Source organism: Hemitrygon akajei, chromosome 9, assembly GCF_048418815.1.
Source record: "Hemitrygon akajei chromosome 9, sHemAka1.3, whole genome shotgun sequence".
NCBI classification, from domain to species: Eukaryota; Metazoa; Chordata; class Chondrichthyes; order Myliobatiformes; family Dasyatidae; genus Hemitrygon; species Hemitrygon akajei.
In genome coordinates this window covers 12,728,169-12,800,257 of record NC_133132.1, presented here as the reverse complement: position 1 = coordinate 12,800,257, position 72,089 = coordinate 12,728,169, and the positions used below count along the sequence as shown (strand labels likewise).

Genomic DNA, 72,089 nt, shown 5'->3' with positions numbered 1-72,089 from the left:
ACCTAAATGTCTTTCCTTCACATGTTTCCCTTCATCCTTACATTTCTCACTAACTTCTGATATAATTTCTGGTTTACCTTCACTCTGTGCTATTTTACCTTTTGAAACGTCTACCCAGGAGAAATTTACTATATAGTTTAAAGCAGGGGTGTCAAACTCATTTTAGGTCACGGGCCGGATTGAGCAAAATGCAGCTTCATGCGGGCCGGATCAGTCGGACGCGTGCGAACGCAGCTTTCGTTGCCTCCGTTTGTTCAGCGTGCTCTCATGTGTCTCAGTCTCTGCTATAACTACAAAGTGTTTCACTTTACAAATTCCGTTTCTTACGAAGAAGACTGCCGAGCAAGACTGCCGAATAAACACTAAAAACCCTGAAAACCTGGTACCTGAATAAACTCAGCATTAGCCATATCATACGCCATAGGCGCTTCGATTACTGGGGCCAGCTTTAATAGTAATTAGATATTATCTCGCGGGCCAAAGATAATTCCACCGCGGGCCGGATTTGGCCCGCGGGCCTTGAGTTTGACATATATGGTTTAAAGCATACTCATCTGCTAAATTAGCGGACTCCTGCAATGTTGCCATATCCCTCTCATTCAAGTATGTTCTTACGTCAACAGGAATGCACCTTTTAAAATCTATTAAATCAACTATTAATAATCAACTTCTAATAATCAAGATCTATTAAAATCAACTCTTTTAATTTATCATACTCCCCATTCACATTTTTAGAGGAAACACATCGCTCAAAACACAGATTTATCGTAGGTAAATTCCACCTAAGTTTTGTCCATGGATTTCTTTAAACTTCTGAATCTTTCTCTATAAACTTCCGGAGCCAGTTCATAGACTTTCGGTATATGCTGCTTCACAATACCATAATCAAGTGCTTGCTCAGCAGTTAAAGCTGTATAAACTTGTTGTGCTTTACCTTTAATTACACTTTGTAACAGTGCTGGCCATTTCTCTTTCGGCCATTCTGAAATCAGAGCAACAGTTCCAAAATTCCTGAAGTATTTATCTACTGCTGCCTCATTAAATGGAGGAACGAATTTACTTTCCTGACTAACAACAAACGGTTTCTTAGAACCAGACGCCTGATTCTCGGACCTGAATTTCGCTATCGTTAGCTCAAATTCCCTTTTTAACTGCTTATCTAGACTCAAATTGTTTATTTGTTTTTTTCTTTTGGCCACCTCCACCTTAAATAATTTAAACTTTATTTGTAACTGCATCTCTATTTTACTTATTGGAAACTTATCTAACACTTCTTCATCAAAATCACCAGACTCTATATACTGTTCCACGATTTTTACCGCAGACTTCTGTGCAGCTCCAGCTGACTATAGTTGTATAGTCCTCTTGAGAGGGTGAACAAGCCTTGGCAGTTTGCGGTGACAGGCCTGGATGCATGACTCCAGCGTGATTAGTGCTGTTGCATTCTGAGCACTTTACGGGGAACTTACACTCTTTAGCGAGGTGGGAGGTAGAGGAACAGCACTTAAAACATTTTTTTTCTTTAAGAAGGGCCTTTTTTCGTCAAAGGGTTTGTTTGTAATCATTCTGCATTTTTGAGGGGGTGAGATTTGTTGTGCAAATAACAATTGTTGCTAGGGTCATCGTTGGTTGTGCAGACTTCGATTTTGTGCACTGCGACGGGTTTATTGATGCTAAAGTTGTTCACAATGGATTTGACTGTCTTGCCTTGAATTGCGGTGCTACCTTGATTCATGAAGCTAGGGTCGTTTCGCTTCTTCGCCTTCTTGTACACAAACCTAGTGAAATACTTAAAGGGAGGGAATCTACCACCGTTCCCTTCCTTGTACTCTGAGCCGATAGACACCCACCTTTCCTGCAGCCCAAATGGAAGTTTGTCCACAATTGGTCCAATTCTGCCTGAAGCATCTAGATATGACAGGCCAATTAAATAGCTGTCTTCTTTAGCACCTTCAATCTCCATGAGTAAATCTCCGAGTTCTCTTAGTTTAGTGTGGTCCTTGGCTGACACCCTAGGCAAATTATCTAGCCGTTGAAATAGCGTCCTTTCAATAAATTCATGGGCCGCATAGCACTCCCGAAGTCTCTCCCATGCTTTGCGTAAGGCTAGCTTGGGGTCGTTGACGTACTCTGAGCGCATGTGTTTCACCTGTTCACTTGATTCCTTTCCCAACCACTTAGTCAAAAGGTCCAACTCTTGAGTTGCTGTGAGCAGGACTCCACCGGCTGCATTGATGAATGAGGACTACCATGCACGGTAATTTTCAGGCTTATCGTCAAACTGGTATGGTCCGGAATTGACGAGGGCTTGTCATGCTAAATACTGTGCCATGCGTTCTGCTGCAGGTGGCGTGTTGGCTGGGGGAATATGTTGGGGGGCATTTGACTGAGCGTGTACGTTCATGATGGGATTTGATGTTCTGACATCAGAGTTTGTCTCTGCTTTCGCCGCATCTGTTAAGTTTGGAGTCGGGAAGTATTTGTAGTCAGCCCTTTCATTCTTGAGTTTGTTGCAAGGTTGCACTTGTGAGTTGTCTTCCCCAGGTGAACGCGATGCAGTGAAGCTTCCCTGTGAATTCTCATGAGATGGGTCGCCAACAGGTAAGTACGGAGAGGAAGAATGAATCTGCAGGTCAATTTGAGATTGGACATATTCGCTGGTGCGTTCCAGTTTGGCCTTTTCTGACATAGATTTTCCTGTTTCATGTAGAACGTGCTTTTCTTCAGTGTTTTCCAACACTTCTGCTTCCACCACGGCTGCATCAGCTTCTCGTTGTAGCGCCAGCACATCCAACTCTGCTTCTATCCTTGCCTTTTCCTTTTGGTTTTCCGCTTCTTAGTTGGCGTGTGACGCTGCCACCTTGACGGCTTCTGATTTAGCTCTTGCGAACGCAGCCATACCTGATGATGTCCTACTGCTCTTGGCGCTGGACGCAAACGACTTGATGCTTGATCGGCAAGCCATCGTACCACTTGTCAAAACACCTAATGACGCCGCCTTTTCACTGTAGTGTTCTCGTGAAGTGTGTTGAAACTCTGACTAAACACCAAGTTAAACAGGAGCAAATGAGACAGAGTCGCAGTAACATTAACCGTTTACCACTCTTCCACGTTAACGTATAGTGTAAACTGTTGATAAAATAATACAAAATATATACAGCATCTGTTTCTTTCTTGGCACCACATTTGCATCATAAATATTTGTTAAAACAAAACCATAACAGAGAAGCAGAATCTGCTTAAGCCATCAACTGTTTTAGGTAGACTCCAACACAATCCTTCCAGCAATGCTTTCAATGGCACAAGAAAATAAACCTCATCAACTGTCATTTCTTTTAACAGAATCAGCGTTATTTTTAACTTCAAGATATCAACTGTCATATGAACTTACGGCGTTGCTTCTATAATGTTTCTTTGTGGGTAGAAATGGAGCTCTTTGCATTGCTGCTGCACGTGCAGGCTCCAGCTTCCTTTTCCTCCAAACTGGAACTTACCCACAAGACGCGGTGAAACTGGGGTTGACGTCATCACATGCAGCGATACATCACAAACAATGAACTTTACCTTCGCTAAACTGAGACGTAGCTATCAGCCTATAACTTTAGCTAGGATACGTACAATTTCCATTGTAAAAACCCAACATATGTGACAACTGCCTTTTCATTCCGAAAGCCAGCGGTCCCTTCCAAAGCGGGTCTAAAACTGCACGACACCCCAGTCTGACCCATAAATGGAGATGTGCAGCAGTCTTACCGAAAGGGGAGCGTATCAGAAATGCAGCTGTGGCGTGAAAAGCAATTCTTCCTACCCTTTCTCGAATAATGTTTTCAAAGGTTACTCAGAAGGGATGGTATGAGAAATGCAGCTGCGGATTTTATTTTTGTGTTACATTTCCCCCGTAATTAAAATGCAGAAGCGTTGTATCTAATATATTGTATCTAAAGAAGCAGTAAAAAGAAAGAAGATACTGAGGTAGTGTTCAGGGATTCGTTGTCCATTTAGAAAACTGATGGCATCGCGTATTAATGTTTCTCTTTTGGGAGCGCGAGAGACTGTGCTTTTTCTCATCGATGTTGGTTTTTCTACGGATGACCCGGCACCAGAGAAAAGATGCACCTCGACAATCCTCGCCCAATCTGTCGGCAACTCAGTTTCACAGATCTACCTGAATAAATTCTTCCACTTACTAAAAACATTAATCATTTCCATTTCCATCAAAGACTGAGACATCTAGTTAGACACATTGGAGACAGTCCACTGAACAAACACATCAGTTAAAAAATTGGTAACAGTTGTGTCATGGTGCAATGAAAATCGCTCCTCGGAGGGCAGATTTCCACATATTGAATGAAAATTGTGTTTAATTTCGATCATTTACACTGCGACATGGTACTGTCATGTGGCTGTTGTACAGTCTCAAGTTTTATCAAGATTCAGACTCCACCACTATATCCCGGTTACCCTTCTTTCATTGGATAACAAGGGCTGAACGTACAGCGTTTTATAAACGGTAAGAAAGCGTGGATTGTTTTTTTAAGCTATCATACTGTATGTATTGTCTAATGCCCTTCTCTTGACAACATCGGTGGCGTGGAGAGGGGAGACGCTTGCAGCTTGGGCAACTGCTGGTCTTACACAAAAAAACCTCGCCCAGGCTTGCGCCCTGGAAACTTTCCAAGGCGCAAATCCATGGATTATCGAGACAAACGAAGGCCTACGCACCATATGTATTGTGTTTTTTTTTTATTATTGTGGTCTCTAACGTTTTGTTGTTTTTTTTTCCCTGCTCCGCTTCGGACCCACAGTAACAATTATTTTGTTCTCCTATACACTTCTGTACTGGAATGACATTAAACAATCTTGAATCTTGAACCCTGGGGGAAATACCATGACCAACCACATTATCTATACTCACTCTTGATTTTATTATCTCCTACAGTGTCACCTCCATTCTCTTCTGGAATGAAGATCCAGCTTGGCCAACCTCTCCCTATAACTTGGCCCTGTAGTCCAGGCAGCATCTTCAGCAATCTCTTTTGCACCCTCTCGAGCTTGATATTATCTTTCCGACAGTAGTGTGAGCACAATTGTACATAATAATCTGTGTAGCCTACTAACTATTTATCTGACTACAATATATTGTCAAGAATCCAAAATACAATGCCCTAACTGATAAAGGCCAGAATGATTAAAGGCTTCTTTTCCAGTCTCTATACTTGCACGTCCACTTTCAGTGAACTGTACCCTTGTACTACCAGATCGCTCTGTTCCACAACACTCGATGCCCTCCCATTCACTATACCAGGCCCCCCCTGGTCTGACTGTCCGAAATGCACCATCTCTCACCTGTCCACGTGAAATACCCTTTGTCATCCCTCAGCCCATCTCGATAACAGACCCAAGGGGTCTTTGAAATTCACTGTCCCTTGTTGCAATATAAAGCAGACTCCCGAATATCGTGTCAAACTTGCTAACCGTGCAATGTACATTCATATACAAATCAACGGCATGAATAATGAATTGCAAAGGACTCAATAGTGGCACACACATTAGTCGGCACAGGCCTCCATTCACCAAATGCATCTTCAACCATCACCCTCTGCTTCCTGTCATCGAGCCCAGTCTGAATTCACCTCTCCAGTTTCCCGTGAATTCCACGTGACCTAATCTTCCAGATCAACTGCCATGTGGAAACTTGTTACAAACTTTAACAAAGTCCATATGGACAACATCATTGCCCAACTTCATCTATCCCCATAGTTACCTCTTCAAAAATCTCCAGAATACTTGAGAGATATGATGTCCCTCTGGGTGGTGCAGTAGGTGATTTCCTCATAACCAAACGTCTAACCACCCGTGACTTCAGTTTCACTGCAGACTGAGGAAATTCTGATCCCAGCTGTAGAATTACCGGCCTGTATACTGCCAGTTTCATATCCTCAGAGTCTCCAGACCAATATTATTACCCACATACAGACGCCTCTGGGACGTTTTGGTGTTTGTAGAGTTATCTGTCTGCACTGAACCCCGGACACTGTCAGTTCTATATTTTCAGAGACTCCAACCAAATATTATAAGCCACACACAGACTCCCCTAGGACGCTTTGGCACTGGCGATTTGCTGCTGTGTTCCTGCCATTTCTGATTCACAAACTAAGGCGGAACTGGAACCTAAAGACCCTCTGCTGGAACCGGGGCTCAGGCTGGTTCAGCGGTCTGTAGATTGCGAGAGGATGCAGATACACTTCAGCTTGTCTCCAGCAGCTAAACTCACCACATTTGATCACTATGTCGTTGTTGTGTGGGATCTTGCCCTGCACAATTGGCTGCCGTGTTTCCCACAGTGTAGCAGGAACAAAGTGTTCTTAATGTAAAATTATAAAGTAGAAAATGCTGGGAACTCAGTACATCAGGCTATATCTGTGAAAGGTGAAATGGTGGAAGAACCAGTTTCAGAAATGAGACTGTCCAAGATACTGTCCGATCAGCAGAGCGATTCCAGTATTTTCTCCTTACTTTAAATTTCCTGCAAAAGTAGTTTTTTTTCTTCTTCTTCTGCTTCAGTGCACAGATATTACCTGGTTGCAAAATGTTTGGGGCACCCCAAACTGTTCAACAGATTTGTGTATATGCCACCCCACCAATTTTTCAGTATTCAGTTCTTTCCAACCCTGGTGTAACACATTCCATACAGTTAATGCTCACAGCATCCTTTCCTCCTACTATCATTCTGTTACATTTGCTCCTGAGGCCACTGTCTCAACGTTGAGAGGCGGTGACCACAGAGTGATATAAATGTGCAACCCTTCTTGCAGTTCTGGCTGGCTGTTACCCTAGAAACGGAGGAAGTGACTCACAAAAAACAACAGGAAAAGGAAATAACAAAACTCCTAGCGTATTATATTGAGTATGCTATACAAAGATTAACACTGCAATATTTTGTAACATTGAAACTAAAATTGAAATGGCTGTGTTTACCCTACCACGTGCTGCACCAATGTAACCTCAATTAACCAAAAAAATACAGAATTCCTGGAAAACAGTGAGGTAAAACTTGAAAGACTATACTTCGCAATTATGACAAAGGTGACATGACAGATTGCTGATAGATATCATTGAAGTGATGGGATACAGTCTGGACAAGACTGAACAAGATGGGCATGGTATGAGCAGATAGAATCAGGTGGGAGAAGGGATCAAGAACAATCACTGATGGTCCTCCAGAAAAACACAGATACTGAATTAACAGTACATACTATTGTATAAATGATTCTAAAATGACAACGCTAGGACATATAAGAACTTTATCATCTACGCTTGCCCCTGACCAAATTTCATCAACACCATAAAAAGTATCCCATCCGGATACTTCTCACCTTTGTGCGGCTAATCTCTTCTCTTGACTTCAGGAAATGGTAGAGATATGTGGACACAGCTGGGCACATCTTAGAAACATAGAAACATAGAAAATAGGTGCAGGAGTAGGCCATTTGACCCTTCAAGCTTGCACCGCCATTCAGTATGAACATGGCTGATCATCCAACTCAGAACCCTGTACCTGCTTTCTCTCCGTACTCCCTGATCCCTCTAACCACAAGGGCCATATCTAACTCCCTCTTAAATATAGCCAATGAACTGGCCTCAACTGTTTCCTGTGACAGAGAATTCCACAGATTCACCACTCTCTGTGTGAATAAGTTTTTCCTCATCTCGGTCCTAAACGGCTTCCCCGTTATCCTTAAACTGTGACCCCTCGTTCTGGACTCCCCCGAAATCGGAAACAATCTTCCTGCATCTGGCCTGTCCAATCCCTTTAGAATTTTATACATTTCAATAAGATATCCCCTCAATCTTCTAAGTTCCAGCGAGTATAAAGTTAGTAAATCCAGACTTTCTTCATATGAAAGTGATGCCATCCCAGGAATCAATCTGGTGAACCTTCTTTGTACTCCCTCTATGGCAAGAATGTATTTCCTTAGATTAGGGGACGAAAACTGTTCACAATACACCAGCTGTGGTCTCACCAAGGCCTTGTAAAACTGCAGTAGAACCTTCCTGCTCCTGTACTCGAATCCTCTTGCTATGAATGCCAACATACCATTCGCCTTTTTCACAGCCTGCTGTACCTGCATGCCCACTTTCAATGACTGGTGTATAATGACACCCAGGTCTCGTTGCTCCACTCCTTTTCTTAATAGGGCCCCATTCAGATAATAATCTATTTTCCTCTTCTTGCCACCAAAGTGGATAACTTCACACTTATCCACATTAAATTGCATCTGCCATGAATTTTCCCACTCACCTAACCTATCCAAGTCACCCTGCATCCTCTTAGCATCCTCCTCACAGCTAACACCGCCGCCCAGCTTCGTGTCATCCGCAAATTTAGAGATGCTGCATTAAATTCCGTCGTCTAAATCATTAATATATATTGTAAACAACTGAGGTCCCAGCTCTGAGCCTTGAGGTACCCCACTAGTCAATCACCGCCTGCCAGTCGTAAAGGTCCCGTTTATTCCCACTCTTTATTTCCTGTTTGCCAACTAATTCTCTATCCATATCAATACCATACCCCCAATACCGTGTGCTTTAAGTTTGCACACTACTCTCCTGTGTGGGACCTTGTTAAAAGCCTTTTGAAAATCCAAATATACCACATCCACTGGTTCTCCCCTATCCACTCTACTAGTTACATCCAGAAAAAATTCTATAAGATTCGTGAGACATGATTTTCCTTTCACAAATCCATGCTGACTTTGTCCGATGATTTCACCTCTTTCCAAATGTTCTGTTATCTCATCTTTGATAACCGACTCTAGCATTTTCCCCACCACCGATGTCAGGCTAACCGGTCTATAATTCCCTGGTTTCTCTCTCCCTCCTTTTGTTAAAAAGTGGGGTTACATTAGCCACCCTCCAATCCTCAAGAGCTAATCCAGAATCTAAGGAGTTTTGAAAAATTATCACTAATGCATCCACTATTTCTTGGGCCACTTCCTTAAGGACTCTGGCCCTGGGGATTTATCTGCCTTTAATCACTTCAATTTACCTAACACCACTTTCCTACTAACATGTATTTCCCTCAGTCGCTCCATTTCATTAGACCCTCATGGAAACAAGCCTCCCCTCCATGGACTCGCTCCATACTTCCTACTGCCTCAGTATATCAGGCAACATAATGAAAGATTCCCAGAACTCCAAACCATATGTTCTGAATTCTCAACCACCCATCGGTCGAAGATAAATGAAAACAAAAACAGAAAACATACCACCAGAACCGAGGGACATTTTCCTTTCTGCTGTTTTCAGCAAGCTCAGCATTACAAGATGGACTCTTGACTTCATAATGTAACTCGATGTGACCTTGCACCATATATCGACATGCAGTGGATTTTCTCTGTAACGATAATGCTTTGTTACACTCTGTTCATGGTTAACCATGATCTACTGTTATAATGTGTTGATCTGAGAGGATGGTATGCAAGACAAGATTTTCACTAAACCTTTTTACATGACAATAATAAACGATACCACTTTAATTGTGAGGAAATACTAAACAGACTGAGCTTCTCCTCTGGAACTTCTGAAGGGAGATTTCATTGAAGTGTACAAATGTTTGAGAAGCCCGGAAAAACGGAAAAGGCTTCCTTCTTGCATTAATAGGGTTATATACTTCGAAACATTGGCTGCACTTCGGCAATTTGTAACAGTGGAATGAAGTCAAAGAAAAAAATAAATGAGAGGACGTGACAGATCTGAATCGCACTCACTTGTCTGTACGGAAGAAAGATTAAACTGCACAACCACGAGAAAGAAACCCGCAGACGTAAGGAACCAACACGTGACGTCAGACCCCGGTGCAGCAAATCCATGCATGAATCAGGCATGTGGAGGTAGGACGGGATAAGATTTTTGGTTCCATGGCTCTCTTCCAGGGAAGGTGGGACCTGTACAGAAGGGACCACACCAAGAGAGAAGGTTCTTTGGAAACTGACGATCTGAAGGCAGATAAGGCACTTGGACCAGATAGCTTACACCCACAGTTCTGAAAGAGGTGGCCGGAGTGATCGTGGAGGCGTTGGTAATGATCCTTCAAGAATCATTTAATTCAGGAATGGTTCTGGAAGACTGGAAAATTGCAAGTGTCACTCGACTCTTCAAGAAGGGAATGTGTTGGCAAAAGAAAGGAAACTATAGGCCAGTTAGTCAGTGGTTGGGAAGATGTTGGAGTCGATCGTTAAGGATGTGAGTTCGGGTACTTGAAGGCACAAGATAAAATAGGCCGGAGTCAGCATTGTTTCCTCAAGTGAAAATCTTGTCTAATAAATTTGTTGGAATGCTTTGAAGAAATAATAAGCAAGGTAGACAAAGGAGAATTGGTTGATGTTGTATACTTGGATTTTCAGTAGGCCTTTGACAAGCTGCCACAGATGAGGCTCCTTAATAAGCTCTGAGGTTATGTTATTACAGGGAAAAGATAGTGGCTGATTGGCAGTAAGAAGAGAGTGGGAATACAGACAGTCTTTTCTGGCTGGCTACCGGTTTCTAATGGAGTTCCAGAGGGGTCTATGTTGGGAACAATTCTTTTCATGTTGTATGCCAATGATTTGGATGATGGAATTGATGGCTTTGTTGCAAAGTTTGCAGGCGATGTAAAGATAGATAGAAGGGCAGGTCGTTATGGGGAAGTACAGAGGCTACAGAAAGATCAAGACAATGGGCAAGGAAACAGCAGATAGAATACTGTGTTGAGAGGTGCATGATTATACAGTTCGCTTGAAGAATTGAAAGGGTTGACTATTTTCTAAATGGAGACAATGTAAAAAATGTGAGGTGCAAATGGACTTTGGAGTCCTTGTGCAGGATTCCCTAAAGGTTAATTTGTGGGTCGATTCTGTGGAGAGGAAGGCAAATATGATGTTTGCATTCAGTTCAAGAAGAATAAAATATAAAAGTGAGGATGTAATATTGAGACTTTATAAAGCTCCTGGATTATTCTCAGCAGTTTTGAGCCCATTACCTCAGAAAGGATGTGCTGATACTGGAGAGAATTCAAAGGAGGTTTACAAAAATGAGTGCAAAATTGACTGGCCTGCCATATGAAGTGCATTTGATGGCTCTGGACCTGTATTCAGAGAATTGAAGGATGATTTCATTAAATCCCATCGAATGGTGAATGGCCTTGATTGAGTGGATTTGGGGAGGATGTTTCCCGTATTGGGAGAGTCCAGTACTAGAGGACGCAACCTCAGAATAAAGGGGACAGTGGGACGTCCTTTTAAAAAGGAGATGAGGAGGGATTTCTTCAGCTAGAGAGTGGTGAATCTGTGGAATCTTTTGCCACGGCTTGCAGTGAAGACCAAGTATTTATGGGTATCAAAGGCAGAGGTTGCTAGATGGTTGATTGATAACGGTTTACGGGGAGAAGGAAGGAGACTGGGACTGAGGAAAATTGGAACAAGCATGATTAAATGGCAGAGCAGGTGCGATGAGCCAAATGGCCTACTTTTGGTCCTATACTTTGTGGCTTTATGTGGGGGTACCAGAATGACATCACATGTGGGTGAGAGTTTGTATTCAATAGCTGTTTAATGGACGTTGTTAATGTTTTCAGGGGGGTGAACAAAGGGAACCGAACGGGTTTCAACAACGAATCCAACGTTGTGTGATTTAAAGTCCCCTGCAAGGTACCCTGCTCTGCCATTTTGTCCGTACAGTGGACAGTGTTTGTGCTTGTCTCAAGTTGCATCACAAAATCCCAATTTCTCTGAGGTAGATTTTGCAGGGTGACCGGGTCTGGGTGGTTCAGTCAGTGCAGCGTCTCGTTGTTCAGTATTTTCAGAAAAAACTGTTTTATTAACTAAACCGGAATTGCCAGCAGTGTAAAGACAGGTTCGTATTATTTAAGAGAAGACTCCCTCCAATCCTTGTCTCCCGGCAATCTAAACACCCCGACAGTGTAGGTACCCCTTCCTCTAAAAGTGAGTAAATTATTCAGATCCCTAATCACTGAGTGGAATTATATTTGTTGGTCGTTAAAGTTCGTCTAGATTTGGCTGGATGGAGTTACTGCAGAGTCCGGGGTGTCATAGTGAAAGGATTGAACAGCCAAATCCTCTACGTTGTTCCACCAACCTCCGGCCACTGGTGGCGCCGCAGGAACCTCCTGCAAATTACAGCTCAATGCTGACCCCAGCTGTTGCCGGCGGTTCTCCTGCTTGGGTGGCGATGAGGAAGGGGCTGATCTCGGGTTTGTGTAATTCGAAGTTCGGATGCAGTAGGAAAGGGTCGCGACCGAGCCAGACATCTTGTCATTCTGGGCCGGGAACATAAGATCAGTTCGCTCTGGTACCTAAGCAATGAGAGTGGATGTCAGTGACATGGATTTGTTTCCGTGTACGGGTGTGGGGTAAATGTTGGAAAAGTTGTGGGGCTACTGGCGGGGTGGACGGTGGTTGGAGATGTGGGTTATCGGACACAGTGTGACCCAGAAGGATGGGTCCGAGGGCAGATTAAGTTGTAAGCAAGGGAGGATCTGGTCCATTGCATCAGACAGCTTTCAGGAAGCAACAAATTTCTCTTTATATTATTCACTGTCTCATCTTGCTGCTAACATTGTGTTTGTCGCAGAGCCCGGAGTCTGGGAACAGCTAGATTGTAGGAGGCAGATGGTGATGATGGAAGGCTGTTTATTGGAGTCAAGGCCCATGCCTCGTGGAGTTCCTCAGGGTTACACTCATTACTACTGGTCATCTATGTCAATAATCTGGTTTAGAATGTATAGGGTTTGGGTAGTGAGTTTGCAGCAAGTAATTTCAATCAATTACTTCTTTTTGCAAGATAGTAAATATAAACACCCCTCTTTCCCTCTCCCCATACAGACCGATAAAAGGCTACTTCAGAAGATGCAAGTTATTCAAATGAGCAAGTACTGAGTGAATATGTTTGAGTTTAAAGAGCTGGGATACTGACAGTACATTACCAGACCTGGAGTGATTGCAACTGGGTCTGATAGAGGCATAACTGTTACTTCTGGGCAGATTCATTCTAACTCCAACTATTTCATGCCTTACATTGTACAGAAATGTAATGTCTAAAGGACCAATGTTTGAGAAAAAGAGACTCGCCAAACTTTCTCCTGACTGAATCAATAGAAACCCTTAGTCAGAAGGGTTCTCTCCAGTTGGTGCTCTCAGTCCTCGTGCTGGTTCACTTGTTGCTTTTCCCTCGTCTTCAGTTGTGGTTCGTTAACAGCTGTGGGTTTTTCTTCCAATAAATCTCTCACTACAGTTAGAGATTATCTTTAAAATTAGCTTTAACATGAAAGATAATGAAGCACATTAACACTACAAAGGAGAACAAAGTATTTCTGCTCACTGAAATCTAAACATTGAAGACAAATATAATGATTTCAGTGAACAAATCTGTCATTCTCCCTGACACGTCACAAAACCTGATATGGGATAGGAAGGAGTCATCGTTCAGTCATGCTCAGATATGAGACACAGGAACAGAATTAGGTGATTCGATCTATCGAGTCTGCTCCACCACTCAACCATGGCTGAGATTTATTCCAACACCATATTCCTGCCTTCCTCCTGTAACCCTGAAGCTACTTAGCAATCATGAGTATATTAATCGCTGCCATAAATATACCCAAATGGTAGCCTCAACCAACCTCTGTGGCAACAAATTCCATAGATCAGCCATCTTTTGACTGAAGAATTTTTTCTCATCTCAGTTTTAAAGGGAAGCATCTTTATTCTGAGACTGTGCTGTTAGATCACAGACTCTCCGTCTAATGGAAACATCCTCTCCATGCCCACTGTATCCAGGCTTTTCAGCATTCGGTAGGTTTACTTAACCATGCATCCATTCACCACCCCCACCATCCCTCTGAACTCCACTGAGCACAGGTCCAGAACTATCAAATGGTCCTCATACATAAAGCCAGACATTCCTGAGATTATTCTTGTAAACCTCGTTAGCAACAACTGTACTGAACACATTCCCAAGTATAACAGACAATCATGAAACTTAAACCATTCCAGAGTGAATGTAATAAAAAGTAACTGGAATCAACAGAATTGCTCAACAGGTAAGGAACTGCTGTGGGGAGAGCAACAAACATAACAATTCAGGTTCACAATCTTTTGTCAGAATGGATTCAGAATTTTCCATTTTTAGTGCAGATCTCCTGCAACTTGAGTTTCTGTTTGACGGGTGACAGTGAGGACAAATTTCCAAACACTGTTCGAACACTAAACCTCCAGGTCTATTTCTACTGTTGTTAGAACAGTAGAACAACCCATTTACTCACAGTCTCTCCTTCTGAGGGATCGAATACAAACACATTCTCTCCTCAGTTTAGCAGTCATTGCTTCCAAAGGAACTCCAGAAACAAACATCTGATCCCAGAACAGAAATACTCGCTCAACACCTCATAAGCCCAAGCAGCTCGATCCTTGGGTCCATTTTACCTGGATCAAAAACTGTGATCTCCCAGGACCCAACCTCACAGGGTTGCACAGCTGAATCTGCCACATACCGACCCTGAGAGTCTCACACATCGCCCCACATCTCACACTGGGTAGCGCAATCTGGGATTTCCCCACAACCAATGTCCAGTTGCTCGAACTTTCTGCTTCATTGCAGAAGGATGACCACCCAGCCCCATCTGCAGAAGTACTAACCAAAGTCAAAGCCAAAACACCAACAGTGTCAGATGCCTGGAATGTAGATCACAGGATTAGAGCCCAAGCACCAACTCTCCCAGTACTCTTTGCTGCCAGTAAAATGCTGTAGTGTGTCAGCCAGTCACAGTTCAAAAACTAGAACCTCCACGCCAATGCACAACAGAACTGGTACCTGATGACCCTCTGGCATTCCAGCTAATAAAAAAACAATTCTGGAAATAGCTCAGCAAGGCCAAAAGTGCAAAAGAACACATCTCAATGAAGACAAAGGATAGAAGAAAGATTGCTAATATATAACATTGAGGTGGTGGGATACTGGGTGGACCGAGGTTGACAGAGATGGTCGATGTATATCACTAAAGCGGGGGTGAGGAGACTGGACAGAGGTTGAACAAGATGGGCAGGGATGAACAGGTGGAACCAGGTGGGAGAAGGGATCAAGGAGAATCACTGATGGTCCTCCAGCAATACCCAGATACTGAATTAATAGTACATACTACTGTATAAAAGATTCTAAGATGACAACGTTAGAACAAACACGAAGAACTTTTCCATATATACTTTGACCCTCATCAAATTTTTATCAACACACCAGAGAAAGTTTCCCATCCGGACACTTAACGCTTTGCATGGTTACTGCTCTGCCCATGACTGTGAGGAACTGCAGAGACCTTTGGATACAGATCAGCACATCACAGAAACCAATCTCGCCCCTAGACTTCCCAGTCCCTCAGTAAAGCAGGCAGTGAAATCAAAGATCCGCACAAACTGGGACGTTCTCCTTTCTCACCCACCCCAATCGAGGAGAAGACACAGCAGCCATAATGCTCCTGGACAAATGTGAGGAGCCCTAGGAAGCGAAGCGAGCTGGGAGAAGTTAACGGGACTCAGTGGCCAATATCAGATTTCCCAACACAACATGGAGGAAGCATCACCACCCATCCGGGGACTGTAAAAAACACAATGTGATCATGCGTCACAAAGTGGAGGGCGAGGCAGATCTGCGGTAAACAGCCTAACGTGACACCCGGCTTCCAGATGCAAGAGACGAGGACCATTTCGCGATCCCGCAGATATTCTGCTTTAGCGCTGAGCGGAAAGGAAATCACCAGTCATCCCACCTACCGACATACCACACTGTTTTCAGTAGTGAGAGGACATTGACCTGCTCAGACTTTGGGAGGCATTCTCAGACTTATCCACGCTGCAGAGACAGTGGCGGGTTCAAACTCTGGTGAGGGCTGCCGCTAGCTCTGAATGTGGGATTGGTTTCAATCAGTCAGTGATCCTTGTGTCACCCTGCCCAGCTTTGACCCATCACTAATCAGAGAGATTAGAAGCTTGGGAGGACGTAATTCACTCAGGTTCGCCAACTGTCATGGGGGGGCGGGGGCGTTAGGGGCGGACCCAAATGCAAGACAGAGACACTGAACTACCAGGAACAGGACTAGGCGTGAGAAGGAAGCAAGGAAAGTAGGGAAGAAAGGACGCTGTACCTGTCACAGGCCCTGGACGAGACAAGGTTTCCGAGCCTGGGCTGGGACTTGACGAGGATAGCGGAACCAGGACATGGAAATGGGAACTAGGAGACAGAGATTGGACTAGGACCCAGAACCTGGGTCTTGACTAGGCGAGGACCCCAGAACTAGGCGAGGACAAGACGTGGCTACAGGACGAGGAGATGTTACAGGACTGGACGTGAGAGTCCTGAAGGGAACCCCAGCACAGGACGAGGGAACCCCAGCACCGGGCTGGGAAAGGTACTCCTGGGCTGGGCGAGGCAAATGAACAAGACGAGAACACAAAGCCGTGGCTTGGACAGGACAAGGTTCTAGGACGTGGCTAGGACTGGACGAGACCCCAAAGCTTTGACTTGGTCGAGGGAGAGACAGGAACATGGAACACAGAGCCGGGACGCCTCCTAGTGTACAGGACGTAGGGCAGGGACTCATTACACAAAATGCAGAATACGAGGAAACGGTAGCGGTAGACGGCCGGACCTACCCTAGCGAAGACGAGGATACAAACAGTTCCCAACACTAGATAGCAGGAAACGGCCGGACCTACCTAGCGAAGACGAGGACACAAACAGTTCCCAACACGAGATAGCGGCAAACGGCCGGACCTACCTAGGGAAGGCATGGACACAAACAGTTCCAACACGAGATAGCGGCAAACGGCCGGACCTACTTAGGGAAGGCATGGACACAAACAGTTCCCAACACGAGATAGCGGCAAACGGCCGGACCTACCTAGGGAAGACGTGGACACAGAAACAGTTCAAAACAACGATAGACTGTTCCTTTACTTGCTCCAGTGGTTGAACTTGACAGTGGTAAAGGCAAGGCTCCAGGAGAGGCAAGGCGAGGCAAGTCTCCAGGCGAGGCAAGTCTCCAGGTGAGGCGAGGCTCCAGGCGAGGCAAGACGAGGCGAGGCAAGGCTCCATACGAAGAAGGTGAAGGGAAGGGATATAGACAGAGGGTTTGGACAGGAACAATCCTGCAACCAGAGGCTGAACCCTGAAGCTATTTATGAAGCCAGACCAAACGAGAGTCAGCTGCCTCAACAGAAACTGAGTAAAACCGGAGAACCTGGAATAAGGTACGTGGACCGGACCGTGAACCGAAATGTGTATTTCACGGACCGGACCATGACACCAATCGAGTATTAGAGGCAGTGGTTTTTTACAGGTTATTATGAGCTTTCAGCAGAGGCCAATCAGCATTCAGGATTGATAGCAAGAAGCTATTAAATTTGGGTAGGAGCAAGTGGAGCAGCCAGTGTCAGAGTGGACAGAGTCAGAGCAGAGACTTTGAGGCTTTAACTCTTTGAAGTCTCAGTGAGGAGAGCAGTCAGTTAGAGAAGGCAAAATTATGCGGGAGGTGTATTTTTTTCTGCCTTATTTAAAATTGCTCAGTTAGAACAGTAGAGATGCCAGGCAGCATAGTGGAAAGCTCCTCTTGCGGGATGTGGGAAGGCAGGGGACCCTCCAGTATCCCTGATAACTACACCCGTGAGAAGGGCATCGAGCTGCATCTCCAAACAATCCACATTAAGGAGATGGAGCAGGAACTGGATGAACTCCAGATCATTCAGGAGGCTGAAGGGATGATACTAGGACAGATAGAGAGGTAGTTGCACTCAAGGTGCATGGCAGAGGAAACTGGGTGACAGTCAGCAAGGGGAAAGGAGGAAACAGAGAGTGCAGTTTACCCCTCTGTCCATCCCCCTGAGCAACACATATATCACTTCAGATACTGTTGGGGACGATGGGATGACCTAGTAAAGGAAAGTCACAGCATGGGGGTCTCTGGCTCCGAAACGAAGAAGGGAAGAGTGGACAAGAGGCGAGCTGTGGTCATAGGTGATTCCTTAGCTGAGGAAACTGACTGGATGTTCTGTGGGTGAGAATGAGTTGCCAGGATGGTATGTTGCCTCCTGCGTTCTAGGGTCTGGGACATCTCCGGTCGAGTGCACAGCATTCCTAAGGAGAGTGATCATTGAAGGTCGTGGTCCATGTGGGTGCTAATGATATTGGCTGGTAGAGTAATGAGGTTCTGCAAAGGGAGTTCAGGGAGTGAGCTGCTAAGTTAAGTGGCAGCTCATCCAGGGTTGTGATCTCAGGACTGTCATCTGTGCCACGTTCCAGGAATAGGAAGAATAAGCTGTTTAACACGTGGCTAAGGAGTTGGTGCTGGAGGGAGGGTATAAGATTTTTGGATCATTTGACCCCGCGGGGATTTATGTGTGCCCAGGATTATGAGTGCATTGGGAAAGAGGGGATATCGTTGATAGAGGGTGAAGTAGGCAAACAGGTCTCTCTCTGACACGTGCACAAACACATGCAGCGGAGTGTGAGGGAGGGGAGTGAGAAGGGGAAAGGGGGAATGACGAGAGTGAAGTTAGGGCGCCTTCACAAAGTCCTAGACTCACCCAAGACTCCCCCTCTGGAATTGGTCTCATTCCCTACCCCAGGCTGGGGGTGAGAATTGAGTTGCTTTGCCAACAAGAAAATGAATTGTTCGATAGCATCTGGTTTACACACTTTGATAATACATTTACGTTGAACTTGAACATTGAAATGTATTGTTTGTAAAATGCGTACTGATGAGAAATGGTCTCTGTGAAGGTCTGAGAGTGAAAAACGAACCGGTGTTCTGTCCCACTGCTCCATTCCAGAGAAGAAACCCTATCTGAGTTTATCCCATCTGTCTGTGCTTGATACGCCTTCCTCTAAAGTTTCCACTTTCTGTACCTGTCCCAGTGTATTTTATTTTCCTTTTCTACCCCATTCTCCTGCCTTCTCCCCATAACCTTTGATGCCTTTACTAATCAAGCACCGACAAACCTCTGTTTTAAATAAACCTGATCTCTTGGCCTCTGAGCCGTCCGTGGCAATGAATTTCACAGGTCCCATATTTCTCTAAATGCATGCTCTCTAGTATTAGACAGTTTGACCCGGAACATTACAAATGGCAGCTTTCTACACTATCTATACCTCTCATAATCTTGGCAGGCTCTTTAAGATCACCCTAACCCTCCTCCACTCCAGAGAAAACAGCATAGGTTAGTCCGAACTCACCTTACACAGCAGCTTGTGCCTCTAATCCAGACAACATCCTGGTGAACTTCTTCGTTGCTGCCCTAAACTCCAGCGGCGTAACGGGATTTAAGTAAGTAAATGGGAGGTTGTTGATTAATGGGGGTGTCAATATGAAGGGCAGAAGGCAACAGAATGGGGTTTAGAGGGAAAATCCAATAGCCATGATGGAATGGAGGAGAAGACTCAATGGACGGAATATGTATTTCAGTTCCTATGTCTTGTGGTATAGTGGAGAGATGGCGAAGTGGTGGGGAAGAACGTGCGGGTGTAGGTAAGATTGGGTGTCCAGGTAGGAGGTGGTATCAAACACCTTTTCACTACGTCTTATAAGCAGCAACAATTAACACAGACTGGATCAATCATAACCACGTTTATGCTTACTTGCAGCAAGGGAAGACTAGCATTACCCAAGTGCTGGTAACAGCTTTGCCAAAAAGAAAACCATACACTGTACACTCCTTCAGACACAAGTTCAAAGACAGGGTGCGTTCTATTGTCTGCTTAATCTTTATATTTGGCATTCTTCCAGTTACGCAGCTGCGGGTGTGCAGTCAGGTGCTCAGGTACCACCAGCATCATGTTGCACGAACATTATTAGCAAAGCACTCTGATACAATACAGGTTCCAGCTTGTTACAGACAAAAATGCCATTTTGGTTCATCAAGTGAAGTACTTTTCCATAGTGCCGAAGAAGCATTCCTACACCCCTTGCCCTCTGTGAAAACCCTCCCAAACCCTACACCATTCCCCATTTCTGTTAACACCTTTGATCTTTGCAGTCCTCACCATCTGTGAAAAGCCTTCCAACCCCTACAGCATTGCCCATTTCTGTAAACCCCTCCGACACTGACACAACTCGTCATCTGTGAAAACCCTTTTAACCCTACACCTACCACGATTTTGTAACCCCGTCTGATCCTTACACCACTCGCCAACCGTGTAAGACTGTCCACCATCAACCCTGGTGCGTTCAGGCGACAGCTGACCTGAGAAAAACACTAATCATTGCAGGTGACAGGGCTCACAAAACACAGTCAGACAAGCTGACACTTTTTTGTAAACCTATTCATTTACGCGGTTATCGTGACGGAACATCAAAAGGTCATTTCCTTTTCTCAGCTCCCTATCTGTCAATAGGATGAAGTTTCCCTTTTCAGGATTTCTGAAATATTCTTCTTCAAAAAATCCCCCACCGACTTTCTGCTTTCCACAAGGATTCCATTCGTCTCTCCCCACTAATCTTCCTCCAGGAACATATCCTTGCAAGCGAGGGAAGTTCTACACGCTCCCATTTACTTCCTCCCTCAGCCCCATTCTGGATCACCAACAGTCCGTCCAGGTGAGGCAACACTTTACCTGCGAGTCTGTCAGGTCATCTACTGTATCTGATGCTCCCAGAACGCCTTCTTCCACATCAGTGAGAACCGATGTAGACTGGAAGACCATTTTGTCAAGCACGTTTGCTCCGTCCACAACAAACAAGATTTCACAGTCGCCAACTATTTCAAATCCAGCCTCAATTCCTACTTCGGCACCGATAGAATTGCTCGGGAGTGGGAACAGAACTGAAGAGACGGAAGAAGAGGCTGCTGGCTCAGAAATAGAGAACGTTTGGAGACAGTGCGAGAGGGAGGATAGTCAGGTGATAGAGAAGGGACGCGCTCAGACCGATGATTAAGATGTGTCTATTTTAATGTAAGCTGTATTATGAAAAAAGCGAATGCGCTTGGAGAGTGGAACAGTACTTGGAGCTATGATGTTGTGGCCATTACAGAAACATTGATTGCTCAAGGGCAGGAATGGTTACTTCGAGGGCCAGGTTTAGATGTTTCAGAAAGGACAAGAGGGAGGCAAAAGAGGTGGAGGCGAGCCACTGTTGATCAGAGATAATGTCATGGCTGCAGAGAAGGAGGAAGCCATTGAGGGATTGTCTACGGAGACTCTATGGGTGGAGGTTAGGGACAGGAAGGGATTAATAACTCTACTGGGTGTTTATTGTAGACCACCCAATAGTAACAGGGACATTGAGCAGCAAATAGGGAGACAGATTCTGGAAAGGTGTATTAATAACAGGGTTGATGTGGTGGGAAATTTTAATTTCCCAAATATGGATTGGCATATCCCTAGAACAATGGGTTTAGATGGGGTAGAGTTTGCTAGGTGTGTTCAGGAAGGTTTCTTGACACAATATGTAGATAAGCCTACAAGAAGAGAGACTGTACTTGATTTGGTATTGGGAAATGAACCTGGTCAGGTGTCAGATCTCTCAGTGGGTCAGCCTTTTGGAGATTGTGTTTATAATTCTATCTCCGTTACCATAAATTTGGAGAGGGATAGGAAAAGACAAGTTAAGAAACCGTTTAATTTAAGTAAGAGAAATATGAGGCTATCAGACAGGAAACATGATGAAATCAGACAGGAACTTGGAAGCATGAATTGGGAACAGATGTTCATTTTGCTTGGTGAAATATGATGGCAGAATATAGTATTAATGGTAAGACTCTTGGCAGTGTGGAGGATCAGAGGGATCTTGGGGTCGGGGTCCATAGGACGCTAAATGCTGCTGCGCATGTTGACTCTGCAGTTAAGAAAGCATAAGGTGCATTGGCTTTCATCAATCGTGGGATTGAGTTTAGGAGCCGAGAGGTAATGTTGTAGCTATATAGGACCCTGGTCATAGCCTACTTGGAGTACTGAGCTCATTTCTGGTCGCCTCACTCCAGGAAGTATGTGGAAACAATAGAACGGGTGCCTAGGAGATTTACAAGGATACTGCTTGAATTGGGGAGCATGCCTTATGAGAATTGGTTAAGTTAGCTCGCCCATTTCTTCTTGGAGCGACGGAGGATGAGAGGTGACCTGATAAGATGATGAGAGGCATTGATCGTGTGGATAGTCAGAGGCTTTTTCCCAGGGCTGAAATGACTAGCACGAGAGGGCACAGTTTTAAGGTGCTTGGAAGTAGGTCCAGAGTAGATGTCAGTTTCACGCAGAGAGTGGTAGGTGCTTGAAATGGGCTGCCGGCAACAACGGTGGAGGAAGATACGATAGGGTATTTTAAGAGACTCCTGGATAGGTACATGTTGCTTAGAAAAATAAATGGCATCCGTTAGTCTCGCGAGACCATGGATCTGCGCCTGGACAGTCTTGCTTCAGTCTTTCCAGGGCGCAGGCCTGAGCAACAGAGGGCTATTGGCAGCCCAAGTAATTTCTAAGGTCAGGTTATATTCGGCACAGCTTTGTGGGCCGAAGGGTTTCTATTGCGCTGTAGGTTTTTCTATGTTTCAATGTCCGTCCTTTGGTCCAATAGCATGTTAAGGCCACTCTCATTTTGGAGGTGCAACACCTTATCTTCCTTCTGGGCAGCCTTCAACCAGTAGTATGGCATGAATAGCGATTTATTTAACTTCTTCAACCTTCACTTTTCATCTGCCCACGTCCCCATTCTGTCTCCGATCCATACCCCGCTCTTCTCCCCCACTGTCTATCATCTCCCTCTGATGCCTTTTTACTTGCCTTTCTCCCATGGTCCTCTTTCCTTCTATTGATTCTTCCTTTTCAGCATTTTGTCTTTTCCACCTATCACCGCCTCCCCCCCTCCTCCCCCCCGGCAGCTTCTCACTTCATCCCCGTCCTGGGTCTGGCTTCACCTATCACCTGCGAGCTTGTACTCTTCCAACTCGCATCTTATTCTGGCTTCTTCCCCCATCCTTTCCAGTCCCAGTGAAGGATCCTGGTAGGAAATGTCTGTTATGCTTTATTTCGTCTATAATGCTGCTGAGTTCCTCCAAAATGTTGTGTATATTCCTCTGCATTTACAACATCCGCAGGATCTCTCTTAATTACGGTCCTCCAATTTACACCTTGTCTCACTACTGTAGAGGAGGCCACTCTCGGAGAACCCGAGTCAGTAGATGACCCCAACAGACCCGAAGCTGAAAAGTTGCCTCATCTGGAAGGGTTGTATGGCGCCGTGAATAGTGGTGAAGGAGAGAGGTTTTGTGGGCAAGTGTAAGCTTGGCATCCACCTCCTGCATCCCTTCCTTATCTCTGTAAACCCCTCCCTTTCACTGCCACTTGATGGTGATTTCCTAGTATAACAAGCCCTCCTAATTTTGTGGACATCACGGTCAGCAGGTGGCGCGCTGCCGCAATAATGGTGAGAAACAGCAATGTGACAGCACAGCCTGCTGAAATGTTTATTCAACATTCAAGGTTATTTATTGTCACTTCCAGTGGGACATATGTGAATGAGATCAAAAGAATTGTTGCTAGCATGGATGGAAAGTGTGCGAGGCAGCCAGCTGGATTCGAACTCAGGAGCCTTTGCTCAGAAGTACGGTGCTGATGCCACTACGCCACCAGCCAACTTGAATGCCTTTAGTTTTACTTTGCCACCTGAACTTGGCCCACTTGAGCCCTCCAGTATAATTATTGCCTTTTGAGTCCTGGCCACAGCAATACAATACTTTTCGTCATCGCATGTTGACTTGACCTTTAAATCTGCAAAGCCACTATGACAGAGTTGATTTCTTATGACGGTACACTTCTTGGATCCTAAGATTAATCCATGAGTGCAAATTTTGGTTGTATCGTTTGACAGCAGTGCTTTGATCTGTTCTTCCTGCACGTTTTTGAGGTTGCCGCCTTCATACGCGGCCCACACCCTGAAAGGTTTGGTGCCTACGATAGCCGCGTCGTGGGCGCCTTCGGCCTCCATGAGGTTCTTAATGTAAGCTTCCCAGCGCACGCCATTGTGTGGAAAAACCCCCTACAGTGTGTCCTTAAGGTGACACAAGGCACGTGATGTAGTAGATAAGGTGATTGACAGGAACTGGTAAGGTAGTGGGTTTTGCGGGTGTGGAGGGGTGGGTTGGTGAGAGGACATGTTGATCAGCCTTACGGCTTGGAGAAAGGCGCTGTATTAGAGGCTGGTAGTCCTGGTGTGGATGTTACGTAGCCTCTTCCCTGATGGGAGTGGGACAAACACTTTGTGAACTCGGTAGGTGGAGGCAGATTGTGGAAGAACAATAGAAAATCTGCTGGAAATCCAAGCAACAGACACAAAATGCTGGAGGAACTCAGCAGGGCAGGTCTGAGGTCTCAGCCTGAAACGTTAACTGCGTCCATTTCCATAGATACTGCCTGGCCTGCAGATTTTCTCCGGCATTTTGTATGTGCAAGTAGTGAAAGTTTGGTTGGTGTCTGATCCCAAGAGAGGAAATTTGGAGAAAACCAATAAGATGTTTCTTTTTTAAAGCAAACACGAGGAAATCTGCAGGTGCTGGAAATTCAAGCAACACACACAAAATGCTGGTGGAACGTAGCAGGCCAGGCAGCATCTATAGGGAGAAGCACTGTCGACGTTTCGGGCTGAGACCCTTTGTCAGGACTAACTGAAAGGAAAGATAGTAAGCGATTTGAAAGTAGGAGGGGGAGGGGGAAATGCCAAATTATAGGAGAAGACCGAAGGGGGTGGGATGAAGCAGAGAGCTGGAAAGGTGATTGGTAAAAGGGATACAGAGCTGGAGAAGGGAAAGGATCATGGGACGGGAGGCCTAGGGAGAAAGAAAGGGGGAGGAGAGCACCAGAGAGAGAGATGGAGAACAGGCAGAGTTATGGGCAGAGAGAGAGGAAGGAAAAGAGGGTGGAAAAAACTAAATATATAAGGGATGGGGTAAGAAGGGGAGGGGGGCATTAACGGAATTCATAATGACAGAGGTTGAAGTTGATGTTAACATACTGAATTAATTTGAGGGGGTAAAGAAATGATGATCCTGTTAAAGGTGTGCTGGGGGGCTGATGGGAACATCACAAGAAGAATGTTTTTAGTTTTTGATGGCTGTTTCTCATCAAACTGGGAATATTGGTGTATTGTATGATATAATATGTCCCAGTGTAGCTTTCTCGGTAACCCCTCCTTTTTTTCAATGACTTTAGTTGATTTTAGGTCACACAATTGGATCCTCTTCCGCCTGAGAGTCTGTTGGTTCATCAGTATATTAATAAAAGTTATTATCATCCATTTTTACTGATGGATCAAAAGATAAGTTAATTGGGAATCTTGACGTGGCTGTTTTTTTTTCCCTGCCTGAACTTACCAGCAATTTATCGGTATATGAATCAGAATTCTTTGCCATTATTTTAGAGTTACAGTGGATGGAGGAAATTGGTCCTTGTAAACTTGTAATTTGTTCAGAATCTTTTTCGGTTTTGATGAGTCTTAAAAAAGGTAATTCTAGTAGTAGGTCAGACTGACTGTTGGAAACTTATCAAACAGTATTTCATGTATGTCTGCACCTTATGGGCCCTGCACATAGCATTGTTAAGGGAAATTATGGGGTTGACCGTTCAGCAACAAAAGTTGTTGAAAGTTGAACTGTGAGTATAGACTGTCCACTGTGCAAATCAGAAGGTAGGGGGTTGGTAGGTTTATGAATTAAGGGCTTATGGCAAGATTGTAGAATAATGGAGAGGACAGCCACCTTTACAGAATACATCAACCTGTTGGGATTATAGAGGAAGGGTTTAAAACCAGAAGGGAAGGAATTATATTGACACGACTTAGAATTGCCCAGACTATGATTAATTATGCCTAATATCCAGTTGCAAAACATCATTCTATGCTGTGTCGGTTTTGTCATTATGAAATAGTTACACACATACTATTTCAGTGTGAAGCATATAAGGTTGAAAGAAATCAAATGCAGGCTTCATTACAATCTTTGGGGCTAGATAGTTTTCAGATAAAAACTTCATTAAGTTATGGGAGTGACTTTAAGTTAATTCACAGTATTGTGCTGGAAAGCACATGTAATAAGGTTAATGTCACAATTGTATCAGACGACTTCAATATGCAAGAGGATTGGGAAAATCATGTTGGTGTCGGATCACAAGAGAGGGAATTTGTTGAATGCCCACGAGACGGCTTTTTAGAGCAGCTTGTGTTTGGGCCAACGTGGGGAAAGGTAATCTTAAAACGGGTGTTGTGTAATAAACCTAATCTTATTCGAGATCTTAAAGCAAAGGAAGCCTTAGGAGGCAGTGATCATAATATAATTGAATTCATACTGCAATTTGAGAGTGAGAAGCCCAAGTCACATGTATCGGTCTCGCAATGAAATAAAGGGAATTACAGAGGCATGAGAGAGGAGCTTGCCCAGGTGAATTTGAGGCGGATACTGCGGTGATGACCACTGAACAGAGGTGGCTAAAGTATCTGGGAATAGTTTACAAGGCGCAGGACAGACATGTCCCACTGAAGAAGTTCTCAAATGAAAGGTGTAAGCATCTGTGGCTGACAAGAGAAGTTAAGGGCTGGGGAAAACCGAAAGAAATGGCATATAAGGTAAAGAGTAAGTGGGATGTTGGATTATTGGGAAGCTTTTAAAATCCAACAAAAGGGAACGAAAAAAGCGATAGGAATGGTAAAGATGAAATATGAGGGCAAACTTGCTAATAATATAAAACAGGATTTTCCTTGTATTTTCAGGCGGCCTTAAGGTACCATACAAGGCTGCCGAGCAAGATAAAATCCTATGCCTTATGGGAAAGATACTGGCATGGATAGAGGAATGGCTGACAGGCAGGAGGCAATGAGTAGGAATAAGTCGGGCCTTTTTAAGCAAGGAGATAATGCTGAGCCTTTATAAGACAGAAGTCGGGCTGTACTTGGGAGATTTTTCAAAGTTTTGGGTCCCGTATCTCAGAAAGGAAGGGGGATCTCATTGAAACCTACCGAGTGTTAAATGACTAGATAGGGTGGATGTGGATAGGTTGTTTCATGTAGTGAGGGTATCCAGACTAGAAGGCACAGCTTCAAAATTGAGGGGAGATCTTTTTGATCAGAGGTAAGAAGGAATGTTTTTAGCAAGAGAGTAGTGAACCTGTGGAATGCTCTGCCACAGACTGCGGTGGAAGCCAAGTCTGTGGGGGGCTGGAGGTTGAATGAGATTTGGAATCAGTGGAGTTGATCGGCTGAATGGTCTAATTCTGCTCCTATGTCTTATGGTCTTCCCAAGATTTACCGACTCCTCCTTTTTCAGTTCAGCATCACCCCTACATCACACTTAACCTGTCCGCATTGCGGATCGACTTTAGGGGGAGCTCAGGACCCGCCGTTCCGCAGCTGCTGCTGAATCCGCGGTGTTTCTGTTCTGTTGCGGATGTGGTGGATGAGTTAAAATGAATGGATCGATAATTCTCATCTCGTGTTTATTTCACTCTCTGCACATTTATATTTACAGGGACTTTACTCCTGACGCCGGTCCTGGGACCCGACATGTTTACAGACCCAGAGTGGAACCAGAGCAGATTCTCAGCCACTGGTTTCTATCCCAAGTCCAGAAGAAAGGATAAAGTTTCTCTGTGAATTTATTCCCAGTGAAGGTGTAGAGATGGGACTTGGTCTCCGCGTTATAAAAAGAAACTGTCCCGGACTCGTAACTGAGATAAACTCCCACCCTCCCGAGGATGGGACTGACAGGGAGACGGGGTTCAGGGGAGGTGGGATCACTGAGCACATTATAATCCCACTGGGTCACGCCACTAACCCACTCGATGACCCAGAATCCGGTCTCCGGACTCGGAATGACCCATCTCTTCCTCTCCACAGACTCTGCGGCGACTCCCAACCACCAGCCCCGATTCCCCGCCACCTCCACCTCCCAGTAATGTATTCCCGATGTGAATCCCTCCGACCCCAGCATACAAGACAGGTTTGTGAATCTCTTCCCAGTGTCAAGGAGATCCCTCCGGGTCTCGGTCAATCTCACACTCTTCCGATCCTCAGACACCTCGAGCCACGGATCAGCCGTTTCCACATCCAGGGTGATGGAGACTGGGCGGGGGGAAGAAGTAGAGCATTAGGGAATCCCCAGGGATCTTAGGGAGAGTTAGGCAGCAGAGCCCTGGGAATCGGGGGAGATTCGGGCAATGCGGTCCCTGGGACGGGTGGAAAGAATGCTGGGCCTCAGGCACAGTCTGGTGGCTGACAGCAAGTGTTTCCCGGGTTTTACCCAACTACAGCCGATGGACAACCAGTCTTTCCCTGACGTTTATCCTCAGGGATGGAGAGCAGAGTTTTCCCGATCAGACACACACAAAATGCTACAGGGATCCTGAGGGTCAGGCGGCATGTGTGGAGAGAGATGAGCTGTCTAGGTTTCAGGTCAACATCATTCATCAAAAATAGCTCTGTGTTTAAGGGGTAGCCATTAGAAACGGATGTGGTGTAGGGGTGGATTCAGCTGGGAAGTGGGTGAGTGAATACTGAAAGGATTTAAACAGGGGCTCACAGAGGCTTTTCAGCCCATCCTCTTCGTGCCGATTAACTTGCTTTAATGAGCTAGTCCCATTTTCTCATTATTCCTTTCCACCTCTCTTATCCACATACCGGACAAGATGTACTTTAAAACATTGTCACCCATCTCTACATTGGATCAAAGGTCCGTCGTAAACTTAGATAACCCTCTTCGTTGTCCATTATATCATGAAATTCAGTGTCACCCACAAAACTACTAACTATGTCACCAACATTATCACCCAACTCATTAATATGATTGATAAACAACCATGGCCCTAGCACCGACTTCTGTAGGTCACAGGCCTCCAGTCCTCTATGTTTAAGAGACACTTGGACAGACACATCAACAGGCAAGGCACAGAAGGAGACTGACCTAATGCCAGCCAATGGGATGAATGTAGATGGGTAAATAGGACAGCACAGAGGTGATGGGTCGAAGGGCACATTTCTATGCTGTACGACAAAGGCTCTGTGACATTAAAGGAAATGAATGACTGAGTCTCCCCTACCACCCACTCCCCCAGTGCAGAGTACTTGACACCCCACACAGGGGAAACATCCTCCCTGTATCCTGCCTGTTGAGCCCTGAAAGAATTTTGTGTTTCCCAGAGATCTTTCATTCTTCTAAACAGGGAACAGAGAACATAGAACAGTACAGCACAGGAACAGGCCCTTCATTCAATGTTAACATTGAGTGTGAGTGTGAAGTGGGGGAGGATGAAGGTATGAGACGGTACAGGAGATGATAATGGGAACCAGTAGGGGAGATGAACGGCAGATTGAACCAGAACCACATGTGGAAGAGGTGGAAAGCCTGTGGGTGAACTGTGTGTGTCGACGTAACGGGAAGCTGGAGGGGGACAAAGATGGAGATGATGATCCCTTTGTCCCCTTTCCCACAACCCCATCGCCCGCAGCCTCTCATTAGGGCAGGGGAAGAATTTGCAGCAACACAGGTTCTGATGAAGCATCTCAGCCTGAACTGTCGACTGTTTACTCTTTTCTATAGATGTCTCCTGGTCTGCTGAGTTCACCCAGCATTCTGTGTTTGTTGCTCCGCTTTAAATATACTCAATAACTTGGCCTCCACAGCAGCCTGTGGCAAAAGGAATCCCTCCTCATTTTTGTAATAAATGGACACCCTCTAGTCGGAGGTTGCGCCATCTGGTTCTTGACTCACCCACGACAGGAAACATTCTCCCAACATTAACTCTTTCCAGATAGGTTTCAGGGCGATAAGGCCGTGACCCTTCATCAGGACCTGTGTTGCTTCGATTACAGCATTTTCAGATTTTCTTATGTTTCATATTGTGAAAGGAAAATCATGTCTGACGAACATTATAGAATTTTTTGAGGACCTAGCTAGTAGAGTGGATAGGGGAGAACCAGTGGATGTGGTATATTTGGATTTTCAAAAGGCTTTTGACAAGGTCCCACACAGGAGATTAGTGTGCAAACTTAAAGCACACAGTATTGGGGTATGGTATTGATGTGGATAGAGAATTGGTTGGCAGACAGGAAACAAAGAGTGGGAATAAACGGGACCTGTTCAGAATGGCAGGCAGTGACTAGTGGGGTACCGCAAGGCTCAGTGCTGGGACCCCAGTTGTTTACAATATATATCAGCGATTTAGACGAGGGAATTAATTGCAACATCTCCAAGTTTGCGGATGACACGAAGCTGGGCGGCAGTGTTAGCTGTGAGGAGGATGCTAAGAGGATGCAGGGTGACTTGGATAGGTTGGATGAGTGGGTAAATTCATGGCAGATGCAACTTAATGTGGATAAATGTGAGGTTATCCATTTTGGTGGCAAGAGTAGGGAAACAGATTATTATCTGAATGGGGCCCGATTAGGAAAAGGGGAGGTGCAAAGAGACCTGGGTGTCATTGTACACCAGTCATTGAAAGTGGGCATGCAGGTACACCAGGCGGTGAAAAAGGCGAATAGTATGTTGACATTCATAGCAAGAGGATTCGAGTACAGAAGCAGGGAGGTTCTACTGTAGTTGTAGAAGGTCTTGGTGAGACCACACCTGGAGTATTGTGTGCAGTTTTGGTCCCCTAATCTGAGGAAAGACATTCTTGCCATAGAGGGAGTACAAAGAAGGTTCACCAGATTGATTCCTGGGATGGCAGGACTTTCATATGAAGAAAGACTGGATCGACTAGGCTTATACTTGCTGGAATTTAGAAGATTGAGGGGGGATCTTATTGAAACGTATGAAATTCTAAAGGGATTGGACAGGCAAGATGCAGGAAGATTGTTTCCGCTGTTGGGGAAGTCCAGAACGAGGGGTCACAGTTTAAGGATAACGGGGAAGCCGTTTAGGACCGAGATGAGGAAAAACTTCTTCACACAGAGAGTGGTGAATCTGTGGAATTCTCTGCCGACGACTTCCGGTAAGATGGCGATTGTTTAGTCGCTTCAAACTTTTGCTCCGTTACATTTCTTACCTTCGCACTATGTGTCTCCCTTTTTAAACCTTAGTTCGTTATTCTATCTGTTTTTTTCTTATCTGCCTGCGAATACGTCTATCTTACAATGGCTACAAAAAATTCTAAATCCGGGAAAAAAGAAACTCCCACGTCTCTGTCTGCCGAGATCCTCTCTATCTTGGAACAGAATCAACAAGACATTCTAACTGATTTCAAGACTGAATTTCGAGCCTCTGTCAGTCAACTGGAGTCAAAATTGGATCAGATTAACACCAGAGTGGATGATCAAGCCGAACATTTATCTCGCAGCGACCTAACCTCGGAAGATTTAAAACGCCGTGTTCAGCATTTGGAAACTCTCTGTTCCAACTTAACGGAGCAAAACAGCAAAATTATTTCCAAAATGATGGATCTCGAAAATCTGAGCAGGCGCTGCAATCTGCGAATTCTCGGTTTGCCAGAGGCCACTGAAACGGGTTCCCCCGTTGAATTTTTCTCTTCTTTTCTCTGTGAGATTTTCGTGAAAGAATTTCTCCCGACTCCACCTGAGCTAGAAAGAGCTCACAGAATTTATGTCCCTCGAGCTGTTTTGGGTTCTAGAGCACGACCAGTTATCCTGTGTTTCCATCGTTATCTAGTAAAAAATCGTTTGATTATGGAGGCACGCTGAAGGGCACGCCAACTTTCCGAAATAATACCATTCGTATCTTGAAAGACTATGCTCCCCAGGTTCTGAAGATGCGTGCCGAGTTCAAAGGCGTTATGAAAGAGCTCTTTAATCGTGGATTCAAACCTTCCCTTCGCAATCCTGCGATCTTCGAATTACGCTTACTACTGGAGAATATAAGTGGTTTAAGTCAGTTAGAGAGGCTGAGATGTTTGTTGGAAATCTTCCAGCCATGTTTACTTCCTTGGACCCGGTTTGACTTTCTAAAATGGCTGATGAGTATTTCTTGAATTAAAGTCTTCTTTACGAACTCAGACTCTATTTGAATAATTTAGTACTTAACTACTGAGAACCTAAGGGTTTTAGTTGGTCTCCCCTTGGACGGTGTGATTTTCTTAAATAGATGATTTAAATTAATGTTTTCCTGTGGTTTTAGATTTCATTTGTGTAATTTAGTTTACTTTTGAATAACTTTAACTATAGAGAACTACAACTGGTCTTAATTTATTTGGGATGCTTAGAGTTTTTTATTTAAGGTCTCCCTGTCAATTTACTGTATATACCTGCCTTTTTTTAAAACGGCTGATATGTACTCTCTTTAAATATAGAATTTCCTCCTTTTTTCCCCCTTTTACCCTTTTTTCCAATTTTTCATAGTTTCTCGCGGGTAGATTAGTTCTTGATTACTATTTTGTAGTAAGTTTTATATTCTTTCTGATGGTTGTTCCTATTTGTAATTTTGATTTGTAGTGCATAAATTAGTTAGTATCTACTATATTACTTACACGGAGCTTATGTTAATGTTACGGAACTGGAAGATGGTTTTTGGGGTGTCCTATTTTCTGTAGAGCTAGCTGCTTTTTTGGGTAGCCATTTAGTTTTGGGTTGTGAGGGTGGGGTGGATTCTCCAGTACCAACACTATCTATTGCTTTTTTTTTGTTTTTTCCTTGTTATCCAGGACATATCTATGTCCTGATTTTATTGATTTGTTTATATTTTTGCTTCCAAACAGTTATTGCAATGTTTGATCTTATATATGCCTACTGTCATTTACGTCTTAACAATTGATAATGGTTAGTCCATTCAAATTTGTGAGCTTGATTGTAAAGGGATTGAATCATCCTGTTAAAAGAAGAAAGGTCTTCTCCCATATTAAGCAACTTAAAGCTGACATTGCTTTCCTCCAAGAAACCCATATTCGTAGTTTCGATAATTCTTGGCTTATGTCAAAGTGGGTGGGTCAACATTTTCATTCATCCTTCCCGGGCAAAGCCGGGGGGGGGGGGGTTCTATTCTTATCAACTCAAATGTTCCTTTTGAACTCCGTAGTAAGATATCTGACACAAATGACCTTTTTTTTATTGTTTCTGGCAAATTATATAATACTAAGGTAGTACTAGCTAACCTGTATTCTCCCAGTTCTGACGATGTGAATATTTTTGAACGCTTTTTTTCCTCATTACCAGATCTGAACCTATATTGGGTGGCGAATTTATCTGCTGGTTAGACCCAACTTTGGATCGATCGTCCCCTGTTACTAGATTACCTACTAAAACTGCTTTAGCTATGCTCTCTTTTCTTTCTAACTATGGTATCTCTGATATATGGCATTTCCTTCATCCTACTGAGAGAGATTATTCCTTTTTTTCACATGTTCATCATACCTTTACTAGAATTGACTGTTTCCTAATTGATAATCAACTTATTTCATTTGTTCATTCTTGTGACTATCAGAGTATACTGGTCTCTGATCACTGTCACTGTCTCTAAAATTTCCTGGTCTCCCTCAAAGGAATAAACATTGGCGCTTTAACCCGACTTTATTATCGGATGATGATTTTGTAAAATTTATTAAGGACCAAATAACTTTTTTCCTAAACACTAATACGTCATCTGAAATTTCATCCCAGATTGTCTGGGATGCTATGAAAGCATATTTGACGGGTCAAATAATTTCATATACAGCGAATCTTAATAGAAAGTCCCGTTCAGAGCGATTAGACCTGATTAATCAGATTAAAGAATTAGATCAATTATATGCTCAGACTAAAAACCCCGAATTATATAAGAAGCGTGTAGAATTCCAAACTAAATTTGACCTTCTCTCTACTCAACCAGTTGAATGTCAACTTCTTGAAAGTAAGAGTCGCTTTTATATTCATGATGATAAATCTGGAAAGTTTCTAGTTAATCAGTTGAGACGTTCTAAAGCTAAACAACATATTACAAAGATCCGGAAGGAGAACGGGGATATTACATCAAATCACTCAGAAATTAATGACTTATTTAAGAATTTTTATTCTCGGCTTTATTCCTCCGAATCCCTGAATGAGAATAGTTCTTTTGATCTTTTTTAAATAGCTTGAATATCCCTTCGATGTCATCTGATTCTAAAGCAAAACTTAATGAGCCTATATCATTAGAAGAAGTATATTTTGCAATCTCTGCACTGTCGTCAGGCAAATCTCCTGGTCCTAATGGGTTCCCCATAGAATTTTATAAATTATTCTCTTCACTTCTTTCACCTCAGTTACTCTCAGTACTATCTGATTCGCTTAATTATGGTAAATTGCCACCCTCATTTAATGAGGCATGTATTATTCTTTTATTTAAAAAGGGCAAAGATCCAACAGAGTGCTCCTCTTACAGGCCGATTTCTTTGCTTAATGTTGATGTTAAAATTTTGGCCAAAGTTTTGGCTCACAGATTAGAAACTGTTAAACCCTGTATTATTTCTGATGATCAAACTGGTTTTATTAAAAATCATCTTCTCTTTTTTAACATACGACGTTTATTTAATATTTTATACTCACCTTCAACTGGGACTCCTGAATGTGTTATCTCTCTCGATGTGGAAAAAGCATTTGATCATATAGAGTGGAACTACCTCTTGCGGTTTTAGAAAAATTTGACCTCGGTTAAAGTTTTATCTGTTAGATCAAATTACTATATCTCTGTCCTACCGCCTCTGTTTTGACTAATTCTCAGCAATCCCAGTTGTTTAACCTTAAACGTGGCACCCGTCAAGGATGCCCCTTAAGTCCCTTTCTTTTTGATTTGGCTGTAGAGCCTCTGGCGATTGCATTTCGAAGTTGTCCTGAATTGACGGGGATCTGGAGGGGGGTGTTGAGCATAAAGTTTCCCTTTATGCTGATGATCTATTACTTTTTCTTTCAAATCCGTCCACATCCTTACTTCCAGTGTTTTCACTTCTTGATCAATTTAGCCAGTTCTCTGGCTATAAACTTAATTTACATAAGTGAACATTTTCCAATTAATAAAGAAGCACAAGTATTAGTATTTCGTGACCTCCCCTTTAAAGTAGTTGATAATCAATTTACCTATCTTGGTATTACAGTTACAAGGAATTTTAAGGATCTTTTTCGTGAAAATTTTGCCAGTCTTTTGTACTCTACAAAACAGAGTTTGTCACAATGGTCACCTTTATCTATGTCCTTGGTAGATCGTGTTAATGCTATTAAAATGTATGTTCTCCCTAAATTTTTATACTTATTTCAATCTATTCCAATTTTTATTTCTAAAACCTTTTTTGATTCCTTAGACTCTATTATTTTGTCCTATCTGTGGAAGGGTAAGCGTTACAGAATTAACAAAACTTACCTTCAAAAATCTAAAAAAGAGGGCGGCATGGCCTTACCTAATTTCCGTCTATACTACTGGGCAGCTAACATTCATTGTCTTATCTTCTGGTCTTTTTCCATAGCCAGTCTGACCGCCCTAAATGGGTAGCAATGGAGCTGAATTCCACTAAGGATCTATCTATCTCTGCACTTCTTGGATCTGTTCTCCCTAGTAGTTTACCTAGACTAATTGTTAATCCTCTTGTTAGACCTACTCTGCGAATATGGGCCCAGTTTAGGAAATGTTATGGTTTCTATGGTTTTTCCCTTTCTAGGTTGTCCTATTTTACATAATCATCTTTTTCTACCTTCTATGCACGATTCAACATTTTATGATTGGTATAGAAAGGGCATTAGGTATTTTGAAGATCTTTTCATTGATAATCGCTTCGCATCTTTTCAACAGTCCTCTGCTAAGTTCAATCTACCTGATTCCCATTTTTTAGATATCTCCAAATTAGACACTTCATTAATCCTTTATTACCCAACTTCCCTGAGATGCCCGAGAAAAATGCTATGGACTTGTTTCTTTCTATTAATCCATTGTGTAAAGGGTTAATATCTTTTATTCGTGATAAATTAGTATCCTTATGGCGCCCCCCTTTGGATAAAATCAGAATGGCTTGGGAGCATGACTTAAATATCCCTTTATCCGATGAGGTTTGGGACTCGATTCTCAAGTCGGTTAACTCAACTTCTCTTTGTGCTCGCCGTTGTCTTTTACAGTTTAAGATTGTTCATAGGGCTCATATGCCCAAATCTAAATTATCTCGATTTTATCCGAATATTAGTCCTCGTTGTGATAAATGCAAAAGTGGTGAGGCTTCTCTCATTCATATGTACTGGACCTGTCCTAGTCTAAAGAAATTTTGGAGGGATGTTTTCTTAACTTTATCCTGTATTCTGAATCGCCACTTAGAACCTAACCCTTTAATTGCTCTTTTTGGTTTCTTGGCTGAGACAGATGTACGTTTGAGTTTGAGTAAACGTCGAATATTATCTTTTGCTTCTCTCCTGGCTAGACGTCTAATTCTTCTTAGATGGAGAGATGTTGCCCCACCCACGCACGCTCAATGGCTTAATGATATTATGTCCTGTTTAGATCTTGAAAAAAATCATTACTCAATTCTTAATTCGGACATAAAGTTTCTTAAGGTCTGGGGACCTTTTATTGAGTATTTTCATAACTTTCCTTTTAATTAAGTTTCTTTTTCAGTCCTTTGCTTTCAGCATTCTTTTTGGTAGTAGGCATTATTATCTTCTGTTTTTAATTGTATTTACAGTTTTGGGGGTTTGAATGTTCTGATTTATATTTCCTACATTTTGCTCTGGTTGGTCTGGAGATATTTTTCTTGCGGGGGTGGGGGTGGATACTAACTTTATACGACTTCAATTTGGGTGCTTTTTCAATTATTATATTCGGTATTATATTACCATTGTATGTTTATCTTGCACTGTATTAATTTCCTATTTCGTTTTTGGGGTTTTTTTTTTGTAGTGTTGTAGAAAATGCATAAAAAAATCAATTAAAAAAAATTCTCTGCCACAGGAAACAGTTGAGGCCAATTCATTGGCTATATTTAAGAGGGAGTTAGTTGTGGTCCTTGTGGCTAAAGGGATCAGGACGTATGGAGAGAAAGCAGGTACAGGGTTCTGAGTTGGATGATCAGCCATGATCATACTGAATGGCGGTGCAGGTTCGAAGGGCCGAATGTCCTACTCCTGCACCTATTTTCTATGTTTCTAAATCAGAAGTTGAGAGGTTCTTCATTAATCAGGGCGTCAAAATTTATGGGGACGAGGCAGCAGAATAAATTGAGGATGACAATAAATCAGCCATTCTTCTAAACTCCAGCGAATACAGGCACAGAACTGTCAAAACGGACCTCATATGTAAACTCTTTCATTTGCGGAATCATTCTCGTGAACGTCTGGAACTTCTCCAATGTCAGCACATCTTTTCCTATATAAGGGACCGAAAACTGCTCACAATACCCCAAGTCTGGTCTGACAAAAACCTTGTAACACCTCAGCATTACATCCTTGCTCTTGTATTCCCATCCTCTTGAAATGAATGCTAATATTGAGCTTGCCGATCTTACCACTGATACAAACTGCAAGATAACCTTTAGGGAATCCTGCACAAGGACACCCAAGTCCCTTTGCACCTCTGATTTTTTAAGTTTCTCCCTGTTTACAAAATCGTCTATGCCTTTATTCCTTTTACCAAAGTGCATGCACGACTTACAAGTAGGGTGGATAAAGGGCATGCAGTGTAAGTTGTATATTTGGGCTTTCTAAAGGCCTTTGACAAGTTGTCACACATGAGACTGCTTACCAAGTTAAGAGCGCATGATATTACAGGAAAATTACTAACATAGTTAGAGCATTGGCTGATTGGAAGAAGGCAGTGAGTAGGAATAAAAGGATCCTTTTCTGGTTAGCTGCCAGTGACTAGTGGTGTTCCACAGGGGTTTTGGGACCACTTCTTTTTATGCTGTATATAAATGATTTAGATGGTGGAATAGATGGTTTGTTGTCAGGTTTGCAAATGATATGAGGATTGGTGGAGGTGCAGGCAGTGGTGTGGAAACAGGTAGGATGCAGAAAGACAGACAGACTAGGAGAATGGGCAAGAAACTGGCAAATGAAATAATAATGTTGGAAAATGCATGATCATCCACTTTGGTAGTAGAAATAAACATGCAGACTGCAGGGAGAAAATCAAAAATCTGAGATGCAAAGGGACTTAAGAATTCTTGTGCAGTATACCCTAAAGGTTAACTTGCATGATGAGTCGGTGGTGAGGAAGGCAAATGCAATGTTAGCATTCATTTTAGGAATACAACAGCAGGGATGTGATACTGTGGGTTTATAAGGCACTGGTGGGAACTAACGTTGAGTATTGTGTACAGCTTTGTGCTCCTCATCTTGGAGGAGATGTGCATACATTGGAGAGGGTTCAGAAGAGATTCACAAAGATGATTCGAAGAATGAAAGGGTTATCATATGAGGAACGTTTGATCACTTTGGGTCTGTACTCGCTGGAATTTAGAAGGATGAAGTGGGATCTAATTGAAACTTTTCGAATGTTGAAAGGCCTAGAGATAGAGTAGATGTGGAAAGAATGTTTCCCATGGTGGTAGAGTCACGGACAAGAGGGCACAGACTCAGGATAGAGGGGCCCCCATTCAAAACAGAGCTGCAGAGAAATTTCTTTAGCCAGAGGGTAGTGAATTTGTGGAATTTGTTTCCATGTGCAGCTGTGGAGGCTGTCGGGTATTTAAGGCAGAGATTCATAGATCTTGATTGGACATGGCATCAAAGGTTATGGGGAAAAGGAGAAGGCTGGGATATGGGGTTGAGGAGGAGAAAAAAAAGAGCAGCCGTGATTGAATGGCAGAGCAGACTGGATGGGCTGAATGGCCTAATTCTGCTCCTATGTCTTATGGTGTTGTGGACTTCCCTATTCGAGAATCCATCTATCACTTCTTTGCCTATTTTCCCCATCTGTCTCTGTCCTTCTCCAGAGTCCAAGCCTCTGTAAAACTACTTGCCCCTTCACCTATCTTCATGTCATCTCCAGCTTGGTCACAAAGGCACCAATTCTACCATCCAAAACATTCTTTGTCAATCTTGCCTTTCAGTTCCTCGAAGCATTCCAAAAGATGTGTCAGGCAAGATTTCCCCTGAAAGGAATCCATGCTGTCCTTGGCCTATTTTATCATGTGCCTCCATGTACCCAAAAGCTTGTCCTTAATACTGGACTCCAACATCTTTCCAATCACAACACAGCCATGCCAGCCGTTTCACTGAAGTCAGACTAACTCATGTCTAATTTCCTTTCCTCTGTTGCTGGCACTTCTTAAAGAGTGAAGTGACTTTTGCAATTTTCCAGCCATCTTGAATTATCCAGAACCTAGTGATTCTTGAAAGATTATTACTAATACCTCCACATTCTCTTCAGTTACCTCTTTCTGAACACTGGGATGTACTCCATCTGATCCAGGTGATTTATGCACCTTCAGACCTTACATCTTCCCATGCACTTTCTCCTTGGTAATAGCAACAACACTCTTTGTTGTCCCCTGATACCCTCACCTTTCTGACATACAGCTAGTATCTTCCACTGTACTAAATATGTACCTCTCTCATGTTTTTGGGTCCCACTTCTACCTCTCCAGCGGCATGTTTTATAGGTCCAAGGTCTTCTTGTGTATTGTTGGCTATCTTTCACTCATATCTCATCTTTATCACTTTTTGGCTTTTTAGTTGCTTTCTGCTGGTTATTCTCCATCCTCCAATTTCATGCTAATTTTTGCTACATTTTATGCCTTCTCTTTTGTTTTTATGTTGTCTTTGACTTCTCTTGTCAAATACGGTTGCCCCATTATCCCTTTAGAACACACATTCATCTTTGGGATGTATCTATTCTATGCTTCCAAGTTGCCCCAGAAACTCCGGTCTTTGCTATTGTGCTATCATCTCTGATCGTGTCCCCTTCCAATCTACTTTGGTCAGCTCCTCCCTCGTGCCTCTGTAATTAACTTTACTCCACTCTAATACTGATACATCTGACTGATAATCTCCCTAATCATATCTGGTTCATTATACAAATCTCAATCCAGAATTGCCTTTCTCCCATTGGGCTCAACCATAATCTGTCCTAAAAAGCCATATCGGAGGCATTCTACAAATTCTCTTTCCTGGAATGCAGCACCAACATGATTTTCTCAATCTACACGATCTTCCAATCATCACCTTACCCTTTTTAAAAGCTTCTTCTATCTCCTGGCATAATTTGCATCCCACTTCTATCCTGGCTACTATTTGGATGCCTGTATATAACTCCCATCAAGGTCTTTTTAACCTTGCAGTTTCTTAACTCTACCCACAATGATTGGGCATCTTCCAGTCCAATGTCACCTCCCTCTAAGGACTTCATTTCATTTTTTTACCAGCAGAGCCTCCCCAGCCTCTCTGCCTACCTGCCTGTCCTTTGAATACAAGCTGTATCCTTAAATGTTCAGCTTCAAGTCATGACTTCCTTTCTGCCACAACTCTGTGATGCCAACAACATTGTAACTGCCAATCTCTGCCTGTGCTACAACATTATCTACCTTATTCCGTATACTGGTGCATTCAAGTATGACACCGTCAGTCCTGTATTCATCAGCCTATACAACACTGTCCACAGGAAATTAAGCAAGGTATCTGATCTCAATGATAGGCCACACTGGGGGTATTGTGTGCCTTACCAGTTCTCCGAATATGGGGAGGATGTCATTACACTGGACAGGAAGCTTCAGGAGGATGTTACCAGGACTGGGGGGGGGGGGGGGCTTGGATTAAAAGTAGAGAGTGGATAAGCTTAGACTATTTAGCTGTAGTGTAGGATGTTGAGGGTGACTCTTTATTGAGGTAAATACATTCCTAAAGGTCTTAGAAAAGTGAGAAATGTGAGTACAGAACCAGAGGCCTCAGATTGAAAGTGAGAGGGATTTTTTTTATGAGGGATCTATGGGGTAACATTCTCACAGAGAAGGATGTGGATAAATGGAATTTGCTGTCAGAAGCTGTAGAAACAGGTATAAGTAAAATAGTCTGGAGTAAGTTTAGATAGGTACATAGATAGGAAATGGTTATAGGGATATGGGACAAACACACACAAATGGGACATGCTCGAGAAGACATCTTTGTTTCGCAGATGGATGAAGTGGGCTGTGGGTTCAACTTTTGTTAAACCCTTCCTAGATCATCCACCTGAGGAATCTCACCCTGGAGTCTGTCTGTGAACTGCTGATGTGACGTCTTGTCAGAGGACAGCTCAAACAGCTCAGTGTCACAGAACAGATAGAGTTGGTAAGGACAGCAGATTTCATTTATAAATGGGCAGTTGTGCCTTTGACTATGTGTCACAATCTGAGTGTGAGTGTGTGTGTGTGTGTGTGTGTGTGTGTGTGTGTGTGTGTGTGTGTGTGTGTGTGTGTGTGTGTGTGTGTGTGTGTGTGTGTGGATTGTGGTAAGTATCTGTGTGTGTGTGTGTGTGTGTGTGTGTGTGTGTGTGTGTGTGTGTGTGTGTGTGTGTGTGTGTGTGTGTGTGTGTGTGTGGATTGTGGTAAGTATCAGTGTGGTATGTGTACACATTGAAGGAGAGTGTGCACGTTGAAGTTTCTGTATTTTACAGTGTGTCTTCACACTTCTGGTGTATGTTGACAAAGTGTGACATGTGTGTGAGTTGTGTAAATAAATAAATTACCGTGTCTGAAGAGAATGGTTTCCAGATTACTGAGGGAAATAACAACGTACATTGCTGAGACTCTGACTACAATCTGCCAATCCTTCCTGCGTATGTGTGTGAGGAGCTTTGCCAGGCTGGTTATGCTGTGTGTGCTTCTCCCGAGATGAAATCTTGACTGATGTCAGTGCTGGTTGGTGTGTCTGGGCTCATTCTCAAAATGTTTCAATGTAGTGGTCTGATAACCATCAGACCATAAGACATAGGAGCAGAATTAGGCCATTTGGCCCATCGAATCTGCTCCACCATTCAGTCATGGCTGATTCTTTTTCTCCCTCCTCAACCCCACTCCCCGGCCTTCTCCCTGTAACCTTTCATGCTGTGTCCAATTAAGAACGTATCAAGTTCTTCCTTAAATATACCTGACAACCTTCACAGCTCCCTGTGGTAATAAATTCCACAAATTCACCAACCTTTGGCTAAAGAAATTTCTCTGCATCTCTGTTTTAAATGGATGCCCCTCGATCCTGAGGCCATGCTCTCTTGTCCTAGACTCCCCCACAATGGGAAACATCCTTTCCACATCTACTCTGTCTTGGACTCTCAACATTCAAAAGGTTTCAATGAGATCCCCCCTCCATCTTTCTAAATTCCAGTGAGTACAGGCACAGAGCTATCAAACGTTCCACTTATGATAAACCTTTTATTCCCGGAATCATCTTTGTGAACCTCCTTTGAACCCTCTCCAATGCCAGCACATCTTTTCTTAGATGAGGAGCCCAAAACTGTTCACAATACTCAAGGTGAGTCCTCGCCAGTGCGTTATAAAGCCTCAGCATCACATCCCTGGTCTTGTATTCTAGACCATTTGAAATGAATGCTAACTTTGCATTTGCCTTACTCAACTCTAACTCTACCTGCAAGTTATACTTTAGGGTGTTCTGCAGAATACAGTGTCATGCAAAAGTTTGGGCACCCCAGTCAAAATTTGTGTTACTGTGAATAGTTAAGTGAGTAGAAGATGAACTGATCTCCAAAAGTCATAAAGTTAAAGATGAAACATTCTATTCAACATTTTAAGCAAGATCAGTGTATTATTTTGCTTTTGGACAATTTCAGAGTGAAAAAAAGGAAAGTAACATCATGCAAAAGGTTGGGCACCCCAAGAGATTTGAGCTCTCAGATAACTTTTACGAAGGTCTCAGACCCTAATTAGTTTGTTAGGGCTATGGCTTGTTCGCAGTCATCATTAGAAAAGGCCAGGTGATGCAAATTTCAAAGCTTTATAAATACCCTGACTCCTCAAACCTTGTCCCAACAATCAGCAGCCATGGGTTCCCCTAAGTAGCTGCCTAGCACTCTGAAAATTAAAATAAATGATGCCCACAAAGCAGGAGAAGGCTATAAGAAGATAGCAAAGTGTTTTCAGGTAGCCGTTTCCTCAGTTCGTAATGTAATTAAGAAATGGCAGTTAACAGGAACAGTGGAGATCAAGTTGAGGTCTGGAAGACCAAGAAAATTTGGGCATCATTTTGCCAATACAGATGAACCAAAATCAATTCAATGAATGGAACAAAATGTTATCAAGATATATATGGCAAGATAAAAGGCCTCGAGTTTGTCTCAAAACTTTGCAATTAGCCAAAGAAAAGGGGAGACGGGGCTTATCTTCTCTAAGAGATTATTTTTATTTTGCAGCACAGTTAAGACCTGTGATATGCTGTTGCAACCCATCATATGACGCTCAAAGGAAAACCATTGAGGAGAGGATACTTTCCATCCCCATACAGGCAATTTTGGCTGATAACAACCTACAAAGTTACATAAATACTGTTGATAGCCCATGGGTGAAATGGACTCTTAAGATGTGGAAAACTATTATAAAAGAATATGAACTGGAGGGAGATATTGCAATTCTTAAATGGTGTGCACATGACTCGGATTTTACGCCGAATAAACTGGATGCTAGATTTAAGGACTGGACAGCTAAGGAATAGCAGTTCTTTGCAATATAATGAAAGAAAGAACACTGTTCACTTGTGAAATGCTTAATGAAAAGCACTTATTAGAAAAACAAGACTTTTATCTGTATTTACAGATGCAATGGTATGTTAATTGGATGGTTAAAAATGTAACCAAGGCAAGTACATGTTTGATAGAGCTCTTTAGAAAAGCATATGTTTCAGATAACGGCAGTAGAATCATTTCAAGCGTGTATAAGGGTTTGTCAAATCTTAAAACACATTCGACTTCATATATTAAAACAAAATGGGAGAAGGAAGGAGGAATAATTATATCTGAGGAAGAATGGACAATAACATGGAGTTATCAATGGAAGTGTACCAATTCACAGAAATGGAGGGAGTTTGGGTGGAAAAACTTGATATTTTATTACACCCTCTCAGAAATCCCATTATGATAGTAACCTCCCTGTTTGCTGGAAAAAATGTGAAAATCAAAATGTAAACCATTATCATATTTTCCGGGAATACCCCAATGCCTCAAAGACTTTTGGAGTGGGATACACAATGCCCTACAAGACACCTTTAAATGTAAAATACCCTTAGAAAGTAAGACCTTATATTTTGGGTATATACCTCAAGATAAACCTTTTATTCCCAGAATCATCCTTGTGAACCTTCTTTGAATCCTCTCCAATGCCAGCACATCTTTTCTTAGATGAGGAGCAAAGAGATAAATATTTAATCAATATACTGCCTGGTGGCTGGTAAAAAGACTCTTTCCAGGAAATGTTTATCACAGGAGACCCCATCTTTAAATGCATGGATGGAAATTACAATGCATATTTATAAAATGGAGAAAATAACAGCATCATAAGTTGAAACAATTTGATTCATACTGGAAAAAATGGTTTAACTACATAACACCCATGAGAAAATAAGGCTGGAAATTGTTACGAAGGATGAACAGCTCTGATGGGCAGAAGGGTGCAGAGTTGCCCATGTCCCCCCCCCCCCCTCGGGAGAATTACAAACTGTTACTGTTGCTATGCTGTTAATGAGAGAGAGAGATGTAAGAGAAAACATGCTGGAATTGAAACATCTGCTACAGATAAGAGAGAGATAAAGCAGGGGGAGTGAGACTTGTTGATTCACCATATTATGACTTCTGAAGGACTTATGGCCTCTGAGAGGGTTGTTTATCTTGTACCATTCTGTTCATTAAAATTCCTCAGTGGACATCCGGAGTGGGCTGGTTTGATGGACCAAGCCGTTCAAAATTGATTGACAACTGAGACCCGGTGAGTAGGGATAAAAGTGAGGTCTGGGGAGACACCCCTCAGACACACCAGAAGACACACTATTGAGCACTGCTTGAGTGTTGGAACCCACGTGAAGGTGTGGGGCATCGGAGACCAATCAAAGGATCGGTCAATTTAACTCACAGTGTTATAGCAGGGCCGGTGGGGGCTTGTGTGTGTGTCCACTCATGCCAGAGTGATGAGTCCACCACAGAAGAACAGTCTAGCTGGACAGAGGGGTCATACCTGAATGGCCACAACTAAATGACGGATCAAAAACGTAAAGGAAGGTTTGCCTGCCTGTAGCTGTTACTGCTCGGTCTCTCTCTCTCTCTCTCTCTCTCTCCAACAATTACAACACAACAACCAACACCTACCTCAGCACGTATGAACTGAACTGAACTTTACACTTATAAATGACAATTCATTATCCCCTAGACATCGATAGAGCTTGTTTATTATTGATTATTATTATACCCACACTTTTAGGTTTAGTATTGCTAACGTGTATTATCTATATATTTGCATTATTGATATTGATTTATGTATTTTACCAATAAACACTGTTGAAAATAGTACCACCAGACTCCAACGGATACTTCTTTCTCTGCTGGTTAGACACCCAGTTATGGGGTACGTAACAAATTGGGGCCTCATCTTCCGGGATTTGATTACCAAATTAGGGGGCCAGTGAATCGGGCCATAAGTTCATTATCTGATCTGGTTGTGTGGGTAACCAGACGGGAAACCAGCAGAGGTGGAAATAGCCAAATTTATAGAAAACCCGACTCTGAAGGTGCTAGAGGGTGCCACAAAGACAGACTTGGTGAATGTTGCGAAACGATTAGATCTCCCAGAGGTGAAGTCGTCGATGAGAAAGTGGGAGATACAGACGGCCATATCCCAGCATTATGTATCCGAGGATGTGTTCACGTCTGATGTATTGGACCTGTTCCCTGAGAGGAAACCAGTTGATGGGGCGGCTCAGTTCCAGTTGGAAAAATTACGGTTGGATTATGAGATCCAGTTAAAGGAGTTGGAGGCAAAAATGGAAAAGGAAAGGGCTGAGTTGGCGGCATGGAGGGAGAAGGAGAAAGCTGAAAGCGAGATTGAGGAATGGGAGAAGGAGAAACAGAGGCAGCATGCAGTGGAAATGGAGAAGTTAAAGGTACAACAGGGAAGAGACCGGGCGTTAGGCTCAAGTGAGGGGTTCTAGATTGGTTGGGAGATCCAGTTGGTACCTCCATTTGAGGAGATGGATGTCGATGAGTTCTTCCTCCATTTTGAGAATGTGGCTGTGAACCAGAACTGGCCTAAGGAGAAATGGGCCGTTCTGTTACAGAGCGTACTTAAGGGGAAGGCTCAGCAAGTGTATTTGGCATTGACCATGGAAGAATCTAAGAATTATGAGGAAGTAAAAAGGGCTGTAATGAGGAGTTACGAGTTGGTGCCAGAGGCATACCGGCAGAAGTTCCGGAATTTGAAGAAGCCCTGGAACCACACTTATTTAGAATTTGCCCGTGAGATGCGGATGTGTTATGAGCGTTGGTGCGCCTCAAAAGGAGTTGTTGGAGATTATGATAAACTGGTAGAGTTAATGTTGATGGAGCAATTTAAAAGTTGTATCCCTGAAAATATGAAGACGTACTTGGATGAGAAGGAGATGGAGACTCTGTCTGCGACTGCCAAATTAGTGGACGAGTACGCCCTAACCCACAAGGCAAAGTTTTCCTCAAATAAGAATTACCAGAAAGACCGTAGAGATGGTAGAGAAAGCCCGCCGGCTAAGGTAGAGAATGCCGGGAGCTAGTGGTAAAGGTAAGGAGGAGGAAAAGCAGGCTGGCAGGAAGGTTCCTAGCTTGACCTGTTATAATTGTGGAAAAGTTGGTCATATTGCATCTAAGTGCTTTGCTCCGAAGAAGGAGACAGGAAAAGGGGAAACAGCAATCCCTACAGGGTGCATTGAGTCAGTCAGTGGATCGATGAGGGAGGCAAAGGTAGATAGAGTATGAGAGGGCTGTGAGAAATACATTTCGGAAGGGACGGTGTCTGTGAAAGAAGGAGAAACCCCAGTTCCAGTGAGGATCTGGAGAGATACTGGGGCTGACCAGTCATTGATATATGTGAGGTGTTAGATTTCGGTCCTGAAACTGGAGAGGTGGTATTAAGAGGCATAGGAAAAGGGACAGAAGCTGTATCTTTGCACAGGATCATTTTAAAGTGTGACCTGGTATCTGGACCAGTCGAAATAGGGGTGCGGTCAGAATTACCGAGAGACGGCGTGGATGTCCTTCTTGGTAATGATTTAGCAGGTGGTGACGTGTGTTCAGCAGTGAAGCTGACAAGCAAGCCTGTGGGTGCTGAGGACCCGCCCCTAGATTCTAAGATCTATCCCGCATGCGCAATCACTCGTGGCATGTCGAGAAAGGCGGCTGAGAAAGAAGACAGTTTAAATGAGTCCAGTGTTGGTTTGGCTGAGACGTTTTTACTGATCCTGTACCAAGAGGGGTTAGGGGATGGTAAAGAAGAGAATAGGGAGGTGAAAGAGAGTAAAGGAGAGGAGGTAGACCTACCCTTAGCCAAGAGGGAATTTATAGAGGCACAGAGTAAAGATGAGAAACAGATATGGCAATTAGAAGGTCCAGGGTTGGACACGGATGATCTGTCTGGCTTGACAGAACTGTTTGAAGAAGTTGAAGAATTTAAATGTGTTCCCGATGATGTGAGGGCAGTCCTAGATGAAAAGGATGCCACTACCTTGAGGGAGTCTGCTGGGTTAGCAGACGAAATTGTTTTAGCTTGCAAGGTTGAGTTTACTCCAAAGGGGAGTGGCCCAGAGAGTAACTGGGAGGATCAGGGGAACTTAGAATTTGAAAAAGGGACTGGTGTGAAAAGCCTAGGAGAGGCAGATGTTAGGTTTGCCTGTGTTCGGGTTGTTGAAGTACCTGTGGAGTCACAGGGTACTGAACCTAGTATTGAGGCTCAGAAAAAGTCTGAGGTATCTGATTTAGTTGAAAAGGAATGCAGTCCTTCTGGGTCAGATGGACTTGGTTCAGTGAAGAAAGGGTTAACCTTGGTACCAGTGGAAAGTGAGAATTCTCAGTTGTTTGTGTTAGAAGGTGTGTTAAAAGTTAATGAGGAGATGAAAGCTGGTGATGTGAATATTATTGAAGAAAAAGGGAAAAGTTTTGTTCCGAAATTGAATAAAGAAAATTTAAAGTCTGGATTGGTTTTAGAAGCAGTAACCAGGCTGAAGGAACAATGGCTTGTTAACAAGGTGCCTGTGAATCAATTACAGTTTGTTTTGGAATTTAAAGGTAAACAACTCGCTGATGTTATTCAAGGAGGTGATTTGGTGAGACAGAACCAAAAGTGTTGTTTTGACAAAGAGGGATCACTTGCAGATGTTAAACTGAAAACTAGTAGAATGAAGGGTCCTGAAGATAAAATTAATGACTTGCTTAAAATTAATGAATTGTGTGGAAGTTCAGAAAATGGGCTTAGTTTGGAAAACATTGGTGATAAGATCATTCCTATGAAAGGAGTCTGTGAAGGCCGATTCTACACTGGTGAGCAAGCTAACCACGTGAGAGTTAAGTGGAAAAGGGGAAAAGGTTGACCAAATGCCACGTTGAATAACAGGATCTGGTTTTGAGGGAATTTGACAAAGCATGTGAAAGATAAAAACACCATGGAAGATTGACTGTTAAGTTTAAAAGTAAAATAGAGATTAGTATTTGCACAAACTTTTGTAATGTACTACAGTATAATCACACATGTATTGGTTCACATTTTGTAATATACACTTAAACTAAGATCACAACCCTTTAGTTTTTTTTTTGCTGACGAAAAGGGAAAAAATAGGCAGTTATTAAATTGGAGTCTGATGCTACAGGAATTTGATATTAAGATACAACATATTAAAGGGAGTGACAATGTATTCACTGACTGTTTATCTAGATGCTAAGTTGAATGTATATCTGTATTATCTTTGTAGTTAAGAACACTTCTGTATTTTTTTAGATTCTGTAATTCTGTAAGATGCTGTATTAGTTAATTTTCCCCCCGGTGAAAATTCCCAGAAGGATGGGGATATTATGAAGGATGAACAGCTCTGATGGGCAGAAGGGTTCAGAGTCGCCCATGTCCCCCCCCCCCCCCGGGAGAATTACAAACCGTTACTGTTGCTATGCTGCTAATGAGAGAGAGAGATATAAGGGAAAACATGCTGGAATTGGAACATCTGCTACAGATAAGAGAGAGATAAAGCAGGGTAGAGAGACTTGTTGATTCACCATATTATGACTTCTGAAGGACTTACGGCCTCTGAGAGGGTTGTTTATCTTGTACCATTCTGTTCATTAAAATTCCTCTGTGGACAGCCGGAGTAGGCTGATTTGATGGACCAAGCCATTCAAAATTGATTGACAACTGAGACCCCATGAGTAGGGATGAAAGTGAGATCTGAGGAGACACCCCTCAGACACACCAGGAGACACAGTATTGAGCACAGCTTGAGTGTTGGAACCCACGTGAAGGTGTGGGGCATCGGAGACTGAACAAAGGATCGGTCAGTTTAACTCACAGTGCAACAGCAGGGCCGGTGGGGACTTGTGTGTGTGTCCACTCATGCCAGAGTGACGAGTCCACCACAGAAGAACAGTCAAGCTGAAGGACAGAGGGGTCATAGCTGAATGGCCACAAAAAAACGACGGATGAAGAACGTAAAGGAAGGTTTGCCTGCCTGTAGCTGTTACTGCTCTCTCTCTCTCTCTCTCTCTCTCTCTCTCTCTCTCTCTCTCTCTCTCTCTCTCTCTCTCTCTCTCTCTCTCTCTCCCCCCCCCAACCAACACCTACCTCAGCACGTATGAACTGAACTGAACTTTACACTTATAAATGACAATTCATTATCCCCTAGACATCGATAGAGCTTGTTTATTATTGATTATTATTATACCCACACTTTTAGGTTTAGTATTGCTAACGTGTATTATCTATATATTTACATTATTGATATTGATTTATGTATTTTACCAATAAACACTGTTGAAAATAGTACCACCAGACTCCAACAGATACTTCTTTCCCTGCTAGTTAGACACCCAGTTACGGGGTACGTAACAACATATAACAACAGGGGACAAAGAGATGGCTGTGTTATGGCCCGGTCCGGAGCCCGCATTCCGGGTCTTGATCCAGTCCACGTACTCCGGACTCCGGGTCTTGAGCTGTCCCTCCTTTCGCCCTTGAGCCCAATTAGTCACATCTGTGGATCATCATGGCTTGTTGGGGCTCAAGGAGGTGCTCCTGACGCCCATCGGCTGGCGGTGTATATAGGGGCTCTGGGACTGAGTAGAGTTGGGAGGTTATCCTGCCTATCCTGTTCCTCCGGTTGCCCTGGCTTGGAGTTCCCCTTGTTAAAGACGAGTTCTTCGAGTAAGTCTGGCAGTCACCCTGGACCTAGTTGCCTTCCTATCCCTTGCCTCCATTGGGCAAGCCTGGCCAGACTGCCGTTGCCTGGCAGGTGACTCTGCCCCTTTCCATCCCTCGCTGCTGATGGGTTGTGCCCCGCAATCCACCCAGGTGTCCTGTGACCTGCTCAGGCTCCCGTGTCCCTGCTTGGGAGGTCTGGGCCCTGCCCAGTAGTTATGCGGCCCGCCCCGTGAACTCATAGACCCTGCCTGAACTCCGGGATCCTGCCTTGCCTGAGCTCCAAGATCCTGCCCTTGCCTGGACTCTGGGATCCTGCCTTGCCTGGACTCCGGGATCCTGCCTTGCCTGAACTCTGGGATCCTCTTTGCCTGAACTCTCCCAGAACCCAAGAATCACCTTGAAAATCACGTCCCTCACGCACACCACCGTCACCACATCTTGTCTATCGTTTATTTGTTCCCGTCCTGCTCCTAGTACATCAGTGCCTGCGTCCTGCACCTGGGTCCAGCCTCCTGTCCACCTATGTCCCCCTAAGGCTGATGAACTAAGTGAGTAATTCACATCAATCTTCACTGTGGAAGACACTAGCACTGTGCTAGATGTTGAAAGATGCAAGGGAAAAGAAGTGAGTGAAGTTACTATTACAAGGGAGAAGGTGCTCAAAAAGTAGCAAATACAGAGCACAAGAAATAAGGTGGATGATCGTGTTGCACTGTTACAGATTGTTGGGAATGATGTTGTGGCCATTACTGAATTGTGGCTGAAGGATGGTTGTGGTTGGGAGCTGAATGTCCAAAGTTACACAACATATTAGTGGTATAGGAAGGTAGGCAGAGGGGGTGGTTTGGCTCTGATGGTAAATCAATGGAAAGATGTGTTGAATTCTTGTGGGTTGTTTAGAAACTGCAAAGGTAAAAAAAAAAGGGCCCTAATCGCAGTTATATATAGGCCTCCCAAAAGTAGCTGGGATGTGGACCATAGATAACAACCAGAAGCAGAAAAGGCATGTCAAAAGGACAATGTTATAATAGTCATGGGAGACTACCCTTTTTGATTCTGCATCCCTAATGCACTGATACTCACCCTGCTGGCTGCAATTTTGTCCTCGCATCTGTCCACCCTATCTGACAGTCCAATTGCACGGCTATTTTTGTTTTTTTACCATCAGTCCTATCCAGAGTCCCTTCAAGATAGTTCCACCCCTCCGCCAAATTAGCTTAAACCTTCCCCAACAGCTCCATCAAACCTCTCTTTGAGAATACTGGTCACCCTCGGGTTCAGGTGCAATCCATCACTTTTGAATAGGTCATGCCTCCCCCAGAAGAGATCCCAATGATCTAAGATCCTGAAGCCCTGCCCCCTGCACCAGCATCTCTGCCAAATGATCCCTTTTCTACCCTCTCTGGTACATGGCACAGGCAGCCATCCAGAAATTACGACCCTCAAGGTACTGCTTCTCAGCTTTCTACCTAGCTCCCTAAATTCCATTTTCAGGACCTGTTTGTTTTTACTTCCTATGTTATTGGTACCAATATGTACTAGGATATCTGACTGTTCCCACACCCCTCTCTAACCCTGTCCCTAGCACCGAGGAAGCAACATACCATTCGTGTATTCCGTTCACATCTGCTCCCCTCTTCTGCCTCTAACAACAGTGAGAGCTGCCGATCCTGAAGTGGGAAGACCTGCGTCAATCAGAGTCTGCACTCACAGTGCACAATGGATTTGTGTATTTTTCTGACAATCCCGGTTACCACACTAATATCCGCTTTTATTTCCCACAATATCATCAAGACAGTATTGATTTCCCAGCTCCTGTGGTAGATTTCAAACTCATGCCTTGGCGTGTTAGTGCAGTGTGCCTGGGATCGGGACTCAATGGTTCATCTGCAAGTCCTTTGTATTGGTTGTATTGTGGCCCAGTGCTGGTGTGTTCAGGGGTCTGACATCTCCAGCTGACCATGTGACAGTGATGCTACCCAGTCGGTGGGGTTGATGTGGAATAAACTTCAGTTCCCATTCAGTCCAGTATTACAGCCAATCTTCACTTCAAATTAAAACAAGTTGAACAAGGAGAAAAGAAACTTTGTAAGTTTTTACCTCGATTAATGGGATGAACTGTTTCTCTCAGGACTGTGTTCAACAAATAGGGGTGATCGAATTTTTCAAACGGTTGGGCCTCATCTGTCATTGACAATTCCTGGATATCGTCATTAATCCTGTAAATATTAAACTGCTGGTTATAAATTGCAAATTTGAACGATTTTACAAAACCATATAGGGTTTCAGTAAAGAACATATCCTACCTCCTGTTCCGACAAGCTTCCTCCTGAAATAAATAAAACACAAATCTGATTAGGCTGAGACTTGGATTTACTGCCACATCTGAATTTTATCCAAATCCTTACAAGGTGTTGAAATCACTACAAGGCATTTTCATCTGGATACGACATCAAGTTGATAAGATGGGGGTATTTAAGATCAGTGATGGATTTGATTGTGTGGAGGTGGAGTAAGAACCTCTATTTATGGGGAGAAATTGCAGATGAATTTGATAATAAATCCCATAAGAAGTTTAGAGAAGAGGATGTGGAACTCATTGCCACAGGAGTGGTTGAAGTGGAACAGCTGAAATTGAATGTAATGGGGAAACTGGATAAATACATGAAGGATCATGGAGTCCAGGGCGCTGTTGCTGGGTGTGATGAGTAGGTGGGAGGAGGCCTGTGAAACAAGGGATGATAGACCGAATGGCCTATTTATGATGCAGAATGGGATATAATCCTGTGTGAAACTTAACTGAAAAAGTGAAGACACAGTGAAAGGTTCCCTAATTTGATTTCGAAATCTAGATATAGAGGAATAGTCTGATATGTGGGTCACATTCTTCGTTCTCAGTGATGACAGAGAAACCCTCACACCCACCGCACCAAACACACTCACAGCCTGTGACTGGAACTGGGTGTTAAAGGGAGTTTTAGAGGATATTTAACAGGTAACTAAGGACATAATGAGCAACTCTGTATTATGATCAGAGTAAATCATTTCAGAGAAGTTTGGATTCTGTCCTGGGATGTACAGAAGTTGTGGAAGTCCAGTTTTAGGACAACAACAACCCTGAATAGTTGCATGAATTGTCTGGTGAAAACAGTTTACTGCCATTTGTAAATGTTGTGTGTAGGAGCAATGCATCTGTTTTCTGTCTGCATTGTATTCTGTGTTGCGTGTTTATCCTGGTAACTAGTTACCAGGTAAAAGCAAAGGGAAAATGTTTCATGTTCGTGCTTCGTTCTGGGCAGTTTTGAGCTGGGTACAGACGATCTCATATCTTTTCTTGACCGCTTCATTGCAGCTTAATTTACGATTGATTACGCTTAAGTTCCATCGCTTCAAGATTGTATGTTGCTAATGAAGAATCAAATACAAATCTTCAACATTTTGGAACGTTATTATTGGAGTGATTGGAAGGCACATCATGCAAGAATAACAAACTGTGTGAGGTCGCCAGCAATGACCCTTTAGTGCCCTTTGACAAGAACAAATTTGAATTTAATCCCTCACCTTGAGAAATATCACACTGTCTTTTTGAACCATCTGTTCCTTTAACTTTGTGATTTCCTCCTGAATAATCCTTATATTCTCTTGAATCTCTCGAAGATGTCTCTCCATTAGATTCAGAATCTTCTCTTCTTCTTCCCTGAGATCCCTAAGTAAGCTCTGCTCTTTCTCAGCAATAATCTGTCGCAGTTCCACAAACTGGGATGTGATGCGGGACTGAAGGCTGTGTGACTGTTCCTGTCAAATGACAGATGAAAATTAATTTACTGTATTGTTGTGTTGTATTTCCTTCTGACATTGAGGTAACCATTCGGTCCATTAGAGTCCATGCTAATTCTGACAGCATTTCGGTCAACCCCATTCCCCCACATTTTCCTGAAACTTATTCTCTCTCATTGACCCCACCTGATTCACATACACCCTCCCTGACCTTCACAGGGTTAATTGTAGTTAACCATTCATCCAGCATGTCCTTGGGATGTGTCTAAAACTGTCGTGGTCACAGGAAGAACATGAAAACTCCACACAGACAGCACCAGAGATCAGCACTGATCCCAGGTACCTGGAGCTGTGGTACTCTGCTATTCTGCATTAAAGTGAGCAAAATTATAAAGTAATGACAAGGTCCTGCATGGGAGGTTAGGCCTTTGACACGGTCCTGAATGGAAGGTTAGTTAGGAAGATTCATTCGCTAGGTATACATGGCGAGGTAGTAAATTGGATTAGATATTGGTTCAATGGGAGAAGCCAGAGAGTTCTAGTGGAGGATTGCTTCTCTGAGTGGAGGTCTGTGACTAGTGGTGTGCCACAGGGATCTGTGCTGGGGCCATTGTTATTTGTCATCTATATCAATGATCTGGATGATAAAGTGGGAAATTGGATCAGCAAATTTGCCGATGATACAAAGATTGGAGGTGTAGTGGACAGTGAGGAAGGTTTTCAAAGCTTTCAGAGGCATCTGGGCCATCTGGAAAGATGGGCTGAAAGATGGCAGATGGAGTTTAATACAGACAAGTGTGAGGAATTGCACTTTGGAAGGAAAAAAAACAAGGTAGGACACACAAGGTAAATGGTAGGGCACGGAGGAGTGCAGTAGAACAGAGGGATCTAGCAATACGACACAAAATTCCCTAAATGTGGCGTCACAGGTAGATAGGGTAGTAAAGAGAGCTTTTGGTACATTGGCCTTTATAAATCAAAGTATTGAGTATAAGAGTTGGAATGTTATGGTGAGGTTGTCTAAGGCATTGATGAGGCCAGATTTGGTGTATTGTGTGCAGTTTTGGTCTCCAAATTGCAGAAAGGATATTTATCAGCACACACAAAAAGGAAAGATAGTAAGAGATTTGAAAGTAGGAGGGGGATGGGAAAATGCGAAATGATAGCTGAAGACTGGAGGGGGTGGGGTGAAGCTGAGAGCCAGAAAGATGATTGGCAAAAGGGGTACAGAGCTGGAGAAGGGAAAGGATCATGGGACAGGAGGCCTAGGGGAAAGTAAGGGGGAGGGGAGCACCAGAGGGAGATGGAGAACAGGCAGAGTGATGGGCAGAAAGAGAGAAAAAAAAGGAGGGGGGGGGGGAAACTAAATATATCAGGGATGGGGTAGGAAGGGGAGCAGGGGCATTAATGGAAGTTAGAGAAGTCAATGTTCATGCCATCAGGCTGGAGGCTACCCAGCCGGTATATAAGGTGTTGTTCCTTCAACCTGAGCGTGGCTTCATCTTGACAGTAGAGGAGGCCATGATATCCTTTATCACAAGGATATTAATAAGGTTGAAAGAGTGCAGAGAAGGTTTACAAGGATGTTGCCAGGAGTTGAGAAACTGAGTTACAGAGAAAGGTTAAATAGGACTTCATTCCCTGGAGTGTAGAAGAATGAGGTGAGACTTGATAGAGGTATATAAATTATGATGGGTATAGATAGAGTGAATGCAAGCAGGCTTTGTCCACTGAGGCTAAGGGAGAGAAAAAAAAAAGAGGACATGGGTTAAGGGTGAAGGGGGAAAAGTTTAAGGGGAACATGGGGGGCTTTTTCACACAGAGAGTGGTGGGAGTGTGGAAATTGCTGCCAGTTGAAGTGATAAATGCAGGCTCACTTTTAACATTTAAGAATAACTTGGACAGGTACATGGATGAGGGGTGTATGGAGGGTTATGAGCCAAGTGCAAGTCGGTGGGACTGGGCAGAAAAATGGTTCAGCACAGCAAAGAAGGGGCAAAAGGCCTGTTTCTGTGCTGTAATGTTCTATGGTTCTATCGTTCTAATATTAGAAATTCTGCTTGGGAAACCTCACCTGAATTCTGGAAATCTTCTCTTTCTGTTGCTGCTCCTTTTCCTGGAAGTCTGAACTCTTTTTTGTCAGAGAGTCTAAGGAAGATTTTAGCTGATCCTGGGAGTCAGAGAGCGAAGGAAATAGAAACAAAGATGCATCAAAAGAAACAGGTGAACAAACCAGATTATCACACAAATTGCTAGAGGAACTCAGTTAGTCAGGCAGCTTCTGTGCAGGGGAAATAAACAGTCGGTGTTTCGGGATGAGACCCTTCATTAGGTCTGGGAAGGAATGGGACAGAAGCCAGAATAAAAATGTTGGGGATGAGAACCAGCTGGCAGGTTGAGACAACGTGAGGGGAACGTAGGGGAGGCGATGAAGTTCGAAGCTGCCAGGGGACAGGTGGAAGAGGTGAAGAGCTGAAGGAGGATTCTCATACGAGAGGGCAATCGACCATGGAAGAAACGGGAGGAATTTTGACTGTTTGGGCTCCTGAATAGTGACGAGGTAGGAGGTGTAGCACTTGTCCCGCTTACAGGTATCAGTATCAGGAGGTAGATCAGTGGGTAGGAGGGAGTGGATAAGGGAGTTAGATCCATACAGATAGCTGTGGCGAGGAGGTGGGGTGGGCTATGGGCTGGAAAGCTGTGCTTGCTGGTAGAATCCTGATGGAAACGGCGAAAGTGCGGAGAATAATATGTTGGTTACGGAGGCTCGTGTGCTAAGTAGAACAGGACAAGGAAGGATGGGGTGAATATCAAGTTCGGGTTAGTTTTACCGTGTAGATTTGAACAGCTTCTTTAATCGGCATGAAACGGTGCTCTCTGTGTTCCTGCGCATCTCGACAGATCAGACAGATCAGTGTCTTGTCCGTTTCACAAAACAGCTTCAATTCTTCCTCATGTTCCTCGCAGTGTTGTTTACTTTCCTTCTCTTTCATATTTGGGTTTAGATTTCGAACTTTTTCTGTAAGATTTGCTAAGGCCCGATTGACCCTGAGGGTGCGGTCAGCAAACACCTCTCTGCATTCCGGGCAGGAGTTTCTCTCCTCCCTTTTCCAACACTGTGTAATACAAAAGCGACAGAAGTTGTGTCCGCACTCCAGTGACACCGGATCGGCGAAGAAATCGAGGCAGATGGGACAAATTACCTCCTCGGTTAAACTCTCGACCGGTCCTTTCGAAGCCATGTTAACTCCCAGCACTTCCTGATTCAGAATCCTTTCACCTTCGGGGAACTGCAGTACCGCGATTGTCCACTAGATGCGCTGCAGACTCGGGGAATGGAATGTCGCTGCCTGAGTCAATAGGGAAAAAATCGCGGTGGTTTCCACACTAGGGTGGGATCAGAAACACATTATCATGGTCAATCACCTCCCTTTCCATGATCCTTTCCCTTCTCCAGTTCTGTATCACTTTCGCCAATCACCTTTCCAGCTCTTAGCTTCATCCCACCCCCTCTGGTCTACTATCATTTTGCATTTCCCCCTCCCCCCACTACTTTCAAATCTCTTACTATCTTTCTTTTCAGTTAGTCCTGACGAAGAGTCTCGGCCCGAAACGTCGACAGTGCTTCTTCTTAGAGATGCTGGCTGGCCTGCTGTGTTCCAGCAGCATTTTGTGTTTGTTGTTTGAATTTTCAGCATCTGCTGATTTCCTCGTGTTTGCGACAGAAACATCAACTGAATCTCCAAAGGCCTCAACCCTGCAATTGGAAGGACCTTCCCCTGGAAGTCCCCTGCAGGAAAAAAAAACACAGGACTGGAAATTCCACATCATAGGGTGGAAAACATTATTTTGTTTTGTGAAGTCCTGAAGAAAATTCCTGACTTGACCGATTTCTGTCCCAGGTCCAATTGAAGGCCAATTTCCACAGCTCTAGACAGAGCCCAGAAGTGGATCAAAATAAACTTAATTCACCATAAAATATTCACAAGGATAAACCGTGCAATGTATTTACCCGAGGATCAGTGAGCCTTCTGTCACGCAGCTGCTGTGGCACAGGCCCTTGCATCTTTCTCCACAGATCTTCGCCAGCCCACAGTCCGCAAAGACGTGAGTGACCTTCCCGTCTCCATCGCAGTAATCTCGGGCCAGCGCGCTGTGGAAGTGATCTCCGGGCATGCAGCGAGGATCAGACTGGAGAGGCCCTCTCGTCTCCACTGCAGCAATCTCGGGGCAGCGCGCTGTGGGAGTGATCTCCGTGCGTGCAGCTAGGATCAGACTGGGAGGGGCCCTCTCGTCTCCACCGCAGCAATCTCGGGGCAGCGCGCTGTGGGAGTGATCTCTGTGCGTGCAGCGAGGATCAGACTGGGAGGGGCCCTCTCGTCTCCACTGCAGCAATCTCGGGGTAGCGCGCTGTGGGAGTGATCTCCGTGCGTGCAGCGAGGATCAGACTGGGAGAGCCCCTCTCGCCGCCAGACAGGTGAGGTTTGACACGATGATCAAAGTAGTTCATCGCCCTCCTGATGAGCCTACACAAGATACTTGATTCGGCCCTGTACATCACGGGTAAAGCCCTCCCAACCACTGAGCACATCTGCAGTAAACACTGTCGGAGTACAGCAGCATCCATGATCAGGGATGCTCACCACCTAGGCCAAGCTCTTCTCTCGCTGCTGAAATCAGGTAGAAGGTACAAGAGCCTCAGGACTCGCAGCACCAGGTTCAGGTTAACCATCAACCATTAGGCTCTTGAACAGCATAGGATAACTGCACTCACTTGCCGTTCTTTGAGATGCTCCCACAACCAATCAACGTACTGGGCCTGTATCAAAATTAGTGACATTGGAGGTAGTTTGACTGTGACAGATCGCATTGGGCCTGTCTCAGAATCAGAGGGATAAGAGACAGATACAATCTCACAGGATATCGACAGGGTTGGAGCAGGACTGATGTTTCATCCCGCTGGGGTGTGGAACGAGAGGGTCACAGACTCAAAATCCGAATTCAGCTCAGCAGGACGGAGATGAGGAGATATTTACTCACCAGTGTGCAGTGAATCTTTGGAATTTTCTCCACAAGTTTTCTAAATTGAGCAGAAATATTAGGGGGCTCAGCGGTGTTGCGAACGTAGAAGGAAAGTGGCGCTGAGGTGAAAGGTCAGCATTTTCTGAGTGAATGGCAAAACACTGAAGAGCCATTGAATGGCAAGAGGCTGAATCGCCACGCTGGCTCCTGTTTCTTATTTTCTAAAACACTAATTTACCTTTGCGCCTTGTTCTCCCTTGGCCTTCAGCCTGTCAAATTGCACAGAGGAGCGGTGAGAGCTCCAGAGATCCATCAGCAGCCGCTGCAGTTATTTCATGTCTCGATATCTATCACTATTTATTTATATTTGCATTTGCACAGTTTGTTGTCTTCTGCACTCCGGCTGATCTTTCATTGATCCTGTATACTTACAATTCTATAGATTTTCTGAGTCTGTCGGCAGGAAAATGCTTCTCGGACTGGACCTACCGTCTCACCTGTACTCTGATAATCAAATTTACTTTGAACTTTGAGCCTCGGGTAACTTCCTTTGATTCTGAGAACGAACTGAGACTGACAGCTCCAGCTCCCGACAGCATCCCGTCGACAGACACTCTCACAGCCAATCTTGCTCCCATTGGCTGAGGCGTGACAGTGGGCAGGACGCTGAGCGTTCGGAGCGGACCGAAGATTGGAACCGAGAGCGAATGGATCTGCTGAGAACTGCACCTCGGGTAAAGGCTGCAGCACCGGCGGGGCCTTGAATCCCTCCCATAGCAGAGGTGAAGAGACTGGCGGGGATTCCGTGAGATGTTTCAGCCTCACAGAGGGTGCCTGGCCTTTCCCGCCGTGGATCGGGACCTGTTTTCTGGAATTGCCTCCCAGACCTGTCTCCTGCTACTGGGATACGGGAGCTGGCCCACAGCGGCTGCCGATGGAACTCAGGTGCTCTCACCGCTCCCCTGCGCAATCGGACAAGCTGAAGGCCAAAGGAAAACCAGGCGCAAAGGCAAACGTACTTCAGAAAGTAAGAAACAGGAGCAGGCCATTTGGCCCTTTGTGCCTTTCACACAGAACATGCCTGATCTTTGATCTCCGCGCCACTTTCTTGCACCGTTCCCAGCATCTAAATTTACCCTTTGAATTTCAAAGACTCAAAATTCCAAAGATTCACTGCAATCTGAATGAGGAAGTTTCTCCTCATCTCAGTCCTGCTGAGCTCTGATTTTGAGTCTGAAATTCCTGATTTTACACCCCAGCCAGGGGAAACATAATCCCTGCCTCTACCCTGTGAGAATGTGTCTGTCAGACCACCTCTTATTTCTCTAATTTTGAGACAGGCCCGGTCAGTGTAATCTCCCTGAGAACACTACTCACCCCACCCCACCCCAATGAATCTGGAAAACCTTCTCTTCATTCCCTTTATCCCACAGACTGACTCTGGGAGGGAGACCAGTCCTGTGCACAGTGTTCTATGTACACTCTCACCAGGACCCCATACCCCTTCAGAGGGGATCTTCATTCTTGTATTCAAACCTTCCTTCCCATTCAATGCTCTTTGTTTAATATCGAACTCAAACAGTGAACAGACACAACACAGCCTCAGACATGAATTTAAAGGGCAGGTGTTGCAACAGTCTGAGCTTCATACCGGGGGTCACGGAGCAAGCAGGGTGTCACAAAGGGAGGGATTTGGGAGTGTTGTATGTCTGAGCCCAGCTGTGTGTGTTTGTGTATCAGAATCAGGTTTAATATCATCCGCATATGTGGTGAAATTTGTTGTTTTGTGACTTTGCAGTACATAGTAATAAAAACTGTAAATTACGGTATGTATAAAATTAAATTTTAAAAATAGTGCACAACGAGAGGGAAAATACTGAGAAAGTGTTCATGGGTTTATGTCCATTTAGAAATCTGATGGCAGAGGGGACGAAGCTACTTCTGAAACGTTGAGTGCGACTTCAGGGAAATATGTCAACGAATGAAGGACTTTTGATTAAATTATGGAAATTAGGAGTGAGGGGAGACGGTATAATTTTTCTGAGGTTTTTATTTGGATGGACTGTGCAGGTACGGGTGGGCAAGTTATGTTTGTGTTTCTATGAGATAGAGAAAGTAACCCCACAAGGCAGTATTTGTTACCCTTCATTATTCAATATTATGATTAATGACATTTTCTCTGAGATAGGTACTGGGGTGGGTAAATCACCATATGCAGATAAAGTAGCTTTATAGATTAGAGGTAGTAATTTCAATTTTACTGTAAATAGGAAACAATTTGCAATAAATACAGTGGAACAGCTCAAAACACGTTGCGTGTTTTACAAACACGATAAATCGACCTGCACTTGATTTGAAATAATATGATAAAACTCTTGAGGAAGTGTCAGTAGTAAGATTTCCAGGCATGTGGATGGATAATAAGCTGACATGGAAGCACTGGATCAGTAAAATAATTGAGAAATATAAAGGAACATTGAATCTCCTCAGGCATCTATGTGGGTATTCTTGTGTGCAACATGAAAATCTTTGTTGAACATTTATATTTGTTTAATTGGATCTGTTCTTGATTATGTCTGTGTGGTTTATTGATCAGCTTCATCTTCAACTTTAAAATGTTTGGATTTGAGATTGTGTTCTGTTTCATCTCCAGTCACTGCTGTGGCTGTAAATGGCTCAATTTCTTATTAATCAAATTCAAAATATTCGAGTTTGTTAATCTAGCTGAAACAATGTTTGGTTTATGATAAGCCTTAGATGGGTCAATGAGATCGTTTCCAGGGTTACCAGACTCATTGTTATTGACACTGACAGGCACAACTGTTGTTTGCTTTTCAAAATATGGTTTCAACATGTTTGCATGTACCAGCTGTGTTGGCTTCCGCCTATCTGGTGTTTTGACAACAAAATTTACATCATTAACTTTAGACACTATTTCATAGGGTCCATGGTATCTGGCTTGTAGCGGGTTTGTTTGGACTGGCAACAACACAAGAGCTTTATCTCCCACCTGGAATTTTCTCACATGCGCCTGTTTATTATACAAGCATTTCATTTTGTCTTGAGAAACCTTTAAGTTTTGTCTTGCTAAGTCACAAGCTCTTTTCAATCTGTCCTTGAATTTCAAAACACAGTCTAACAAATTAACATGCATGTCCTCATTAATCCACTGTTCATTTAACAGGGTCAAAGGTCTTCGAACCCTATGGCCAAATACAAGTTCAAAAGGGCTAAAACCTGGCGATTCCTGTATTGACTCTTTCACTGCGTATAAAAGCAAGTGTACCCCTTAATCGCAATCTTTCTCATTTTCAGTATAGAATGTCTTAATCATGGTTTTGAGGGTAGAATGAAATCTTTCTAAGGTCTCTTGTGATTCTGGATGGTATGCAGACAACATAATTTGTTTGGCTCCCAATTCATAAACTACCTACTGAAATAATCCTGACATAAAATTACTTCCTTGATCAGACTGAATTTCTTTAGGCAAACCAAATAAAGTAAAAAAAACTTCAACACAGTTTTGGCTTTTATATTTCTGAGAGGTATTGGATGTGCACATGATGGTTAGCAAATACTGATGGCCATCTTTAGTCTTTAGCAATGGGCCAACAAACACAATCCACAATAGCTGTGGAAAAGTTTTCTCCAAATGCAGGGATAGTCTGTAGTGGGGCCACTGGAGTGACCCGATTAGGTTTACCCACAATTTGACAAGTGTGACAAGTCCTGCAAAATGTCACATCTTTCCTCAAACTGGCCCAGAAGAATTGTTTCAAAATCTTGTTCACAATTTTGTTCACACCAAGATGGCCACCCAAAATGCTTACTATGGGCTAAAATATCTTTCTTATAAACTTTAGAAACCACAACCTGATGAACAATTGCCCACTCCTCACTTGCACGAATAGCAGGTGGTCTCCACTTCCCCATTAACACTCCATCTTTGAAACAATACCCATCTGGCACTTTCTCAATCTCATCACCTGGGAGAGCTTTTTCTCTTAAAGCTACAAATTCAGTATATCTGCTCTGTTCTGCTATAAACTCCTCCCCCTCAAATTCCTCCTTGTCTATGTAGTACTCGGCTATTATCCTCTGAATCTGTACCTTTTTCATAGACTGCATCACCTCAGTATGTTTTACATTTTTAGCAACAAACAACAAGTCATCCTTTTTGGCCTTCTCTAATGCTTCAGGGGTTGGCATTGCCAGAAATTCCCCAACATTCATTGCTGCAGATTTCCAAACACAAGTCAATCGAAAAGAAAGCAACCAACTAGATCGATAATCAATCAATCAATAAGCTCCAATCTTGTTCATGTTGTGGATGAGCCCCCAATTTTGTTAAGAAGCAGTAACGTTTTAGAAATGAACCAGCAGCAAGAGATTTCACACTGAGTCAGTTTTTTTAATGCTAAAACCACTACCTTTATTAGTATCTACTCAGTATATAGACACTTAATCGAGATAAACAAGAGTAAACAGTGTTATGCATATATATTTTTGTGTCCCCAAACCGTCAACCACCAATTATTAAAGTCTTAAAATGGTAAAGTAGAAAAGTTCAGTGATCCATAGGACGCTCAAAGCAGCTGCACAGGTTGACTACGTGTTAAGAAGCGTATGGTGTATTGGCCTTCATCAATCGTGGAATTGAATTTGGGAGCCAAGAGATAATGTTGCAGCTACAGTCGGCCCTCCTTATCTGCAAATTCCGCATCCGCAAATTCAACCAACCGCGAATGGCGAAAACCTGGAAGTGTTCTTCCAGCACTTGTTGTTCAAGCATGTACAGACTTTTTTTTCTTGTCATGATTCCCTAAATAATGCAGTATAACAACTATTTTACATAACATTTACATTGTATTAGGTATTATAAGTAATCTAGAGATGATTTAAAGCATACGGGAGGATGTGCGTGGGTTATCGTGGATCGGGATCGAAAAAAATCGGAAGTTCTCTTACTAAGTAAGTTAGAACCCGTACATCTGGCATTATTAAGCGTCAGTTAGTCAAACATTTGTCTTAGTATATAGGATATATTTTACCTTTCTATGCATATAAAACGCCTAAGAACGTATGTTTCACCGCCGGGCTCAGGAACCTTTCTCGAGTGCTAGCCAGTGACAGACAGCTTTCGAGTGCTCTCTCCATCCGTAGTGGTTTGATGTGGAGGATCTGTTATGAAGGATGAACAACTCTGATGGGCAGAAGGGTGCAGAGTTGCCCATGCCCCCCTTTTGGAGAATCGCAAACCGTTACTATTTTGATGCTGCTAACAGGAGAGTAAGAGAGACAAAAGAAAACATGCCAGGACAGCTGTTACTGATAACAGCTCATGAGAGAGAATGAGAGAGACACACAAATAAGAGGTAAACAAGTTGGAACATCTGCTACTGATAAGACAGGAGAGGAGCCATTGATTTACTGTTATTGTCTTTTGGAGAAGGATTGTTTACTTGGTACTATTTTGTTCATTGAAATTCCTCGGTGGACAGCTGGAGTGGGTTGGTTTGATGGGCTAAGTCATTCAAAACTGATTGACACTTGACACCCTGTGAGTGGGGATAAAAGTGAGGTCTGGGGTGACACCCCTCAGATGCACCAGGAGACACACTAGTGAGCATCAGACACCCACGAGAAAGTGTGGGGCATCAGAGACCGAACGAAGGGTCGGTAAATTTTAACTCAGTGTTTATAGCGAGGTCGGTGGGGGCTTGTGTGTGTGTCCACCCTTGCCTGGGTGACGAGTCCACCACGGAAGAACAGTCTAGCTAAAGGACAGAGGGGTCACACTTGAATGGCCACAGCAACAACACATCGACGGATCAAGATCATAAAGGAAGGTTTGCAAGACAATAGCTGTTAGTTTGTGCTCTCTCTCTCTCCAACAATTACAACACATTGACCAACAACTGCCTCAGCCTGCATGAACTGAACTGAACTTTATATTTCCATGTGACAATTCATTATCCCCTAGACAATGATAGAGCTTGTTTATTATTGATTACTATAAATACCCACACTTTTAGGTTTAGTATTGCTAACGTATATTATCTGTATATTTGCATTGATATTGTTTTGTATATTTTTACTAATAAACACTGTTGAAAATAGTACCACCAGACTCCAACGAACACTTCTATCTTTGCTGGTAAGACACCCAGTTACAGGGTATGTAACAGATCAAAAACTCAAAACCCCAAAACCCAATAATTAAACCATTGCGTTGCTTAGTGATAATTGTACCTTTCATTGGGGCAGAGCCTTTCACACTTTATCCGTTAAAGTTGTTCCGATCATTGACCGACGTAGCCTAACGCTTTTCCAATGACCGATGGCGTTTCACCTCTTTCTGACCACTTTATTTTCAATCGTGATCGTGATTATTTTCGTGAACAGAAAGACTGCACATTCAGAGCTCTGGTGTTGGGTCCTAATGTCCACCGGACTGAGACAGGTTAAATAAGGTCTGAGGTTCTGCTGCGTCCTAAGATCCAACACATTGAGGCAGGTTGAATAAGGGACTTGAGCATCCGCAAGGGGTCCCGGAACCAATCCCCCATGGATAAGAAGGGCCGACTGTACATAGGACCCTGGTCAGACCCCACTTGGAGTACTGTGCTCAGTTCTGGTTGGCTCAATACAGGAAGGATATGGAAGCCACAGAAAGGGTGCAGAGGAGATTTACAAGGATGTTACCTGGATTGGGGAGCGTGCCTTATGAGAACAGGTTGAGTGAACTCGGGCTTTTCTCCTTGGAGCGACGGAGGATGAGAGGTGGCCTGATAGAGGTGTATAAAATGATGAGAGGCAGTGATCTTGTGGATAGTCAGAGGCTTTTTCCCAGGGCTGAAATGGTTGTCACAAGAGAACTCAGGTTTAAGGTGCTGTGGAGTAGGTACAGAGGAGATGTCAGGGGTAAGATTTTACTCAGAGAATGATGAGTGTCTGGAATAGGCTGCCGGCAATGGTGGTGGGGTAGATAGAATAGGGTCTTTTAAGAGACTTTTGGATAGGGACATGGAGCTTAGAAAAATAGAGAGCTATAGGTAAGCCTAGTAATTTCTAAGGTTAGGGCATTTTCGGCACAATTTTGTGGGCTGAATTGCCTGTATCGTGTTGTAGGTTTTCTATGTTTCTATGACATACTATTACAGTGTGAAGCATATAAGGCTGAAAAAAAAAACAAATGCAGTCTTCGTTATAATCTTTGGGGGGTGGGGTAGATATGCAAGGGATTGGGAAAATCAGGTTGGTGTCGGATCGCAATGGAGGGAATTTGTTGAATGTCTACGAGACGGCTTTAGAGAGCAGCTTGTGTTGGGGCCTACTCGGGGAAAGGCCATCTTAGATTGGGTGTTGTGTAATAACCCTGATCTTATTCGGGAGTTAAAGTAAAGGAACACTAAGGAGGCAGTGATCATAATATAATTGTATTGTTATTGCATTTTGAGAGGAATACTAAGTCACATGTATCAGTCTCACAGTGGAATCAAGGGAATTACAGAGGCATAAGAGAGGAGCTTGCCTAGGTGAATTGCAGGAGGATTCTGTGGGGATGACGGCTGAACAGAGGTGGCTGAAGTATCTGGGAATAGTTTACAAGGCGCAGGATAGACGTGTCCCACTGAAGAAGTTCACAAATGGCAGGGGTCGGCATCCATGGCTGCCAAGGGAAGTTAAAGACTGCATAAAACCTAAAGAACTGGCATATAAGATGGTAAAAGTGAGTGGGATGTTGGATTATTGGGATGCTTTTAAAATCCAACAAAAGGCAACTAAGAAAGCGATAAGAATGGTAAAGATGAAATATGAGGGCAAATGATGCTGGTGAGGAAATGTATGAGAATGCATTTTGGTCAAAGGGGTAATTGTGCAGACTATTATTTAAATGGGGAGAAAATTCAAACATCAGAGGCTCAGGGGGACTTCGGAGTTCTCATGCAGGAGTCGGAGAAGATGATTTCACAGGTTGAGTCTGTGGTAAAGAAGGGAAATGCAATGTTGTTTTTTCATAAAGAGGATAGAATATTTAGCAAGGAGATAATGCTGAGACTTTATCAGACACAAGTCAGGCTGTACGTGGAGCTTTATCAATGTTTTGGGTCCCATATCTCAGAAAGGAAGGGGGATCTCATTGAAACCCACTGAGTGTTGAAAGGACTAGATAAGGTGGATGTGGAGAGGTTGTTTCATGTGTTGGGGACATCCAGACTAGAAGGCACAGCCTCAACATTGAGGGGAGATGTTTTTGAACAGAGGTAAGGAAGAATACTTTCAGCCAGCAAGTAGTGATCTTGTGAAATGCTCTGCCACAGACTGCGGTGGAGACCAAGTCTGTGGGTATATCTAAGGCAGGAGTTCATTTCCTGATTGATCAGGCTATCATAGGATATGGCGAGAAGGCAGGTATATGGGGTTGAGTGGGATCCGGGATCAGCCGTGATAGAATATGATTAGGAATAGTCAGCATGGCTTTGTCAAAAGCAAGTCGTGTCCCATGAGCCGGATTGAATTTTTTGAGGATGTGACTAAACACATTGATGAGGTTAAAGCCAGAGTTGTAGTGTATATGGATTTCAGCAAGGCACTTGATAAGGTACCCCATACAAGGCTTATTGAGAAAGTAAGGAGGCATGGGATCCAAGGGGACATTGCTTTGTGGATCCAGAACTGGCTTGCCCACAGAAGGCAAATATTGGTCGTAGACGGGTCATATTCTGCATGGAGGCCGAAGACCAGGGATCTGTTCTGGTACCCCTATTCCTTGTGATTTTTATAATTAACCTGGATGAGGAAGTGGACGAATGGTTAGTAAATTTGCTGATGACACAAAAGGTTGGAGGTGTTGTGGATAGTGTGGAGGGCTGTCAGAGGTTACAACGGGACATTGATAGGATGCAAAACTGGGTTGAGTAGTGGCTGATGGAGTTTAACCCAGATAAGTGTGTGGTGGTTCATTTTCATAGCTCAAATATGATGGCAGAATATAGCATTAATGAATGGTAAGACTCTTGGCATTGGGGAGGATCAGAGGGATCTTGGGGTCCGAGTCCATACGGCACTCAAAGCTGCTACGCAGGTTGACTCTGTGATTAAGAAGGCATACGGTGCATTGGCCTTGATCAATCATGGGATTGAGTTAAACAGCTAAGAGGTAATGTTGCAGCTATGGAGGACCCTGGACAGACCCCTCCTGGAATACTGTGCTCAGTTCTGGTCACCTCACTACAGGAAAGACGTGGAAACCATAGAAAGGGTGCAGAGGAGATTTACAAGGATGTTGCCTGGATTGGGGAGCATGCCTCATGAGAATAGGTTGAGTGAGCTCAGCCTTTTCTCCTTGGAGCGACGGAGGATGAGAGGTGACCTGATAGAGGTGTTCAAGATAATGAGAGGCACTGATCATGTGGATATTCAAAGGCATTTGCCCAGGGCTGAAATAGCTAGCATGAGAGGGCATAGTTTTAAGGTGCTAGGAAGCAGATACAGAGGAGATGTCATTGGTAAGGTTTTTACACAGAGAGTGGTGAGTGCATGGAATAGGCTGCTGGTGGTGGTGGTGGAGGCTGAAACGATAGGGTCTTTTAAGGGACTCCTGGATGGCTACATGGAGCTTAGAAAAATAGAGGGCTACGGGTAAAGCAGAGGTAGTCCAGAGTAGGGACATGTTCAGCACAGCTTTGTGGCCTGTATTGTGCTGTAGGTTTTCTATGTTTCTATGGAATGGCGGAGCGGAGTCGATGGGCTGAATGGCCTAATTCTGTTCCTCTGTCTTGTGGTCTTAACCAAGATTAACTTTGACTTCCCTCTTGCAGTCAGCCCTGTCCCCATTTGTCCTATTCAACCTGTAACAGCGCAGGTGGACTTTAGGACCCAGGGGAGCTCAGGACCCACCGCCCTCAGCTGCTGCTGAATCCGCAGTGTTTCTGTTTGGTTGACGGACGTGGTGAACGAGTTAAAATTAATGGATTGATAATTCTCATCTCCTGTTTATTTCACTCTCCGCACATTTATATTTACAGGGACTCTATTCCTGATGCTGGTCTGAGGACCCAACACATTAACAGACCTGGAGCGGAACCGGAGCAGATTCTCAGCCACTAGTTTACATGCCAAGTCCAGAAGAAAGGATAAAGTTTCCCCGTGAATTTATTCCCAGTGAAGGTGCGGAGATGGGACTTGGTCTCCGCATTGTAAAATGAAACTGTCCCGGACTCGTAATTGAGATAAACTCCCACCCTCCCGGGGATGGGACCGGCAGGGAGACAGGACTCAGGGGAGGTGAGAACACTGATCATGTCATAATTCCTATGTAACTCGTCATCATCCCGCCTGAAGACCCAGTCCGACCCATCCCTTCCTCTCCAGACTTTGCAGCGACTCCCAGCCACCAGTCCCAATTTCACACCACCTTCACCTCCCAGTAATGTCTCCCCGATGTGAATCCCTCCGATCCCAGCATACATTCCCAGTTTGTGAATCTCTTCCTGGTGTCAGGGAGTTTTCTCCGGGTCCCAGTCCATCTGACACTCCTATGATCCTCAGACACCTCGAGACACGGATTTGTTGTTTCCACATCCAAGGTGACAGAGACTGGGGGGAGAAGCAGAGAACTGGAGAGTCCCCGAGACTGTGAGGAGACTCGAGTGGTGTGGCCCTGGGGATCGGGGGGAGACTCGAGCGGCGCAGCCCCAGGACCGGAAAGGCTGCTGAGCCTCAGGCGTAGTCAGGTGGTCAACACAAACCTTTCCTGTGGTTTGACAACGAATGAACAACTACCATCTCAACAAGGGTTTTTCCGTTGGACAGAGACCAGAGAGTTCCCGATCAAACTGACACAAAATGCTGGAGGAACCAAGCGGGTCAGACAGCATGTGTGGAGAGAGATGAACAGTCTGCGTTTCAGGTTGACATGTTCCCTCAAGAACTGAAATAAATAGGGGAGATGGACAGCAGAAAGGAGTGCGGGAAAGCGGTGGATTAAGATGGAAAGGGGGTGAGTGAATGGATTTAAACAGGAAGTCACAGAGGCTCTTCGGCTCAACTTGTTTGTGCCAACCAATTTGCTTTAATCAGCTAGTCCCATTTGCCCATTATTCCTTTCCACCTTTCTTATCCACGGTCCTGCCAAGATGTATTTAAAGACCTTATCAGTGTACCCATCTCTACAGTTCTTCGAGGGCCCGGTGTAAACAGAGATAACCATATAACTATATAACAATTACAACACGGAAACAGGCCATCTCGGCCCTTCTAGTCCGTGCCGACGCTTACACTTGTTACGAATGTGCCACAACTCTGAGGGGCCGAAGGGTACAAAGTCGCCCCCTCCTTTTTGAGAATCGCAAGATCGCTATTAATTCGGGTCTGGGACCCAGGAAATGAGAGAGAATCCACAAGGTTTTGGAATGTGTCCTGGCCTCAGCGGCCATTGTCTCTTGGAGACGGAATTGTGTATTGAGTACTGTACTATTCATTGACGTCCTCAGGGGATGACCAGAGTGGGCTGGTTGAGGGATTGCATCATCCCAACCTGATTGACATCTGAGACCCCGTGAGTAAGGATAAAAGAGGGTCTGGGGAACAACCCCTTGAGACGCACCAGGAGAAACGCTGAAAAGCCAGTGACAGCGTTTTATAGCGAACGCCGGTGAGGGCCCGTGTGCGTCCTCCCTTGCCAGGGTAGCGGGCTCATCACGGAAGAATGGCTTAGCTAAAGGACAGGCCACAAGTGAACGGCCACACCAACGGGACTTCTGATGGATCGAAATCATAAAAAGGAAAGCCGGCAAGTTTTTTCCAAAAATCTCTCTCTCTCCAACCAAAGGCTGCAGCCTGCATGAACTGAGTGACTTTTATATTTCCATCAGACAATACATTATCCCCTAGACAACGATAGAGCTATTTCTTATTGATTATTATTATACCCGCACTTTTAGATTTAGTATTGACAACGTATATTATCTGTATGTTTGCATTGATATTATTTTTGTATATTTTTACTAATAAATACTGTTAAAAATAGTACCATCAGACTTCAACGGACCTCTCTATCTTTGCTGGTAAGTGACTCAGTTACGGGGTTCGTAACATACTCACCTAGTCACAGTGGCCCGCACTCTGCCCATAACCCTCCATTCCTTTCCTGTCCATATACCTATCCAATTTTACTTTAAATGACAATACCGAACCTGCCTCTACCACTTCTACTGGTGCTCGTTCCACACAGCTACCACTCTCTGAGTAAAGAAATCCCCCCTTGTGCTACCCTTAAACTTTTGCCCCTGAACTCTCAAATCATGTCCTCTTGTTTGAATCTCCCCTACTCTCAATGGAAAAAGCCTATCCACGTCAACTCTACCTATGCCCCTCATAATTTTAAATACCTCTATCAAGTCCCCCTTCAACCTTCTACACTCCAAAGAATAAAGACCTAACTTGTTCAGCCTTTCCTTGTAATTTAGGTGCTGAAACCCAGGTAACATTCTGGTAAATCTTCTCTGTACTCTCTCTATTTTGTTGATATCTTTCCTATAATTTGGTGACCAGAACTGTACACAATACTCCAAATTCAGCCTGACCAATGCCTTGTACAATTTTAACATTACATCCCAACACCTATACTCAATGCTCTGATTTATAAAGGCCAGCATAACAAAAGCTTTATTCACCACCCTATCCACATGAAATTCCACCTTCAGGGAACTATGCACCATTATTCCTAGATCACTCTGTTCTACTGCATTCTTCAACACCCTACCATTTACGATGTATGTCCTATTTGGATTATTCCTACCAAAATGTAGCACCTCACATTTATCAGCATTAAACTCCATCTGCCATCGTTCAGCCCACTCTTCTAACTGGCCTAAATCTCTCTGCAAGCTTTGAAAACCTACTTCATTATCCACAATGCCACCTACCTTAGTATCATCTGCATACTTACTAATCCAATATACCACCCCATCATCCAGATCATTAATGTACATGACAAACAA

General features: G+C 43.8%; 2 protein-coding genes across 11 annotated transcripts; both read right to left on the bottom strand.

Annotated features, from left to right (window-relative positions):
• Positions 1-23,629: 23,629 nt before the first annotated feature.
• Positions 23,630-24,019, bottom strand: LOC140733791 (profilin-1-like). Its single transcript, XM_073057541.1, has one exon. The coding sequence runs from the start codon at positions 24,017-24,019 to the stop codon at positions 23,630-23,632; it is 390 nt and encodes a 129-aa protein (XP_072913642.1).
• Positions 24,020-27,499: 3,480 nt separating this feature from the next.
• LOC140732881 (zinc-binding protein A33-like) lies at positions 27,500-59,779 on the bottom strand. Of its 10 annotated transcripts, XM_073055530.1 has the most exons (8): positions 58,073-58,488; positions 57,629-57,850; positions 56,892-57,447; positions 56,135-56,230; positions 53,845-54,078; positions 52,590-52,612; positions 52,384-52,502; positions 27,500-28,138 (listed from the first exon to the last, which is right to left on the bottom strand). In XM_073055530.1, the coding sequence occupies exons 3-8, from the start codon at positions 57,300-57,302 to the stop codon at positions 27,585-27,587; spliced, it is 1,437 nt and encodes a 478-aa protein (XP_072911631.1). In that variant the 5' UTR covers positions 57,303-57,447; positions 57,629-57,850; positions 58,073-58,488; the 3' UTR covers positions 27,500-27,584. The 10 variants fall into 10 exon arrangements, with proteins under 10 accessions (XP_072911631.1, XP_072911635.1, XP_072911633.1 ...); XM_073055534.1 differs by lacking the exons at positions 57,629-57,850; positions 58,073-58,488 and adding an exon at positions 59,321-59,779 and having other exon boundaries at positions 56,892-57,410; XM_073055532.1 differs by lacking the exons at positions 57,629-57,850; positions 58,073-58,488 and adding an exon at positions 59,101-59,236.
• Between the last annotated feature and the right edge of the window lie 12,310 nt (positions 59,780-72,089).

Bases quoted from the DNA above. Each gene is read 5' to 3' on its own strand.
- LOC140733791 (XM_073057541.1), bottom strand. From the start codon at position 24,019: ATGGAGGCCGAAGGCGCCCACGACGCGGCTATCGTAGGCACCAAACCT.
- LOC140732881 (XM_073055534.1), bottom strand. From the start codon at position 57,302: ATGGCTTCGAAAGGACCGGTCGAGAGTTTAACCGAGGAGGTAATTTGT. The intron at 56,231-56,891 runs GTAAAACTAACC...TCTGACTCCCAG, and splicing joins AAGCTGTTCAAATCTACACG to GATCAGCTAAAATCTTCCTT. The intron at 52,503-52,589 runs GTAGGATATGTT...TAATATTTACAG, and splicing joins GAAGCTTGTCGGAACAGGAG to GATTAATGACGATATCCAGG.